The sequence below is a fragment of the Rhodamnia argentea genome, chromosome 7, assembly GCF_020921035.1.
Source record: "Rhodamnia argentea isolate NSW1041297 chromosome 7, ASM2092103v1, whole genome shotgun sequence".
NCBI lineage: Eukaryota > Viridiplantae > Streptophyta > Magnoliopsida > Myrtales > Myrtaceae > Rhodamnia > Rhodamnia argentea.
The window spans coordinates 3,580,111-3,650,097 of NC_063156.1; the positions used below are offsets into that span (position 1 = coordinate 3,580,111).

Genomic DNA, 69,987 nt, shown 5'->3' on the forward strand with positions numbered 1-69,987 from the left:
CTCAAATGACCCACTCCACTCGATGAATATGAATCGATTCGCCCCGTCGGCTAGATGCCGATGCCCAAATAAATTCGCTTATTCGAAAAAAACCTTATTCTTTGGAAGATCTATCTCATGTCTAGCACTGCATGGTTCCACTTTACAAGAACTTCGAATTATTCTCTTGAAGCTCCTCCTTTTCATTATAAATAATCCGCTTGCCTCGAAATGACCTAGACCAATAGAGAAATCCCAATGAATTGGGCCTTTCGATACAATCAAATAGAAAGCCCCAACCACTCTACCATTGAACTAATGAGGAACAACGAGAGATTCAATCTCATAGAGTTCAATTCTCGTTCTCCACTCATAATGAATATGAGCTCGAAGTTTCCTTCGTAACTCCCAGAACTTCTTCGTAGTGGTTTCGTTACATGCCTCATTTGATAGGGAACCTCAAACAATTAGAAGAAATGGTTCGATCCTTTTTTTTTTTTTTTTATTTCTAGAACCGAGAGATCCGAGAAGCGGGATCATAATGCATACAGATACAAATGGTCCAATGGGAGCAAGAATTTCCAGGAACATTTGGAAGCAACTGGCCTTGGCGCATGTGCATCTTACATGTACGATCCGCTTAAAGATATATTCCACAACGTTGAATTTCGACGAAATTAGTCTATCTGATAAGGGTGTCAATCGGTTAGTTCGGTTCAATTCCGTTTGAAAATCGAAATGAATTGAACCATTAAGATTTGTGTTTGAACCGGATCATTTGAACTAAACTAAAAATCCAGTTCAACTCGATTTGGTTCAGTTTTTTGTTTTCAATTTTTTTCCTTTTTTGTGTTGTGTGGATCATCACAAACGGATCCCAATTGCCTTGTGTCCTCTCCGTTATTCATCTCTCTCTCCCTGTAATGAGGCCCAATGATAACCTCATCACTTTCTCCTCATAATTCCCACATCATCTTTCTCTCTCTCTTCATCTCTCTCTGTTCCTGAGACTCAAGACATTCACAGGAATTTCCCAAGAAGAGACCTGCAATTAGTTCATCGTTTGATGTCTCCTCTTGGTGGATCGGTCTTGGCAATGCTCGTGCTCTCCCTGTCCTGCACTTCACTGGCCACCTGTGCCTCGCCCCAGAAGCTGCTCATCTCCACCATCTCTGCAGCACCAGCAACGCTGCCCAGCGTCGCCCCAGTCCTCCCCCTCCACCACCATCTCGGCCGCCACGCCCTCCCCTCTCGCTCCCTCCCCGGCATTGTCACCCGATGTCGCCCCGCTGCTTCCGTCTCCCGGCAGAGAGGCGGCCGCCCCCATCCGCATCCACGCTGACGATAATCCCCTCCAGCCTGTGCCCGCCAAACCCGGACGACATGCTTCTGTCCTTGCCTCATGCCTCAGCGAAAAACCAAGAAACCCCCAGACGCGAAACAAAGAAGAAACTGGGCATACAAAACAAGCTCTCGATATTAGGCCAATGGGTTCACATTCCCTTTTCATCATTTAGCTGGATCAAGATTTAGTTCAGACAAAATAACAACGTTGGACCCTGGACATCAGAATTCGTATAACTAGCTCCATCGGATCTGCCAAATTATCCAAGTTGATGAAATTGACCAGAACCTTACACCCTAGAGAGTGAGGTTTAGGTTCATTTCACATGGCATTTTTCGTGCCAAGTCTAGAACATAATCCCTCGAAATCTCAATGATTGAGATCAACAGCGAAAGTCATGAAGGACAGTCTCAAATCACTACCAAACGGTGAGCGTTTTGGACCGGCATCTTCAGGAATCATCTTTGTTTCACCCATCAACATACATCAACCATGATAATTTCCGTGGCCACAAGTACGGAAGTCGCATCTTCCGGCAATCACCTAGGGAATCAGCATTGGTTTATTCAGCTAAATGCAGGGAAAATTATCAAAAAAGCCCTAAATCTATTGCAATTGTGTTAATTCAGTCGTAAACTTTTTTTTTAGCCGATTCAGTCCTAAACCTTTTGTAATTATGTCATTTCAGTACATTCGACGAATTTTGACCGGGCGACAACGACGTGGATACCGGCCGGCCAACGACGAAATATTTTAATATTTTTTTGAAAAATTTTCTAATTTTTTATAATTTTTCTTTTCTTTTTTCGTTTTCCCTTTTTTTTCTCTTTTCCTCCCCTCCTTACCTGCGGTCGGTCGCCGAGGTTCGGCAACCAGCTAGAGACGGGCAGCGACGGCGAGGTAGAGCCTTGCCATGGCTTGGCGAGGCTCGGCCTCCTCTTCGACCACATCTATGGCTTCGACAACCGGGGGGGGGATGACATAGGGAAGCGAGGAAGAGAAAAAAAAGGAAAAAATTATAAAATTATAAAAATTCAAAAAAATATTAAAATATTCTATTGCCGGCCAGCTAGTGTCCATGTCGGCGTTGTTCGACCAAAATTTGCCGAATGCACTGAAATGACACAATTGCAAAAGGTTTAGGACTGAATCGACAAAAAAAAAAAAGTTTAATGACTGAATTAATACAATTGCAATAGGTTTAGAACTTTTTTGGTAATTTGCAAGATAAAAGGTCACCCTCATGGCAGAAATTAATGAAGCTTACTTGAGTAGCTAACTGGGAAAAACTTGGTGAAATCCGAACACACAAGAATTACTCCAGCAGATAACTAGGAAATCATGTGATGCAGATCATTCAAGAATGTGGTCAGCTCCCAAACAGTACATAAGTACAGCCTCAAAAGATTGTAGAAGTAATTACCAAAGATCGATCTATGCACATCTATTGTCACAGAACAAACCGTAAATACCATACTACAAACCATGCACTATAAGGTAAACTCGGCTGGGTATTCTCGTTGCCATACTACAAACAATGCTTAAACTAGATGAAACATCCATTGCCATCAATGTTTGATTCGCTTGATGAGATACATTGCGACTTGGCAATTAAACAAATGCACATCTGTTTTTCAACTCTAGATGCAGGACATCATGCCAAGAAACAAAGCGGTGCAATTGGTTTAGAGTTATTATTTCACAGGACAAGCAAGAGTTGCCACACTTGCCCGCTGCTATACTTCAATGCATATAAGTATGGAGAACTAGCCGCAATTAATCCTCACAAAATTCCAGACATTCATTACAAAGATCAATGCTAAAACAATATGAGGAAAGTACAATTTCAAAGGGGAAAAAAATGAACGAAGAATCATTCTTTTAAAAAAGGACATCACTGGTTGAGCTCATCGATAAAGAGTGTTGCGGAAGGAAACATTCAACTTATTCATCCAGTAGATCAATACTAATGAAGTGGGCATAAAGTGGGGGCGAAATGGGAGTTTATCTTAAGATTGAGGCTTCTCCCACTTGAGTGGCTTCACGACCTCCCAGGTGAAGTCGGGGTCATCCCTTCCAAAGTGACCATATGCTGCAGTCTTCAAGAATCTGCCATTGCCACCTCTCTTGAGATCCAAGTTGATGGAAATCATTCCAGGCCTGAAGTCAAAGCTCTCCTTAACGATCTTGAGGATTTCCTTGTCAGGAATTTTTCCGGTCTTGTAAGTGTCAACGAAAACAGAAAGAGGCTCAGGCACGCCAATGGCATAAGAGACCTGCACGATGCACCTGCGCGCCAGACCATTAGCCACAATGCTCTTTGCAGCCTGCCTGACAATGTAGGCACCACTCCTATCGACCTTGGTGGGGTCCTTGCCTGAGAAAGCGCCACCACCGTGGGCTCCCCATCCACCATAAGTGTCAATAATGATCTTCCTTCCAGTGAGGCCGGCATCGCCATGAGGGCCACCAATGACGAATCGGCCTGATGGGTTAAGGTGGAAAATGGTTCTCTCGTCGAGGTACTTCTCTGGAATGACAGGCTTGATGACATGCTCCTTGAGATCGGCCGCAATTTCATCATTGGTCACAGTCTCATCGTGCTGGGTGGAGATCAGGACGGTGTGGACCCTGACCGGGACCATTGCGCCATTCTCATTGTAGTACTCAACAGTGACTTGGGTCTTCCCATCAGGTCTCAGCCAGGGGCAAGTTCCATTCTTTCTAACCTCAGTGAGGCGGGCACCGAGCTTGGTTGCGAGGACGTGACTCAAAGGCATCAATTCAGGGGTTTCATCGGTGGCATATCCAAACATGTGGCCCTGGTCACCGGCACCAATCTCTTCTGGCCGCTTGCTGAGATGGCCGTGGACTCCCTGGGCAATATCAGGGCTCTGCTGCTCAATGTTGACCAGAACCTTGCAGTGGTCAGCATCGAGACCAACGTCATCAGAGACAAATCCAATAGACCTGCATGTGTCACGGACAATTTTCTCATAGTCTACATTGGCCTTGGTGGTAATTTCTCCAAACACCATGACCATGTTGGTCTTGGTGCATGTTTCGCAAGCAACCTTGCTGTCAGGGTCCTGCTCGAGGCAGGCATCAAGGACAGCATCGGAGATCTGGTCACAGAGCTTGTCGGGGTGGCCCTCATTCACGGATTCAGAGGTGAACAAAAAGGTCTCCATTCTTTCAAACTGCATAATCAAACACCAGATTAATCAAACAACCGACGAAAATTGCGAATTTAAGGCAAACTGACTTTGAAGAAGCTTGACCAATTTGAAGTAAAGAAAAACATCAACCAAGTAGACATAACCATTTAAATTTAGCGAAGTTGCCGAATCTCTTTAAAATGTTCGAGCCAAATCCAAGAGGCTAAGCAAGGATCTGCTAAAAGTCCTAACCCTTTTGACTTCCTTTATGAGGAATGAAATCGAGAATGACGGAGTTTCGATCTGATAGTGCTTCATAAAACACTCATATTCTGTATCCCAAGTGTCAACATTGCCCGCATATGGACACGCGAGTTCAATTTGGCAACTTCTTTCATCAAATTACTCCATTTGAAAACTCAAAAAAAAAAAAAAAAACAAAAATCACTGCTCGAGCGAGTAGACAAACAGAAGACAAGACAAGACAAAAAAAGAAAAAGAGAAAAAATACTCAGATCTCATAGATTCCATCTCACTAGAACGGCATCCTCTTCCAGATCCACGAGAAAGTCAACACATTCAACAAGAACATCACGCAGGAGAAGACCAAAACGCACTCAAGAATCTCAGATCTTCAGCATTTCCCAGACACGCACCAACCGAAACTCCAGATCTACACCCATTTCGACTCCGATTCGCTCGGAACAACAACACTCGGACGAATCAAATTTCCCCGACTAAAAACCCCACCGACAAAAAAAAAAAAAAACCACGCGCGAAAAAGCCCAGGAAACTCCAAAGCCAACCAGATCCAGCGACTTTATCCACAAGAAAATCAAAGCCCGTCTTCTTCCATACTTCAGATGAATCAGACAGAAGCACAGAGCAAGAGCACTGGACCGGAAACGAACGAGAGCAACGACGAGGAGTAAAGACGGAATCTCTTGAGCAAGACGAAGACGAAGACGAAGACGAGAGGAGTACCTTAATTGAATCGAGAAGACTCTTTGTTCGTGCTAGAGACCAACGCCCAAGATGCTAGCAGAACAGAATGCCCTGAATCCGGTGGCCTTCCTCGCCTATTTATAGCCAATATGCACTCTTACCGGGAACCGGGTGAATCGGTTGCGACTCTTTTTTTTCTCTTCTTTTCTTTTGTGGTGTTTTTCTTTCTCATATTGTCTAACTTCCGTTCTTTTTTTCTGTTTAGGTGAGAAGAATCGATTTCATTTTCATGGATAATTTGTTGGTTTAGAAAGTTACAAACTCAACCACAAAAGTCACTAGCTACCGCAGCGCAAGACTCTCGCTTACACCAGCGAAAAGAAATTCCAAGCGAATGATGACCTCCGAGAATGGAAAACTCCTACACCGCACAAGCATATTTATATATGAAAACACGGAAATTTTTCGGTTTCAGAAAAAACATGTTTCATAAGCCATTAACGAGTACCTTACAAGCCGCCTTTTAAAACTCTCTCATCGGATCTCCCTCGCACATAAACAAGAGGCAAAATAATAACTTCAAAAGTAATCATAACAATGGGAGTTCGATCTGCTGAATTTTCTCGTTCTTGGGAATCAATTTGATTTCGATATTTCTCACTTTACACGGTAAGAGATGCATCGTCTTCGAACCGAACCAAATCTCCGACAGTTTTATATTTTCATTTTCTTTCCATGCGCGACGCGTGTTGCTCTGTTTTTAGGTGTCACAGTCATAATTTGCCACGCCAAAATTCAACGTGAAAAAGGATTGGCACGAATGCTGCCTTGGCAAAGAAAAGTAGCCGTTGGATTGTCAGGGATTGTTGAGATTCAGATTGGTTGGGGGGGTTGGTGGGGGAGAAGGACACTTGCTCGGTTTGAAAAGCAGGGGGGCTCTTTCCTATTGGCTGCTGCTTTTTGGTTAATTGCCACAAATTACCGGCTACTGCCGGTTCCTCACCAACCCTAGCCAGTCGTGCGGCTTGGTGGCTTGACGTGAGCCGGTTGTATAATGTCAAAATGCTTTTGTACCCAAATCTGAAAAGTATGAATGTCGAATGCTTCAATGTTTTTTTTTTTTTTCAGTGTTATCTGTAGTGAATATTCAAATTTTGATGTTCCAATTACATCAAGTAAAATAACTTTGTCGAGGTTATAGTTGAGAATTATAGTTATTTATTATTGGTTGGTCACCTGTTGTGATTTTGACATTTTATTTTGAGGTTTCCCTTTTTTCTTTCGTTTCTAAATAACCGCAGAAAATGTATCGGATCCACGGCAGTTCGGGCAATTTAGGAAAGATCTTCTTCTTCTTTTTTCCCACACCGACTCTTTTCTGTAAGGGTATTCATTTAAATAAGCTTTGACTGATCGGACACGGTCCGTTAATTGCATGTATTGTCTTCTTCAAGCAAATCAATTTAATGAAAACACAACTACATAGTCTTGTCGCTACGACCTACAACATATAACTCTGTTTTGTGCTCGAGACATCTAAAGTTCATAAAATGTGTGAGGCAGCAGCAACTACTCCTTATCCAACTACAACTCTAAGGGGCTAGTTTTTACTTGCTTCAAGGAGATTGAAAAGGCTTCCTTTGAATAGTAAAGCATACAGACACTTGAATCTTGGTATGAATGAATTTTGTGATGTTCCATGAGAAAGATTTTGTTTTGTCACAGGGTTAACAGGATTAAAAGGTAAAAGTGGCCATATATAACCCCAAAAAAATTGAAAAAAAAAAACTTTTGATTTCGGAATTACATGATAGTTGTGGTTGGCTGTAAAAAAAGAAAAACTAAATTACTGTGCATCTTTTTTTGTCAATAATTAAAGGGTACTGGTTGAATTGATCCCTTTAGGCACTAACACATTGGCCACGTACACGTTACAGAATGTTCAAGATTGAGCCATAACTACATTATCGTTCGTCTGGAAGCATATAGTTATCGACGTATCTTTTTACCGGGCAAAAAGCTTTCGACAAAGTTTTAGGTAACAATTTTGAGGCCGGCGACTTCACGAATATTCTTTGCGTGTAGGATAGAGTTTGGAATGGTAGTGATTTTAGGGAATGATGTAAAGGGGAGCATATAGCATAGGCCCAAAAGTTGAATGAACAAAACCCAGTTAACATATGATTTTCAGAATCTTTCTTAATGAAGGTGTTGTCACAATCAACAATCGGTTTTAGTGCATGGATACGCACGCACCAGTTCTTTTCTTTGTGGCGTGACTCGTGACTCGTGAGAAGCAACAATCAATAGTTTTGCCATCCTTTTTACCTTTTTTTTTTTTTGGCTTGATCTCAATACTGCAGCCAACGTATTTTTACATTTTCTTAATTCGAAATACTTAAAATTTTCACTATACAAAAATGTTGACGAGTAAATTTGCATTTTTTTTCTTAATTTCCTAAACTTTGACTAAGATTTTAGATTGTGACTTAAAAAATTAAAAGAAAATGGTTTTTATTTATATTCAAGTGTAAAAAAGAATTTATTTTTATGATTGGGCTCCATTTGTTTCGCGAAAAATGCAATGTTTTCAGAAAATATTTTTCAAAAGTCCTTTTTTTTAATGAAACCGATGATATTTTTTGGTGATTTGCTAAGATTTAAAAATGAACTGAAAAACAATTTCCGTCGTTTGTCAAGGAATTGATTTTCCTAAAAAAATTATTAAATAATTTTATTTTGTAATTACTTTCTTTTATTTTTTTTCTCTTTTATTTTTCCTTCTTCCTCCTTTAATTTCTTCTTACCCGGTTGCCGGCTACATGCCAGGCTAGGCCTCGAGCGAGATGAGGCTTGCCTCACCGGCCTCGGGCAATGCCGAGCCTCGAGCTTGCCGGCCCGCGTATCATGGCCGATCGTCGGGAGGCCGCCATCACCGAGGTCCGTGGTCGACGGAAGAAGGAGCAGCAGGTGGAGGACGGAGGAAGGAGGAAAAAGGAGAAAAGAAAATAAAGAAGAAAATAAAAAGATTGAAAAAAATAAAAAAAATAAAATGTTTGAAATTTTAATAAATAAATAAGAAAATAATAAAAATTTAATTATAAAGAAATGAAGTGTGAAAAAAAGGAGGAAGGAAAGATAAGGAAAAGTTTTTTCTTTTCTCAAAATGAGGAAAATATTTTCCCCACTTTTGAAGGAGTTTTTTCTTTTGGTGAAAAATATTTTTCTAGACTAACTTATTTTTCGCAAACCAAATGCCGGAAAATTAGGAAAACGATTTCCAGAAAGTTATTTTCCGTAAAACAAACGTAGCAAGTGACATTCGGAAGTCAAATTCTTGACATTAGGCAATCAACAGGGGTTGTTATTTTTCCCCTGCTTAACTAGGTTGACAACTAAAGAAAACTTCCGAGATTTTTCAAAAAAGAAAGAAGCACCAATTCATCACAACTATTAATGGCGAGTTCGTCGGTCATATTAATTTCAACAGATGTTTTTCTTTCGTTTTTGGCCATAACAATTCCAATTTCGTCCTCTAGGTATTTTATGTAGAGGAGTAAAAGAGCGGTTAAGAGTGGATTACAATGTTGAGGATGACTCGATAACATGACGGGAAAATAAAGAGGAAGTTATCATATGCTTCTAACAATTCGTAACTTTGGTACAAGTATTGAGATAGAAAAAAAGTACATATTGTGGAATAATCAAATTTTCTTTTTACCCTGACGGTGTTTGCTACGAGATGAAAGAATGTGCTGCATGAAATACAACTCTAGTTCAAAAATTAAAGCCTAAGTATCGTGCGCCGACACCAACCCTACTCCCTATTCAGTTTTGCTGGATTCTGTGCTGCTAGAATTTTGATCTGCTCGTGCCTAAGCGATCTTTCAGATGGGAACAAATCAGCAAAAGTTCCCAAGGCAGTCAATTTACTTTAATTACTACCAAATACTGAATCATAAGATAATATACCATCGCATTTAATGTATGGTACTTCTCCATTTTTTTTTTCCTTTGCCTTCTTTATCTCACGAGGGCAAGATGTGAACGTTAGGTAGGAAATAACTCAATTTGCTGTTGGAGATACATAGTTGTAGAATGTCTCTTGACTACGAGCTAACAAATCAGAGTCTCTTATTTTTTTGCCAACCAAACCCATTGTAACATAGACACCATTCCTTCCTTTTTTGTTTGTGTGTGTATTTCTAGGGATAATAGTAGATAGTCCCATGAAGTGGGACCATTTTCACAAAAAGAGAAAGATTGCCAAAAAAGTTATAAGCATATAAAACTGATGAACATTTAGTAATAAAATTTGCAATTTAGCTAGTTTAGTCATACACATTTTGCTGATTTGTCAATGTTGTCAATAGGCCAGCGATCACTAATCTGAACGCCAATCGTCATACATGGCATAACCGGGATCGACATGGCCAAAATTTTCATTTTGAGATAAAGTCCCTTGAACCGAGAGGTCTCTAAAATCCCCAAAGTCCAGGCTCACCGGCGTCTTAAATCTTCGCGAGCTAAGGACCACGTATGTCTCCCATGTGATTTTCCACACCATGGACAAGAGGCATCTTTGGGACATGCGCTACTTTGGGGTTACTTTGCGACAGTTTTTGAAACCTTAGGCTAATCGATAACCGTCTAAACTTCACCTATACGGTTATATAGAAGTTTTCTGTCTCACAGATACTATATGGTTATATTGGGGCGTATAAGTCATATCCCTGGATAAGCCCAAAGAAAAAAAAAATCATATTAAGTGATAAAGATGAATGCTTATTCAAGTAATCCTTTTCGCGGTAAAGATCAAGGAGAACACCAAAGTCATCTATCAGTTTTTGTCTTTTGGTTTCCGTTAATACCGAAAGAGATACCAAACTGGCACACTCTTAACATATTCATCTCAAACTAATTTTCGTGCCATAAAAGCTCTCGAATTAGTACAACAGTGACAAATCTACTATGATTTTATGCCAAAATTGGGGCAAATATGGCATATGTATATCAATTTAGGAGAATCCGTAACATGAAAATTATTTCCGAAATATTTTCTATCATGAAAATTAATTTGAGATAAATATAATATGAGTGTAACCGTTTAGGTTGGCGGTTTAGCTTTTATTTTATTTTTTATCAGTTGGTCTTTGGCCACAAGAGGATTAACGTATCAACAAAAGAGAAAATAGCTCAATCAAATAAACAAGCACTAAGAATTAAGAAAGAAAAAAAAAAACCACACTTCCCAAGGAGGCTAGCTTGTGCCCATTGGAAGATTTTAGCTTTTTCTGCTCTATCCATAGATTAATATGAGTAGCTGAATTTGTATCTCCCAATACATTGCATGAGATCATTAATTAGTTTTTCAGACTCCCACAAGTTTTTTTATGGTTATATTAATGCACAACTCTTAGAGTTGCATAAGCCAAAATTGAATAAATAAATAAATAAATAAATAAATAGAAAACAATTGGCACACTTTCCATAAATGCAATAATTTCTTTAAAAAACTCCATTTACGTGCTTTTATATAGCAAGACAAAGGAACCTATAAGTTCTTAAGCTATTTCGTCTAAATTTTGGGACGTAAAATTCAAGAGCATTTTCTGAGTTGAAGGAAAGAAAAAAAATAACTCAATTGGGGAGAGGCAAGACGTGCGAGCACAGCACGTTAAAATAAGGAAAGCATTCGTGGAGCTTGCCGTCACTGTATATCAAACGGACAAACCGCGGTAGCTCTTGACATTGCTTCAGCTTGTGCTTTGACGACCTGTGTTTCGCTTTAGTGTCTGCAAAACAAAATTGGGTCCACTTTTGTAGTTAACATTTTATTTTCTGTTTAATTTAATGACTTAGCATTTTTTTTTTGGTAGCATTAATTAGTGCTTAGAAGATTGAGATCTTTTTATAATCGAGCTTGCAAGTCAAAATCAGAGATCATGGTCCCACCATTTTCCAAGTTTTTTGAGTGGGAGGGGCCTCATGGTGTTTGGTCACCTACCGTATTACTAATTTTTCCTTCATAAACCAGATTATATCTCCTAGTTTGTAAATTAAAAATCAAGAGATTTAGAGCCATCATAGCTAAGCTCGAGCCGTCGAAGATGTAAGCCGTGGCTTAGAGGATGACGTGTTAACCATGTAAGCAAAATTCACCGGCTCAAAAAAAAGAAAAAAAGGACATAAAATAGGGATTAGGAAATTTGTGTTGCGTAATGACTGCTGACAAAAATTAGGATAAAAGGACACGTCGAGTACCAATATTTATCTACAGCACTTAGTTTGATGCCAATATTTTTTTTTAATCACTTAAGTGTTAAATCGGAGAAAAAAATCATTTAAATGTCAATTTCGGCAAAAAACGATTATTTAAGTGTCAATTCAAGCCAAACAGTACATTTGGTATTTTTTTTTATTAATTTTTTAACATTACATGGATTTATTTTTAAAAAAATGAAGTACACATGGCAAAAGAAAAAGCCAAAAATTAAAAACAATTTCAACATAATATTAAATTTTTTTATAAAAATCTAAATAGCTAAAAAAAAAAGCTAAAAATTAAGAAAAAGAATTAAAAAAAAAAGAATTCATATGTTGTAGCTGCGAGGGCTTGCACAGCCCTCTCTGCCGTCACTCGACCACCATTGGCAATGGCCGGCGAGGGTGGGGGACGGGTCGGTGGTGCAAGCCCTCGCCGCAACAACCGATTGCAATTTTTTTTTAGTTATTTTGCTTACTTTTAAATTTTTTTAATATTACGTGGATTTTTTTTAATGTTTTGCTTTTTCTTTTGCTGACTGGGATCTTCTAGCGACGTTCATCGGAGTTGGTACTCAAATAATCGTTTTTCAAAAAAATTGGCACTTCAATGATAAAAAAAAATATATTAGCATTAAAGTGAGCGCCGTACATAAATATTAGCATTAATAATATGAGTATCAAAATGTGTTGAGAGATTAATGTACGAGGATGATCCCGAAAATATCGGGCCAACCAATTGGTAGACCAGAGGTTTCATCGTTCACCTTGGATCTTTCTCCACGGGGTCACACGTTTGAATGATACGAGAGAAAACGGTGATCGATGGCGTCACATTTATACGACCCTCGCTGTTCGGTTAACAACTTTAGCCGGTTAGAAGCAAAATTCTAAATCGGCCGGCTTTTTATCCGAACATGTTCCATGCATTGACCGGATCAACCGCAATGACGTCCGATCGATCATTACATCCATGAGTCGTGACACACCATCTCATGATGGTGTCGTTTTTCGTGGGAGTCCCGTGGAAATCATTAGCTGTGGCATGTAAGGGGTGCGAAAGCAAATTACGGAAATGTTTAAAGAGAATTGTGCTGGTTACGTACGTCTCTCATTCGACCCAAAAAAACAACGAAAAAGATACGTCTCTCTATCTTATTGGTGTTGCAATCTGTTTCTTTTTCTGAAATCATAGTTAAATGAAAAATAAGAATAGTCGCCATGTTGTGGGTCCCCATGATTTGTGTGTATATATATAGTAAGGGTGAGCATGGCTCCAGTGTAGAATTTAGAACCTAGAGTTGGACCGGTGAGAAACCAGTCCGATTTCAAGTTTCAAAGTATGCAAGGTAGGTTTGAAGTTTCAAAAATTCGAGAACATGTTCCGACGAGTAGTTTCATGTTCCAAATTCCCATAACAAGTTTTTATCGTGCGATCATGTAGTATCTCATGATGTCCGATGATGAATATGTAATTTGAAACCATTAATTTGAACTTCTATTCCTTGCGATATTTATGAAGAGAAATATTATGATATGAACCGTTCCTTCTTTTGCACTAATATCGGGCTTTATTTTAGATCTCGACTTTCGCAGTACTTCTAACATACCTCTACTTGTACAAGTGAAGGTCATAACTGGGCAGATTCACTCTATAGAAAAGACAGTATCTTGTAACTATTGCTCAAAACTCTACTTCCAATTTCAATCGCAACCCACCACCAGAAAAGGGAAAAGGTCATTTATAAGTAAATAGTACCATTGGAGAATTGACCCCCATCTTGCTCGAGACAATTTCTTGCGCTTGAAAAAGTTGTCGAGATTGACTTACCATGGAAGAAGGCTTCGTACTGCGTCAAACCCGACTGATTACAAGACCATCATTTTAATGTCCTGTCTCCCAAAAAAATAAAATATATAGTAGGAGTGCTTAAATTGTGGGGTCGCCACAATCGCACACGATCGATCACTTTTGCTAGGTGCTCCCCACGACTTCTCCCAATGATCCGTTGTCTTAGACTCGTGACCAATCTTGAAGAGTGATGGGAAGAAAAAAAAGAGCACTTTGATTAGAGGTCAAAAGTAACCAAGTCGAGCCGAACTGCATGAACTCTACTCGGCTCCAAAATCAAAATGGCTCGATCAAAATCACGCTCCGATTAGATAGAGGTCGATATCACAAACATTAAGGCATTGATAACATGGATTTACTCTGAGTCTTTCAATTCCTAGATGCAACGAGAACATGGGGAAACATAAATGCGATCTCTAAGCCTCACATGGGGAGAGATATGAGGCTGAGGGGGTTAGGAGCCACGACTGTTTACGCTGTTGAGCACTTACAATCAATAGAGAGTGACCTGTTTCCAAGTATGTGGTTGACGCTTGACTGCAACTTCCAGATCCCATATTTTTTTTTGCATTTCTTCGTTATGCTTTTGGTTTTTCTATGGACCGACACCTTTAAGTTCGTTTTCTTCATTTTTTTTAGGAGCTTTCAATGGCGATGAGCCTACTTTTGTCTTCTTCCTTTACAGGGAAACTCCTGGTCCAATTCAGACAAAGAGGCCCAGCTTGAATGAGACGATACTTCACCTCGGGGTCCTTTGCCTTTTTCCTCGGCCGACGCCCACAGGGAAGTAAAAACTAAGCTTTGCTTCACATAATAAAAAACACGATGGGGAACCGCCTCCTCCACTGCACACAAAGATCCAACTCCTTACTTGCTCGGCAAATAAGGTAAAGGTGACAAGGACTGGAGAACAACTAATCAAAGCATCTACTGGAGGGAATCATGATCCATGATCCGTGCCGGCATATCACAATAGAAGAGAATTATCCGCATCATAAAATGGAAGACCTAGTGATTTGCTGCTATCTTTCCAAGCAATAAAGTCTAGAGAGTGAAATGAGAACCCAGAATTTAGACAGGTATGTGCTGAGATACCAAGGAAAAAGAGACGACTGGTAGATGCAACTCACTGTTGATGGGCCATTTTAATTATGTGTAGTCACACTCTCAATTTATATGTCAAACCGAATGTGGGATAAACCTTTGGCTTTGCCCCTAAGAACTTTTAGGAGGGAAAAAGAAGGAAAGGGTAAAAAGCCTTGATCATTGTTACCGATACTCAGAAGGCGCATGAAATTCGATCATCTGCATCCCTCTTCCAGCTACTGCTATTTGGTACTGGTTCCTGCAATGGGATTAGGAAAAACAGCAGCTTTAGAAACTGCCAGAAGAGAATTTTGAGCTGCACAGTTTTATTCACTTTTTTCACACTAACTATGATTATAGCATAGAGGGAATGTGCATCACTAACCGGCTGAAGGATCTTGCATCCAGCGCTTCTGGCTCTGGCACACTGATGATAAAATGAGCAAGCTCCTTGAGTGTACTGTGTTCCTTGAGAATCCAGCACCTGACACGCTGATCAAGACCCGTCGAGAAAACCCAATCGCCGTCTGTCCACACGCCTTGATAACAATGACTACAATTAGAACTTGCAGAAGACGAAGGCGTTCGAGGGGTGTTGCATGTTTCATCTGAGAAGTTAGAACTTGCAGAAAATTCAACCAGCAACTATCTAAAAGAGGAAAAGATGTTCTAGAAATGGGTAGCATCCCTAATCGTATAATTTGGAGTTGACCATGTGCAAACAAAATTGAAGACATAGGGACAGGGAAAAAGCAAATATTCTCAAAGATGCGCAAAAATATGTAGTTTGGAGGAAACATTATTCTCTTGAGGAAAAATTGACAAATCATGATGATTGACCTCAGAAAGTTCGGAGCTAAGGGATGTAAAGGTCGGAAGAAGAAATAATTGCAGAAGACACGCAGCTTTGACAAATATAGAATCAAGAACCTACATATCTACCACTTGATTTACATGTTCAATCTCAAGAGAAGGCAATTAACTTAAATCTCATATAAAGAAATAACGAAAAAGAGATGTAACCTCTTACCTTTTACAGCAGAGTTGTGAGCAGAAGCAATTTTCTCTTGAGAAATGAATTCCATCGTCCACTTGGATTTCTGGTTCTGCTCATAATGAGGAAATTCCTCCACGAGTACAGAATTTCGGATATCTGAACTTGGAACATCAAAATCTTGGACTGGAGACTGTACTGACACCTCAAATTTAAGAATATGAAGTGCTTGATCATCACCACCGCTGACTAATTGGTACAGAAAACGACTATTGGAACTTTGGCCATGCTTCGTTTCACAAACATGGAGACAATTCACACCAGATTGGTGAACACCCTTAAGAACACGAATAGGATTAACTTCAATAATCTCAAATGAGGAATTAGCTGCATTGCTATCTAACTCAGGGGACGCATCCAGCATAGAAGATGAAGACCCAAAGGCAACATCACCGGTCAACTTCCCATTTAGTTCCTTTACAGTTTTCACGGTAACAGGATCGTTGATTGGCTGTTCCTTACAAGCAATTCTGCTTAGCGACCTCCACCATCTTCCACCCTGGCTTCCTCTCCCAGTCCGTGGCCGTTTCAGACAATCCATGAACTTTTCTAGATGGATATTGGACAACCGCCTCATAAAAGCTTCGACACTTCGAGTCAAATCCCAAAAGGCAATACTCCCATCAGTGGCTCCACTAACCACGACATATACATTCCCAATCGGCACATTTTCTGGAATTCAAAATAAAAGGTCAAATTAACAACTCTTGGAAGGAATACATGGCATCAAGCATGAATAAGATGAAACCTGACTAAAAATAACTTCTCCAAAGATCATAGATGTAGAAGACAATAGCATTTGAGTCGAGATATTGTGGACATCAGCCGCCTAAGCTGTGCTAAGTATGATTGGTTTCTATTAAGATTTGACATATAATGTATAAATTGCACATCTGATATGAATGACAGCGCTGTCAACATAGGCTAAACTATGATTTCAGGTAAACAACCAACCATCTGATAGTTGATGTCTTGGAATGATGACATGCTGCAACGATAGAACTGGTGATGATAGAGGAACCATCAGAGCAACATCAAACCTGCAAGAGGATGGAGAATGAATGACTATATCTGAGTAAGAGGAAAATAGGAAAAGTAGACAAGGAACCATTCTTATATGCTCCTAGCAATTACCACAGACGGTAGGGCAAGACAAGGGCTCGTATTGCAAGTGTAGCATCTGAACAAGCAACGGCAATAAAACAGACAGTCAACCTGAAACGAAGACAGAAAGGAAGGTAAGACAAAATGCATCAGAATTTGCGAAAGTTACAAAACAAAACAGATATGAATATGCTTACCTAGAACCAAAATGTCTAACGAGAAAAGCAGTCACAGCTAGATATCTCCAGTCATCTTCATTTTTATCACCTGCAGATCCTTTTAACAGCAGAGCCTCATTATCAGGCAGAAGTGGTTTAGATCTTACGTTGGTGTCTCTGACACCAATTAGCTTTTCAATGCTTCCCGGTTTTTTGGAAGGCACTGAATACTTAACTGGCATGTCCGTAGAAAGCCATTGGAAAGAAAATGTAGAGGACCCAGCTGATGAAAGCAATGAGCCATTTTTGGCATCCAGTAATCGTAAATCAGTAACACCACCTTCTATCCCATCTGGTTTTCTTCTTCTCAGCAGCCAAGAAGTCAGAACACGCTTTGCGCCAACAGAAATAAGCAAAGACGGATTATGTTCATCCTCCATGAGAATTCCCTTGAGATCCTTCGGAAGGTTCTCTATGTCCCCTAGATCAGACAGGTTAGAACCCGATGAGGTTGTATGGATATTCGTAACACAACATATTGATCTGACAGCAGATCCGCCAACATGCTCCCCAAGTAATTTGGATGAAGACCAATTGTCAGTGCACTGAGTATACCTAAATCAGGCACAATTAAATTAGCTCAGTATATGAGTTGGGTATTCTTCAGTTTGCATTACTAAATGCTCGTGAGAAGAGACAGATGAAACCAAACTATTGGAACTGGTTTAAATCTGCATGATCCCTAGGAATAGATGGTTGGATGTCAGGCAGGTCACTATATGACTATGATTTGTCATTGCATATTCATCAATAAGTTCAACAATATTATGTGACTCCATAAAATTTGGCAGGTGGACGATGAGATTTCTTTCTTTGTGATTACTAATCATCAATTTTTAGTTCCACAATATCAAAAACGAAATCCAGAGTTATCAAGGATAAAAACTGAGATGCGAGATTCAAAATCTAGATACAAAATGCTTTTCACTACCCTATGCAGTTGTTCTAACCTTGTTTCCCAGATTAATTAAGCAAAATTTCTTACTGAGGATGTCTAAATTGGCATCAAGATTCTGATAGAAACCAAAAAAGATAAAAATAAAAGAAAAAAAGGGGACAGAAACAAATTGAGAAAGAACCAACAGATAAAAGGAAAATGAGCACAAGGTCCAACCGAGCATCGCATAGCCAAACTAGGTTCTAAAGATAGCATGTGTTATGGTGGGGAACTAGAAAGAGACATCACTTAAGGGAAGAATTCACAACACGAGAGACTCTAGGAAGCTTATTTTGGTTTGGTGATTCTGACAAAAGCCAGCTTATTGCACATGTACTTTTATCCAGAGATCCACTGCGCTGCATCTGCCACAGTTACATCAATTGTGGCTATTACCAGCTATGTTCAAGTAGAAACAAACAACCTCTATCTTAAAGTTTCAAGAAACTGTCTAAGTGTTAACAAACGTAGAGTTACGTCAATCTAAATTGTCACAGAGTCATTACAATACCTAGTCAGCCTCACTGTCCCGTCCTCACAACCAGTTACAATCCAACTAGATTGTTTGTTTTTTCTGAGCTGAAAATCTCCAGTAACAAAGCATAAAGAATGCACCTCCCTTCCATGGAACTGCAAACGTAGATTTTGAGGGAGTATCTTGTCCTTTGAGTCCATTATCCAGTGTCTGTGGATGTAAATAATGTCATCCTGGAATGGACAAGTTAGAATGAAAACTATATTTGAAAGTAGAAGCCATATGTCATTTTCACAAAAAAAATCTTGACCAGAACAACAAGCATATACAAAAGAGAGCCTGTTTTTAGAGGGAAAACTGCGTCAATGCATGGTGGAAGCATCTAACTACAAGACAAATCTTACAGTGGACAGCGGCCAAGATGTAAAAATAAAAATAAAAAAAATTAGGAGAAGACCTTAAAAAGATGTGAATAGAGACTAAAAATAAAATCTTGAGCCCTTGGATCTTAAAGAAACTTGATACAAGACAGAGAATACAGGTATAAGATGGTTCATGCAGCCAACCTCACCTGCTGGAATAAGATTGTAGCCCTTGGATCAGACTATAACTTAACAAAAAAGGGCATAAGATGAGTCATGTACCCAACTGTATTTAGTGGAATAAGATTTTTCTGTTCCACATGTCAATTCTACAAAGATCCGTTGCATGGGAAAAGGGTGAGGACATTATGAACTTGAATGATCAATTCATGGGCCAAAATTTCCATTCTTTGGAAAGGCTTTCTCCTATGACTCGATGAAAGAGAAGTCCCCAGAAGTTTGTTATGGTGAATTATGTCATATTGAGTAGAGCAGGCCCCAATTATGAGGTGAGACGTGCTGCAAGTCGCAATTGTTCAGTAGCTGGAGACAACCAACTAGTGGTGAAAGTGTCTTAGACAATCAAATAAAGTGAGGTCAGACTTTTCCACAGACAAATTCCGACAACCAAATAAGTGATGTCAGATAATTCTAGGAACAGATTTCCAGCGCAATTCTCTATTTCTATCTCCAATGTGATCTCATTTCAATATGATAACATGAACAAACCTTGACATAGGCAAAGCAGTTCTTCATCTCTGGTACATCACCCAGATAATAAGAATGTGGACGCCGCCAGCCACCGCACGAAACTTGCACGACCTGTTCCAATGGCAATGTAAGAAATTAAAACAAATCTTTATCTCATGACATGAACAAGCGAAGAAAAGTAACAAGTAACAAGTAAAAATGATACAAATAAATAACGAGGAAGCAAGAGAACCTTAGCCTCAGTTACTAAGTTCCATATTATAAAATCGGTGGATGCAAAACCAGATGCATAACTGCCACTTGTTCGTTCACTGGTAGATTCATTTTCAGTGGAAACAGATTCAATCATGCTTAATTCTTTCACCTGCTTCATCCCTACAAAATTCAAAGATTGCAGACCTTTGTCATATTCCATATAGCATATGCATCCATCAGCTCCGGTCTGAAACCACAAAGAGTGTGTGTCATGCAATGTAACCATAACCCGGCAGACACCATTTCCATGGAATTATGTCAATATATGTTTGCCTCAAGAGAGACGCAGATATTGAAGGTCTTACAGAATGTAATTCAATGTGATTGAAGCTCATGTGAGCCACTGAAATGCTGGAAACTGCTGAGATGCCATGAGCTCCTTTAAAATGGTTTACTGGAGATATTTTTGCAGCTGACATGGCAAAGGTATTTAACAGCAGGTCCTTTAATAAAGGGAACAGAACCAGATTACCCCGTAGATCCCCACAGATCAGCAGCTGCAACATCAAGCCAGATGATCATGTCCATTTGGACTCTGCATAATACAGACTAGTTGATAATAAGGTTGGTTTTCCTAAAAGAAGTGTCAAACCAAATATGTGTTGCAGAAATTACTCATTTTGAAAGATTGATTTGATGAAGCCTGCAGCTATAATGGAAGGAAGTTGATTTTCCTTTTATCATGACACTGACGGCTATCAGCAATGGCCAAGATTGGTGACAGTAGATCATCATGCACTTGCTACAAAAGGATTTTGCTTACTATGACTGTTGAAATGGGCATGTCATTGGATGATTGGAATAAAAGCTAAAATTTTCCGAAAAGTGTAAAAAGGTCATGGTTCCATGATATCTTAAATGTTAGCCTCAAGATGTGGTCAGTGGAGTGCAGCAGATAATGTTAGTTATGACAAACAAAATAACACCATTTTCAAGAACTCAGCACTTGTATAATATAACAAACATTTAGCTTTCTTCTATGTTTCTTTTATAAGTTTTTTTATAGATGATAATGTCACGCCATTTAAGCATGATAATAATGATCACAAGCATATACCTCGTTCTCAAATGCCACATCCAAGCACATAATTCGAGATCCCAAATCTGATTTGAACTCAGCAATCAGGGAAATTTGTGGACTGCTTTCTGGATAAAGAGAACTAGATTGCGAAACCTCGAACAATCTCCAAAGTTTCATGGCTCCTCTAGGGTCAGCAGTGAAAATGAACCTAGACAGTATGGAAACCAAAGGCGACTATAAGAACCTATAAAAAAAAATCAAGCACCATAAGTATAAGCAACAAACAAATAGCAGAGGCTAGCTTTTCAGAGACTAGAGCTCTCGTGTGCGTCAGTAGACAATAGTTTCGGAAACTAGACTTTGAGCTTTTACTAATTTTACAAAAATAGTTCTCCTAAATGAAGCATCTATTTTTGTTCCCAACACCCCAAAACGACCTGCCTAACAGGGTTTTGATGAAAGCATTTCTTTCCTAACCAACCAACGTGTACTTCTTGTGTTACCAGGCCTGCCCCTTTCTCCTTGTTCAACCCCTACAACTAAACTCATGTTTTCCTCCACAATGTTGGCCAAAAGGAACTAAAATAATGAATGAATACTAATTTATGAGGTTTCACCACCTTTTGGTCATTCCTTTGAAAATTTAATTATTAGCAGTTCATCGACATGTTCCAATGTTCAAGAAGAGAGTATTACCTATGTCCCAGTGACTTGCACCAATGGATTCCTAAGAGCTGTCGATCCATTTCAGCTGCCCAAGAGAAGTTGACGCTCACTTTAGGAGAATCAGAATTCTTTACAACTCTGACAACTGTTGTCCATCCTTTGCCATCTCCGACAGCAACCCAATCATCAGCATCATTCCAAGGATCATATGGATTTGAGGGCAACAGTTCCATACAAATAATTGGCACATCATTACTTACTCGAACAAGTTCAGTCCACCTTAGATCGCCATCATTGCACAATTTGGCATGATACAGATATCCGTGATTAGTGGCAATATACAATGCATCTTCACATGTGAAGCTCAAGCATCGGACGTACTCACTTTTGCTGCAACAAGTCAGAAGAAATTTTGTTAAAGTATCACACATTGCTTGTATACATGGCCAATATCATCTTTCTTTCAGGTGATCTCTCTCCACCTAATAACTTAAGCTTTTACATTGGACTTATTGACATGTTACTAGAGGTTTTTTTTGCCTCGGATCGCACGTGAGGCTCCGTATTCATCATTTCCAAGTACGTTCTATGTCTGGTTTGAATGAGAAAAAGGAGTTAAAGTATCCCACATCGCTTGTCTATTGAGTTAATAAGCTCTTTATATACATATGGTCTCCCTCCACCTAACAGCCTAAGCTTTTATCTTAGACTCTCTTACAAGACCAATAACGGTGTACGGAATAAGAGTACGATAAAAATAAAGTGCCAAATATAGACAGAAATAGATATATGAACTTCTTAAAAGCACATTTCAAACACAGAAAAATGTCCATGCAACATCTGCATTCAGACTTCAGTTATAACTCATTTAGCCTGCTCATCTATCTGATGAAGCAACGGCATAACAACAGATTCACTATAAACCCTAGGAGAATGATCTTCAATCATGTCATTTCTTGACGGTCGGCCAGCTAAAGCAAGTTCATTTTCTTCCCCAGATTTTCTCGAAGAAATGCATGAAGTTTTTATTTTTTAATTTTGGAAGAATGATCCCAATTGTAATCGAACACGAACAATGTGATTTAACAAGAAGATATTTAGTCTATTCCTATGAAGATTGTCCACTACAACGGAAATTTGATTTTCCAAATCTAAAGCAAGCTAATATTACCTGTCCATGTGTCCGCTATGACTTGATGAATTCGGAAGATGTGCAATAAGTAGCTCAGTTCCATCTCTTAAGTTTTGTATGTTTGACTGTTTTGCAGAAGCCTCAGCTAAAGAAGCATCCAGTTTATGCACTTTAATTGCAGAGTCAAAACCACCAGTGACGAGGAGTGAAGACCTTGGATCATAGAGACACCGCCATATACCCCTTCCACTGAAACATAACAGTGGCATGCCAATACCAACACATCATTACATAGATACAAATGATATTTGTTGATGATGGTCATAGACCGGAATAAATACTTCTACCAAAGAAGAAAGGCCAAAAATAAATAATTCACCAGGATACAGACAATTGGTATTTGTTTCTTCAATGTATAAATAAATCCTAGAGGCATTATAAAAAAATAAAGACACAACAAATCCAATGTGGGTTGAGAATTTAGATTTGCTTTATTCCAGCTTTGTAGCATTCTCCTTCGCAAGCAAGGTGTCAATGATGTACGAGTGTAATCTTCTCTATAACTGAAAAGGCGCAAGCACCACTATCACATGTCATGTGTTGGCAACGATGACACTGAAAAAGGGGGGAAAAAAGAACAACTGTAGTGGCTTACATGTGCTCCCGGATGACTTCATGCTGTCGTCCATCCAGTCCCCACACACGACATGAGCAATCCTCGCCAGCAGTAACAATCAACTAAATAAAATCACAAGAAACAGAAGTTAGTCATAGCATCAAAAAGACGGCCATAAGAATAAAGAGGACTTGATCCCAAGTTGCTGAACAGAAACTCTTACAAGATGGTCATAACATCAATTGAGCAAATATAAACCATAACACATTAATGTTTTTGGTGGTGACATTTGAACTAATCTATAGCAAATACCAAATCTCTAGTACCAGTTGCCTGATCTTTGATCTTACAATGCGGTTCCTATTGTGCCTCTATTTAGAATTCAATGCAACTTCAAGGCTTTTTTTTTAAATAAGAACCAGCTTGACGACTAATGTATTTAGGAAAGAAAGACACCTTCCAACATGCTAGTGAAAAGAAATATGATGTGAGAGACAACTTCTGGCACTAGCAAATTATAGCTGTTTAGTTTACATTATTGCCAAAGATCAAACCTTTAAATCCCCACATCTCCAAGAATACATGTCAATTTCATGAAAACACAAAAGAGCCTTCCGTTTGCATTTGACGAATCCAATATGGCTCATGTTGCACCAACTTGGATGTACACCGTTGCAGCAACTAAAAGTCCAAAGCAACTTCTTTTTAGCCATCGTCAAAGCAGAATTCCACAAGCGAATAACAGGAGGAAGATCAATGTCACTCAACTCAAAGAACACTTACACACAGCTTAAAATAGATCATTGCAATTCTAGAAATATCTCTGTTCCTTAGCCTTCTCAGCTGTCTCATATCACTCTGTTAACGAACCTTACATTATCAGATATACAACAATCCCAAACTCGAGCACTGTGGCCAAAAAGCAATCCAATCTCTGCTGCATCTTTAGAATATCGTGACTTGCAATGAACTTCCCAAATACGTGCACTGCATGCATAAGAAAACTGGATCAGGAACTTTCCATCATCAAAGCAATTTTGAGAAATTACACTGGAGCTGCAGGATTAAAAAATCAACCTGCGATCATCAGATACAGAGACCAGTTTGGAGCCGTCAGAGGACCATGCAATTCGAAATATTGAACCTTCATGCCCAACAAGTCTACAGATGTGAAAAGCTTCATAGGGAAGACATTCATGGACAAGACAGTTGCAAGCACATGAGTTTATGAGGCCTTCTCCTGTGAGCTCAATCGAAGATGGAGCATCATGATGGGGAACCACTTTCCAGATCAAAATCTGTGAAATTCATTCAGGCAATTTGCTTAAGTTTCAACCAGAAGCAAAAAGATGCAAGATAATAGCTAGTAAAACTTTCCAACTCAGACCTTCACTAAAATTTCAGGTACGAGATAATTCAACAAAGTCATGTCCTAATTTAAATAACTCAAAATGAACAAACCAAAAGAATGATTGTTTAAAAAAAAAAAAAAATTGATGGACCCAAAAAAAAAAAAGATTCACCTCTTGCAACAACTAATGGAGGAGAAATGATGCAGCAAAGTCGAGTTTCACAATAAATCTCAAATGTCCAAGGGGGCAAAGTGATCACATGTTCACCAAAAAGAAGTAATATAGGAACGCAAGCAATACGTATTCACAAAAAGTTTAAGGATCAAATGATTGCCACCTCATTGTAAATTGTTCCAGATGCAACTTGGAGATCTTCAACATTGTCACCCCACAACCGCATGGAATACAGAAGGCATCTCTCTACATTAATAACCAACCCAAGGTTAAACATGAGGAAAAACTTGAATCTTTTTCCTTTTTATTTTGATTTCTGTTTTTGCAGGGAATTGGGAGAAGGGGAAGAGGCTTGCGAATTATACATCTACAAATAAATAAAATGTGTACAGAGTACTCACTGTACCCAACTCCGTGCAGTTGAAATGCACAAGGAAACTGCAATACCCTCGTACTACTACAACACGATCTGAAGAATAGAAAAGAGCAACAAATCGACGACTAACCAGGGGAAGAAACTGCAAGAATCAAGCTACATGTATCGACATCCCAAAGGTGTATGGAGTTGTCACTGCATCCTATAGCAACCGTAAGACACCTCTTCAGCTCGTTCGAAGAAGTTCCATTGTCCTACTAACCAAATTCACGACTCAATCAAACCATCATAAGAAACAAGACAACAATCAAAGTTCGGACAATAGCATTTGCCGAACCAAGAAGAAGGCCGAAACCTCACCTTCAAGAAGCAGACATCCATAACCCAGTGGCTCAACCTCGGCACCGGAGAAATCAACTTCAAATCCGCCGACAACACAGTTTCACTCTCCTCGCGAGCTTCCCTTCCTAGTCGCACAGACAAGCGAAAGAGCTTCACCCTCCTCTCTCCATACACGGCCACAGTGTAATCAAGCATCGAAGACGACGATCCTCCGGGGAAATCGACAGAGCCAAGGACGACTCCGTGCACGCGAACCCCCCGGAAAACGTAGAAAGTCCGTATCATCGCCCCCGATACCAGCTCGAACAGCGACATCTGCGAGCCGGAACCTGCGAACAGAAAACGGAAGAGCACGTCGGGCTCGTGATTTCGAGTCTGGGAGCAGTAGGAAGCTATAGTCAAAGAGATGATTCGGAGAGAGAGAGAGTACCGGCGAGGAGGAGAGGGAGAGAAGAGGGGCGAGAGAGGGGGGGAGGGAGGTGGAGGAAGCAGAGAGCGGAGATTTCTCCGAGGTACTGTCCGCACTGAATCCGCCATTCCCGTCGTTGCTGCTGCTCTGCGGGGTCCTCCGCCATTTGCGCTGCGAAATGCGTAGGTTATAGCTCTTGCTCGTGCTCGCAGAACTGCCGGTGTGCGCTTCGGGAGGTTCATGAGAGGTTTTTGCTGCGACCCAAAGAAAAGAAAAATAAAAAAAAAAGGAAGAAGAAGCTTGCGAAGAAGGAAAAATGCGGTGAGCGTGGATCGAACACGCGACCTTCAGATCTTCAGTCTGACGCTCTCCCAACTGAGCTATCCCCGCATTCATACGGATCGTCGCGTCTATATATACATACAGTATTTTGATACCGACAACACCCAGCAAACAGTTCTTATCGATTGTAAGTTGCCGTTTCAGTTCTTCCTCTTCCTAGCTTTCCAGACCCCGTCTCTCCCTCTCTCTCTCTCTCTCTCTGGTTTCTGCACAGATGATGGGGAAGATGATCTCCTTCAAGGAAGAGTTCACATTCGGTTCGTTCCCCCATCTCTCTCTCTTTCTCTCTCTGTGTCGATTGATGTTACGCACATCGTCGCGTGTTTGATTGAAATGCTTGAAAACAATGACAGACGAAAGATTGGACGAGTCGCGCGACATCATCGCCAAATACCCCAATCGCGTCCCTGTGAGTCCCCCCCTCCTCCCCAGCTTCGTCGAAATCCCTTTTCCTTTCTCTTTTCCTCTCTTTCTTTTCGGGGCGTTTGTAGTTCATCGCGGCATTGCTCCGACGCTGGTGATATTGGGATGTGGATGTGGTTTTGTACATGGTGTTTCCTGAACGATTGTTGCATTTGTTTCTTCAATAGAAGGCGTTCTTCTTTGTTTTCCGCTTATGATGTTCCTTCTTTTTTTTTTTTTTTTTTAGCGAAGTTGTTCGCCTGACGCGATTGAACGATTTCTGCAGGTAATCGTGGAAAGATATTCAAGATCGAAACTTCCTGATATGGAGAAAAGGAAGTAAGTCAAAAGATATAGTTTTCTTGCACGAGCAATGTATGAGCATGTTCTGAACTGAAAGCATTCGAACTTTACATGAGCATCACTCAGCTCCATCGCATCCTAACTGTTAATTGTAATTCTCAAGCTCTGTGGTTCTTTCTGGCTAGCACGAAATATCCTTATTTTCCTTGCTGTATGCTATGCGGGTTTCGCTACGGTAAGTGTTGGCATAGATGGGTAGTTGTTTATGTGGGCATTCAAGGTTTCTAATGGGACGTGCAAACCGGGTAGCCAGCCACTGTCTTGGATGACATATGGTCTTGTCTTGGCCACTGTCTTAAGCGTCTCGCTGCAATTTTTTGAGAAATGAGAGCTGATGTTGGAACATTCAGGTCCTTTAAAGCTTCTTATTGACCCCGGTGATGAGCAAAATCGATTAACGGGTATTGTTGGTGTGCTTCGATGAAGAAGAATGGGGAGAAGCAGGAATATGTTATCCCTGTATTATTCCTACCAGTATTCCAAGCGCAACAATGAAAATGAAAATCAAAACTAATTCAGCTATGTCCGATAACCACGGCTTTTTGTTTCGTGTTTTGCTTCGACAGGTTTTTGGTTCCTCGGGACATGTCTGTTGGACAGTTCATCCACATCTTGAGCAGTAGGCTTCGTGTAGCTCCCGGAAAAGCTCTTTTCATCTTTGTCAAGAACACGCTGCCGCAGACAGGTAAGTTTGCCTTTTCCGGTCTTTTAACTGTATGAATGAGATGCGGGGGGGAAGCTTTGTATTTATTGCCAACTTCTTTTGACTGTTTGCTGCAGCCAGTTTGATGGACTCTGTATATGAATCGTTCAAGGACGAGGACGGGTTTCTGTACATGTGTTACAGTAGTGAGAAAACCTTTGGCTCGCAAATTATTTAGATGTGTCGATAATGGTCCTCTTGGCAACTTTCTATTTGGAATCATACATGCGTCAATTCAATCAAACTACATTGTACACACCACATGGTACATCGTGGGATATTGAATGTCTATTCGGTGTAATTTCCTTTTTCACTACCGTGACCTTGAGGCTTGCTCGCTCCCTATGCAAGCCCCAGTGAACCGAAGTATTCGTTTCCGTTCCGTCTCTTCGTGTTGCACTGCTTGCGCTGCCATTCTTTTCTAGAGTATTCAGAGCGGCAGTAGGTCTCTTTTTTCGATTTATTTTCTCATGCCTTGGGAGTGCTTTTGTTTGCCAGAAATATATGTTACAGGGGAGCTCTCTTAATCTTCAGATGATGTTTTGTCCTAAGAAACGCTGGAGAAAAAAATCACTGCATACCATGATTTCCGATTTTTCAGATGGCAAAACTTAATTTCGAGATGTGTCTTAACATAGGGCCAATGCCTCTACAATGAATCTGAAGGCCACAACCACCGCCAGGGTAGTAACCTAAGCAAGGCTCCACAGAATTTGCTACTCACGTCATTTCGACTTGGGAGTTGGATCTCGTATGATTTTGAATATCCGGGTCAAAATCAAATATGAACTATGAAGTGTTATGTGTAATTGAGCTGGACCAGGCTCGATTGTTGAAAATAAAGTCAGCAGCAAGTTGAGCTTGTACTCGAGATTGAGATAGAGCCAGAGCTCTAAAACTACAGTTGATGTAAGAAAACTTGCGGCACTTCACCAAGTAACCAGCTTAATTGCTCATGGAGAACAATGGCAACAAAAATGCAGGCCATACCAAATGCTCACGTATAGCCGCGCTCATCAAATCTATAGTTTACGTTTAGCAAGTGATAGCAGACTAGGAACTTACATTGCCATGGAGTACTCAGTTTGGCAAGAGACAACCGATGTTTGGAAAAAAAAAATTAAGCTGATGCTGTAGGGAAAATATTGTCAAATCAGTTAAAAGAGAATCCCGCATAATTCTGTATTTCAACCAAAACCGGACATTTCTGTATAGTTCGTCAACAGCACCCAAATCAACAGCGATTAAAGAAGCTGCTTGTGAAGGGCACGAAGTATCTGGACAAAAGGGTATAACAACAGAGGACCTTTGCACCAGAAACAAAAAGTCAACCAAACTACGATCATCAAACCTAGAGCTGTAATTCTCATCTGAAAAATAACCTTAATAACCTGTGTATATCCACACTTTGCTGTGGTCCAGGCAATCCATGTGCATCAAAAATGGCCAACTATCGAGCACCACGCCTTCAGCCATCAGACTTGATGCAAAAAGGGATAGCTCACTGAGCACCTAAACTAACTGCCCTGGAAAACTGAACGAACATGGTGCTTACAAACACGATGAGCTCAGAGAAATAGACATTCTCATGTGTTTCGAGTTCAGTCATGCACTCCGGAAACCCCAAAGAGCTTCATAGTCAAAACTCCTACCAGCAGAACCACTTGAGTGTTTCTAGGAGAAGAGCTTCTGACCGCCGCCATTCTTCCAAACCCCACGCACAGGCAATGCACCATTAGGCTCTCCCCTTCCTTTTGATCTGTTATCCACTGGATCAGGATCGGAATCGGAGTTCTTCAGGTCTAGTATTGCAGCCTTCGAGTCCTCCCCCAAACGAACTCTGTGAAATTTTGATGTTTTCTTCCGCTGCTTACTCCCTCCACCTCCACCTCCATCACCGACATTGTTATTAGTTCCACCAGCAGCAGCAGATGCCTCTGATTTTGTTTTACTACTAGAACTCAGTGATAATTTCTGCTCGGCATCAGTCACTACCTTTGATTTCCCATTGACAGATCGGTATCCATCCTTTGATAAAACCTCCACCTCTTCGTCTGACAGCTTGTACTTTGACTGCATCTCCTGAACGCTGCTCATAATGCTATCAGCCAACTTATTCTTCCGGTTGCCAACAACAGCACCAGCAGACTTAGCCTTACCTTTCCTATTACCATCACCATTCCCTAAGAAGATGTCCCGACTCCAACCACCTTCTCCGACACCACTCTTTCGCATTCTAGCATTATGCGTTTCAATAAGCTCTCTTTGTTTCTTAGTATCAGGGCATAGTCTAGCCAAATCAAGAATCAAATGTGACAATCCAAAATTCTGCACATAATCAAGGTAGGTTTCTGTGTCAATTGAACCCTGACGATAGTGAGCAGAAATCTCTTTGAAAACAGTGAATTTCTCTTGGTCATCATCTACAGCAGCTCGTATCTTTTCTACCAGCGATTTGTTTGCAGCATGGACATCTTCCACCTTTGGCAAAACTTGGCTCGTCGGAGTCATTTTGCGCACATGGCTAGCAGAGACTGGTGGAAATTCAGATGGAGACGGCTCCATAGATGCCCTCTCAACAAGATTAGGCGCTGATGAAGAGTGGGTTATCTTATTGGTGCTACTGCTTTCCGTGTGCTTGGAAGATCCAGCCGACATAACTGCATGAGCCGTAGTAGCCCGACTCTGACCCTTAGCCAAACTAGCATAACTTGATGAAGTAGGTCCATGACTCGTACTAGGGGTCGCCATAGTGGGAGCCTTTGCTGTATGCGCAGATGAAGAAGTTGATGGGAATGATGGACGACTTGCAGCCGGCCAAGCCTGAGCTGGACTTCTAACACTCTTGCGTCGAAGACGAGCAGCCATTGTGCTATTTGACAGACCTTCAGAGTCCCGTTTGTTTGCTTGTTGACTGGAACTTGCAGCCATGGGGAGAGGAGGAAAGGCAGTTTCTTGTAGAGGTCCGCTCTGAGACTTTTGCCCCAAAGCTTCAAGATATCTTGCAGAAGGTTCAGAATCAGTTGTGTTTAAGGACTCAAATGGCTGAACTATTTGATCTATATCGTCCAAGTCTCCAGGATCAGTTATTCTATGTGTATTGGTCAATAAGGATGGATCAGGCCGAGGGCGATCAACATTTGCAGTCTCTAGACTGGCTTGAATGGCCATTGAAATCTGCTCTTCAGCAAAATCACGATGAAATGTCCTACCCCTTCCACGGCGACGATCTTGTTCATTACCCCGACGGTATCGAAAGCTGGTGGGTATCTAATAGTGGAATAACAACATTTGGCCAAAGCATCAAGAAAGGGAAGAAAGCCAACAATATATAACACAGAGTCAACATTCCAATAAGCATGCTCAAATAACTAGTGATCGTCAGTAGGGTCACTAACTGAAAAACGCTAGGATGCACGACCATTAATTTATTCTTCCCTCTGAATTACTCATAATGATATACCGTATGTACCTGAAGTGCAGCATTACGCTTAGAACGAGACATACGCCCACCATGTTCCAAGGTATTATGCCGCTGAAATAATCAGAGAAACATGACATTAAAGGGACTGCTAATGCCACTGCATATCTACTAAATAGATGATGGCAAACCAAAGCACAAATAATTGCAATTTTTTTTCCTAATCCAACAATTGTCCAATTCAGACTATTTCATGAGCCATGATCACAGACCTTCATTTCTCCTTCAGATTGAAAGACGATGAACTTTTTGGCAAGGCAGGCCTCATCCTCACACAGGAAGTGCTCTTGACGGAAGTGAATCTGTGAGAAACAAGTTTTGATGATACATAAATGTAAAAGATGTTCTTTGGCCAAAATGAAAGTAAGAAATGCGCTTCAGGTTAGACCGTAGAGGAACATATATGAACATTGATATCTTACCTCTAGATCGTCATAGCCCTTAAAGTATTCATATTGTCCTGGGTGCTGCCTGCATAATCAGTAGTAAAGATGAGCACTCCCGAAGATTCTGAATTTCAAATAGTACCGTAAGTCCTAGTAATACTGTAAAATTTTACCTTTGGCAAATAAAGCACGTATAGTGTTCTGTCGACATATGAGTATACAGTTCATTATCCCCATAAAAAGGTGTTCCGCAGAACTCACACATAGGATGCCCTGCGAAGCCGCCTCTTTCACTCTCACTTCCATCCACCTCAGAATCTCCTGTGCTTATGTGCTGATTCAACTGTGAGCGAGTATATAATTTCTGCTCACAGATGAATACCTGCATCACCAAGAAACAACGGAACATCAAGCACAAACAAAGCCAAGGAGGCAAGCCACATGGTAAGAATTCCATCTAAAATCTATTTGTATCATGTTAGATTCCACTTATCTCCCCACCTTCCGCCCTTCCAAGCACAGGCTGCACATGAGTACTTTATGCTGATGAAACAAATGCCCCTTCAACTGTTCAATATTCCTAAACCTCCCCCGACGTTTAGAGGCATCATTGGTTTTCTCCTCAGATTTGTCACAAATGCTACATGAAAGCTTGCACATTGCCTTCACCATCCTATAATGGTCAACATCATCAAAAATTGCCTGAGTATCTTCATGGAACCAATATGACCCAACACGACCTTCTTTTGGTTCAGAAGGCAGTACTGAAAAATCGTTGATCATCCTTGTATAATCTCCTAATGCCTGAAAAAGCAGCATCATAAGGCCTATTCAAAGCAGAGTATTCACAGCTAGAACAGAATACAAAGAAAATCAAATCAATTAACAAAAACCCGAACCAGGAAACGGATATAACTCCTAAGGCAAACTGAAATAGTGACAGCGTAAGTTTAGAAAATTCTATAGCAAGTTGTAACAACCAGAATCGAATCTAAAATCAACGAACTCTTCATAAAACATCATATCGATTTGCAAAAATCAGCATATCTTATGGGAATATTGCAATTGATCTAACGAATCACATAAGATTGTAATACAGATTGTCAATAAACAGATAATACTTCACCAGATTAATCTGGATCTCACACCAAAAAAATCAGCATCTAGAAATAGACCCTTCAACAAAAGTCCGTAACTATGTGAATGAAAAAGTATCTCATAGTCCTTGAGCATATATCTACATGTTTAGCTAAAGTCAGATTTGATTGTGCGTGATAACCATCCCGCTTTTAATCCCTCTACACTAATAAGAACACCATAGCCAATGAAGTTTCTTAACCAATTACAGAGAGAATTTCAACTGTGCAGAATTCAAACCTTTAGAGGAATGCAGATGACACGAACACACATAGTTGATCAAAGATAACACTTTGTCTGTACGTCCAACTCAAAGTAAGCCTAATTGCACAGTTAAACTAAGCTCAGGGCCTAAGCAAGGCGAAAGTATATAATGAGACTTTAAACCACGTCAACACTATCACAAGTCTGATTAATTTCGACTAAAGTCATGGACCGTGAACTTCTGGCATAACCCATGGTGCATTATCTTTGATCTGAGTGGCACTGGCGCGATGCGTTACAATCTCGCTCCAAGTAAGGATGACACTGGTTCGTGCATAGAAATCTTACTAACACAAGTTATCAGCAAACACATCCCCCCCCAACCCACCAAACAAAAAAAAAAGTGAAAACCTAACACCACCACGAAAATCCAATTTCTTCACTTCGATCGACAAACCAAGATCGTGTCATTCTTCGAGGCCTCCTAACCTTGGTGACGAGGACAACATCGTTGTCGGTCTTGCAGATGCAGCACCGCCGATCGTCGCAGATGAAGCGGAGCCGAGCGACGCAGGTGGAGCAGACCTCGCGGTGGCCGCAGGCGCCGTAGGCCACCCACTCCAGCGTCTCGGCGCACACGGCACAGGAATCGTCCATCCTCCCGGCGGAACGGCGATCGGAGGGGAGGTGGTGGGGGGGAAAAGGCGGTGCCTAGGGTTTTCAGAGAGTTGAATCTAAACGTAGAATCGCGCAGAGACGAAGATGAGATGAGACGAGATGGGCAGAGATTTGGATGATGAAGCTTTTCTGGTTGGATTGACCTCGAAGTTTCGATCGTTTTATACGAACACGAATTGATGATGGGAAGTGGGGGAAGCCAAACGTTTCCTTCTGCTTTGGAAGTAGCAATAATTTGATTTTCATTTTCGATCTTAGAATTTCGTAATTTTTCTTTTTCTTTGCCTTTTTTCTTTTTTTATATTTTGGACCTAAAGAGAAGCTTCTTTTTTCTCTTATTATTTTGTTGTTTTAAATTTGACCAAATAAAAAAAAAAACAAATTTAAAAAAAAATTTGGGTCCCACTCTTGCAGATCACGGCAAGGAGGAAAAAGGGCTGACTGCTCTTTTAAGGTTGGACCGACTAAAAACTTTAGTGGAAAAAAAAATTGCCATGCAAAATAAGAAGGGCAATTTCAATAGTATGGTCACAGAAATTGAGAGTAAAAAGCACGGCAAGCAGCGTTCATGATCATACTTTCGGAGCAAAATTTTTACTTTAGAAATGCTTTTCGAGTTCCCATCTTTTGTAAAATCACTCATCCGGCTCGAGATTAAACCGGACCGTTACATATTTTCTGTACCGAACCATAGAACATCCATGAATAAGGGCATCAAATAAGTTCCGTTGTATGATGTTTTCTCTTGCCAGGCAAGAATCCAAGAATCTAGTGAATTGATAAAGATGGGAAAAGCAAAGAATTTGGATAGAGTCAGGCCGTTCTTCCCCTCTGCCCTCCTCGATTCCCGAAAATGGTACAATTCCAGAATCAAGCAACCTGCAGAAGCCAAGGGAATGAAGCAAACTACATCTTGAAAACGAAGAACAAGCAAAAGCTGTCGTTATAAATAATCCCCCTTGAATTACCTCCAGAACCACCATTCGATCGACCCTCCATGCTCCGGATCGAGTCGAACATCTCCGGCTCTGAACATGACGACTTCCGAGATACACAGAGAAGCCGACTGCGGTACGTCGCCTCAAATATTACCCCACGTAGTTCATGTGTCGCATGAGTTTCTGTCTTATTTTGTCGTAAATAGAACGTCTGTGTAAATAGAATTTTTCAATTGCGCTCGGGCTTGAAGTACTATTAAAACTCGTTGGTTGATCGGTTTCTTCTGGTTTCGGTCGACACAGCTACAACGAAGGAGATTAGAGATGCTGCACCCTCGCATTATGTGCTCAAGATTAAGTCCTTCTCTTTGTTCGCGAAGAACAACATCGACAAGTATGAATCGAGCGAGTTCGAAGCAGGAGGCTATCAATGGTTCGTCGCTCCTCTCTCTAGCTTCACCACCTCACACTCAAATTCAGAGGTATTAAAAGAACTACATACAGCGGTTCGACATCGCTGAACAAGAACACCGGTCAATTAATTTTTTGAAGAGGTTGTTACTTCTTTGAAAACCTATGGCCATGCTCCAAATTTAGGCCTTTCTTCCAGAAGATGGTTTAAATGCTTTACAGGCATTAAACTTCTGTTACTGCTGTAAAATCTGATGCTTGAACCCTTTTGTAGTTTTGTAAATTCGTTCATAACAAGGTATTCTTTATGTGATGAAGAGACTGTAGTGAAAATAGAAGTTGATTCAGCAATCAGAAGCTGTATCACGGAAGCGTCTTGATTCTGCAGGAAACTGATCCTCTATCCCAATGGAGACAAGAGCCGAAACGGAGAAGACCACATCTCCATATATCTGGTGGCTTCCGGGACGATTCCTTTCCAACTTGGCGGGGCGATTCATGTGGCCGTCAGGTTCTCTTTGTATGATCAAATCTGCGATAGGTATTTAACTGAACAAGGTAAAAAGCACAGCAATGACTGCCCAAAAAAAAAAAAAAAACGCAAGTTATCATCACCTCCTGAACACTAACATCCAATCGACCAATCTTCGCTTGTGAATTCAAAGGGAGAGTCGCGAGATTGCACGCGTTCAGAGCCGAATGTGGAGTCCCAAGATTCATGACGCTTAAAAATTTCGCCGACCGGTCGAATGGGTACCTTGTGGACGACACCTGCTTCTTCGGTGCGGACGTCTTTATCATCAAGAGTTCGGGAGTCGGCGAATGTGTGACGCTCAAGGAGAGCACATCGTACACTCATGAATGGAAGATATTGACGCTCCCAAGCTTGGGGGAAGATTCTCTGTACTCTGAGGCATTCACTGTTGGAGACCACAAATGGTTGCTCCTATTTACAAACTTCCTTTCAATGATGAACTCCTGTTCTTGTTGATTTATTACAAAATTTCAATCTTTTCGCAGGAAGGTGTTGCTATACCCGAGGGGTAATCAGGCCAACAGGGGCCAAAACCTTTCGGTGTTTCTCTTCTTGGTTGATGCGGAAAAACTGGCTGCCGGTCAGAAAGTGAATGCGAGATTCGTCATCCGGTTGAAAGGCCCATACAACGTTGTACACCATCAGCCGGAAGGTGAAGTGTTTATAAACAGCAGGCCAAACAGAATGGCCGGAGTAATTTCGAGTTCGATCGCACGATGAGATTCTCTTTCACCACGATACAGCGCTAATTAAATTGCACCCGTTAGCAAGGACCGGATTCGATTTGTTCATGTAGTCCGCATCAGTAGAAACCGCTGAAACATCTCATATTTCCTGACTCTAATTTTCTGCTCTCTTGCTTTGTCATTGCTACTTTGCAGCTTGGACTATGTGGTTCAGTAGCTCCATAACGAACTGGGGTTGGCCGGCTTTCATGCCGCTGAAAACGGTTGGGGAACGCGTGTCCGACGATTCATGTGTCATTGCAGCAGAAGTCACAGTGCTCGGCACAGTTAGCAAATTGCCATGACAGCATTATATGTATCAGATGTGTTCATAAACAGATAATTACTGACAGTTCTTTCCTCATGACGATAATACATGGATTGAATGGGTTAATGCAATAAGTTCTCTGCAAGCATTTCTGCCTCTGGTCAGATTCTTGTAGACATTTCTCATTAATCATGTCAGTACTCCTTATCAAACAAGTTGCAATATCTAATTCGCACAATCGACCTGAGTCTCCATATGGCAGAGCCGAAAGTGGGGTTGTTAATGACTCAATTCAATTTGCATCGCGAGATATCATCAGCATATCAAAGAATACAAGGATTAATGTGGCTCATAACTCATTGACTTAAGCTTTTGAGTTTAACGGGTTCGGACTTGGGTGTTCTCTTAGCGATCTCCCTAAGCGAAAGGTTTAGGGCTTCTACTGCGCACTCCCTAACAAATTGGTATCAAAGCCGATGATCGCTCTAGAGTTGGCCCATAACTCATCGACTTATGTTTTTCACTCTATAGTTGGCCCTCATTGACTTATGCTTTTAAGTGAAAAGGGAAAAATTCAAAAAAGGGCCCAAAGTGGCTTCATTTTCTCAAAAAAGGGTCCATAGTGGATCTTGTTTTAAAAAAGGGCCTAAAGTGCCCAATCTTGTTTCAATGAAGGGCCCGAGGTCCTCATCCGGCTATCAGCAACTATTTCCGGCGATTGAACAAGGTTATTTTTGTCCAAAAAAATTAAAATAAAAAAAGACCCAAAACTCTAAAATTAAAAATCGCAGGTGGAACAAGGGAAGGTTTCTGGCATTCTCTTCTTCTCTTCTCTGACCCACTATGACATCCCGTAATCCAGCAGGTCGGACCTTCAGGGGTTTCAAAAAAATAAAAATTTTGGACGTTTCCTCATCCTGGGTGCAATTCCTTCGCGGTTCGCCCCAAAGAGGTTCAGGAAAAATAGATTTGGACTGGATATGGGAAAGGACCCATTTACCCTCGAAAAATACCCCATTTTTAACTTGGAACGAAGGGTATTTTGGTCATTTTACCCCTTGGCCGAATTTTGACTATTTTTGGTGGAGAAAATCACCAATTTGTCCCTCTTGACTTTCAAGACACCAAAATATCCCACCCAATAATTATTTTAACCTATATTAATTATTTTGGCTTTCTTCTTCTTCATTTTTCAAGAACCCTTTCTCTCTCTAGCTCACTCCCTCTCTTGGCCGAACTCACCCTTGCTCATTCTCTCCCTCATCGAAAATTCTTCAAACAACCGCCGGTGTCGCCTTGAACCGCCGGAGCTCGACTACCGCCGTGAGTTACTCGGAGTCGCCGGATTTCCGTGGGTTAAAGCCGGTCAAGAGGAGTTGCCGGAGCCGCCGGATTAGGGTCAAAATTTTTCTTGGTTTCTCGCCGGAAAACTTGCTAAAATAGTGGTAAGTTGGTCCCTAACCTTATATTAGGTATCTAGGATGCTAATGGACTTGAGATTTGGTAGATTTGGGTGAAAAATTGGTTGTTTTTGGCCATTTTTATGCCTTGGCCGAGAATGAATATTTGGAGGAGAGAGAGCTTGTTCTTGCATGAATAGTAAAGTCAAGAAGATAATAGTGGTCAAAGTTTAACTATGGTTACTTTATGCCCTAACTAGAGTTACTTTATGCTATTGTTTAACCAAGGTTAGGTTAGTATTTGACTCTAGTTAATTTTTTTAACCATGGTTAGTTAATATATTAACTAGGGTTACTTTTATGTGATATAAAGTTGTTATGCCATGGTACTAAATAAATGTGGCATTAGTACTATAGTTTAGTACTATAGTAGAATTATGTTATATGTTAGAAAATTATTATTGTTCGGCCGTGATAAATTTCCACATTAGTATAATTTTAATGGTACGTGATTTATAAATTGCTACGTTAGCGTAATATGGTCGCATGACGTGGATTGGATACTATGGTAGTGTTAATTGATCGGGTAGTATGAATTAATATTTGGTTTAGTGTGGATTAATCGGGTGATCCCGAATTATTAATTCTCTAACGTGAGTAAATCACGTGGTCCCGAACTATTCTAAGAAAATGATAAGGTCGTATTCAATCAAGTCCTCTGAGGCCAAAGTGAGCCGTATTCGTCCGATTGTCCGAGACAGAGGAAATGTGAGGGTCGTATTCAATCAAGTCGTCCGAGGCCAAAGTGAGCCGTATTCGTCCGATTGTCTGAGACCGAGGAAATGTGAGGGTCGTATTCAATCAAGTCGTCCGAGGCCAAAGTGAGCCGTATTCGTTTGATTGTCTGAGACCGAGAAAGTAAGAAAGTCGTGTTCAATTAAGTCGTCCGAGACCAAAGTGAGCCGTGTTCGACTAATTGTCCGAGACTTGATCCGGTCGTGTTCCTATGTGTCCGAGACCGAGATCCGTGGGTCGTATTCCTATGTGTCCGAGACCCTGGTATATATATAGAGCCGTGTTCCATAAAGGTCCGAGGCTCAATGTTATGAACTTATTTGATGGCGGTGGAGTAACGTGGAATATTCTGGTGTAACGTGGAATATTTCCGGAGTAACGTGGAATATTCTGGAGCAACGTGAAATACTTCCGGAGTAACGTGGAATATTTTCGGAGTGCCGTGGAATATTTTCGGGGTAACGTGGAAATTTTTGGAGTAAGGTGGACATTTATATTATGGCCTGGTGTGCTAAAAACGGGCCCCGAGAGCACGTAGAATATTTTATTGTTAGGCTGAGGCGTGGAACGCCGAAACGGGAGTAACGTAGAATATTGGAGAAGGTGTGAGAATTTTCGGAGAAAGAACGGAATTTTCTGGAATTAAATTGTGGAATTTTTGGGAAGAAAGAAGAATTATTGGAAATTGTTCACTGAAAAATGTGTCTGGAGGCACTAGAGCCCTAATCTAGGATTAGGGGCTAGCTTATCGAGATTTTATCTCACCCCGTCGTGGGTTCGTTGTTTTTCGGACCACCCGCCTCAGCCATGAGTGTTCGCCCGGGAGATTCGGTATTCCCTAATGTCATGGTACCGGGAGAAGATGGGAGGTTGTAGAGCCATCGGATGCGGAACAGCCACCCGAGCTTGACGAGGATGAGCTGGAGGCAAGAGATGATATAGTACCGGATAGCGAGAACGAGGCCTAGGGTAGTTGGCCTCTTGACTTTTGCTGGCTGTTTTATTTGGGATGTATAGTAGGCTTCGACCATGTAATCTTTTTGTTTTAGTGGTCATAGGCTTGTACAGTGGCCTCCGAAGCCATAGATTTGGAAAATTGTATAGAACGTGTGGATACGTATATAAGTTTGTTTTTACCGTCCCAAGTCATCGTGATGTTCATTGTTTCTGTACGGGGATTTGTTTTTGCTTCCGCATGAATTTGTTGGCCTTTGGATCCTGGAGGACTGTACATAAGTGTGGCCGGGTGGGATGTCGATGAGCTCGCAGGGTTCGGGTCGTGACACCCACGCTCATCAATGGCCAGGGAGCTGGGGCCGTGCAACCAAGCGGCGGCATGTGAAGAGGCGGCGATGGCGCTGGAGGCTTGCGACCGGGCGGCGGCGGCGACCTCCAAAGGTGAGGATTTGGAAAGAAATTAGAAAATTCCTCCTCCTAGGGTTTACACAGAACCTTCGTCCCCAATTCAAAAATCGATTCGATTGTGTCTGGCGTTTTACCTCCGAGGCTCGGCCGAGGTCCGGTGGCGCGGGCGATGTGCGATCGCCAAGACAATGATTGTCTCTCTCAGCGCATCAACACCAGGAATGGCTGCCATAGTTGCTGCTCCTTTAAGAAAAATTTTTTTTTTGGTAAAAAATGCTCCTTTAAGATCACTTGTGATATTGTGTAGCCATCACCAGCTGCTTCTTCCATCTGATTCACTTTAGAGAACAATTTGGTGGGAGCAGTAACTATTGCACCATTAGCTCCTTTGATAGCGGTTTCCACCGAGGAATAAATAGAATCTAAAGTGCTTCTCAGATTGCTTTCTGCCTTGTTTACTAACTCGTTGATGGAATCTGAGACTTTGGAAAAGATATCCTCGATCTTGGTAGTTCTCCAGCTGGGAAGAAAGCTTCGACCTCCAAGCCAACCATAGTTGATTCGAAGGTGGAGATGTTGTGCGACATGCTAGGAGGATCGATAGCTTCGGATCTTCTTTTTTTTTTTTTTTTTTTTGGGCAGAGGCCTATTGGTGGAGAGAAATCGGTATATGTACGAGGATTTCTAAACAAGAACCACCCCTCGCTCAATTCATAGTGCGTCTTGGCTGACGGGTACATTCTGCTCGTGATCCGCCTTTTTTTCTGCTAATGATCTGCCTTTTTTTCTTTTATGGCTTTAAATTATAATTCCATCTGAAGTTTTTTATCCAATCTTCTTATGATTACTCGGACGCCAGCGATCGAACCTTCAAAACCTCAGTAAGCTATCAAATGGTTACACGACTAGCTTCAAAAGCTTCAGTGGGCAATACCAATTGGCACTTTGCCCGCAGCTAGATGTATCTGAAAACCGCCGATGGTGGCATCGAGGGAATGCCAGGTCATGTTTGCCTCCCCGACGCTTATAGCACGGCTCAATAGCCACCTGTTGCTCAACAATTGCATTTCACATACCCCGATGGATGTGGCGAAAAAGAAGAAGATTTTATTAGAAGTTTTGATAATGTACTACCCTTAGAAAGATGTTGGAGGGCCGTGATTATTGTTCTTTGTAGGTGTCTTTTGGAGCTTTATATTGAGTGTTGCGCAGTGCCCACATATTGAAGTTGTGAACTTGTATGGTGTTATATCTTTTTGTAATGCAAATATTATATTTTAGTAAATTCAATTATTTAAAGTTGAGTTGTTGATGACCATAGATGATGACTGCTTGATTATGATGGTGGTGGATCTATTGCCAATGACGGAAAGCAAGCATTCTGCAATGTTGAGCATTCTTCCGAGAGAGCATTCTCAACATACTAAATAGCATTAGATAAATTTGAAATGATCCACATTGTTTGATGAAAAAGAGAAACCTCCCAACACAAGAAATCTTCTCAACACTTTTAGGCCTATACATACTTTAAGATGCTTCCAAAACATACCCATATATATCAACTAACGGTAAAATAAAAAGAGTTGATGTTGTTGGTCCCGAGTATCTCAAAAAAGTTGCTTGTCTTCAACTCTTTCATGTTGAGGTCCTTACATCCTCCTCTTTGCCTACGATTGAACTGCAAAATAAATCATTAGTCAAAACAAGATAAAGTACGAGCACGAAAATTTTTATGACAAAGGAAAGCACATATGGATTTCTCCTAAAAAGATTACTGCATCTGAGTTTTTTAAGTAAACTATTGGCAAGGCCTAACCCATAACTAAAAAGAACAAGCAAAATAAAAATCCATAACATACCTGTCAATAAGATTCTAACGGAGATAATGGTGATTATACCCCAAGAGCTTAATGATGGGAGACTCCAACCTTTAAACACAACAGTAAAATAGAATAGCGAATGAAGGAGATGAAAAGAGAGCCCAGAGAAGAATATCAATATTAGGCCGAAACAAACGTTTAGCTGGATGATTACAAAATCGGAGAACAGATACCAAACATCTAATAGGGAGAATCTTGTATTATTGTTTCTTCATTCTTATAGCTTTTTCCTACAAGTGAGAAAAGCATAAAATCGAGTTACATTTCCACATTTTCTGCTGTACATCGCAAGCTCATTAGTCGCCGTGTTGTCAAAATGTGTAGATGCATCGTAATTTTGCAATATCTCTACCGGTCGGTAAACTAACTAGCAACCGCATAAAACAAAGCCAAAGCCAAAGCCAAAGCCAAAGCGGGATATTCAAAGCAGCCAATATCAATATATTTTAACTCACTCATCGAAATTCTGCGAGTTAAATCATGCAAGCAGAGCAAAGCCTAGTTACCAAAGAAACAAAGCACAAAAAGGGGGCGGACAGAAGTTTGGGCTTTTTTTCAAATTGCATACAAAAAAAAATTTATTTACCATTTTAGTGGAGAGAAAAGATATTTGCCGTTTAGGGGTCCGCTCGGCGGTCACAATGCCGAGCGGAACCCGCTCGGCATCCACAACGCCGAGCGTGCGGCCTGCTCGGCGGTTTAACCGCCGAGCCGAGTGGCCGCTCGGCACCACAAGTGCCGAGCACCTGTCTTGCTCGGCACTCACAGTGCCGAGCAAGACAACAAACAGAGAGAGCAGTTTTGCTCTCTTCGCACCGTGTCTTATTTTTTTTTTTTTTCTGCACGCTTTAGTGCAGAGCAGAAATTCAACTCTGCACTAAAGCGTGCGGTGCAGAGCAGAATTCTGCTCCGCATTAGTGCATAGCAGAATTCTGCTTTCTGCTCTCTCTCTCCACTAAAGCGTGCAGAGCACTTGGAGAGAGAGAGAGAGCAGAGTGCGGAGGATCGTGGAGAGAGAGAGAGAGCAGCACTCTGCTCTCTCTCTCTCTCCACAATGGGTCTTGCTCGGCACTCACAGTGATTTTATAACATAGAAATACGATCATCCTTACAACGCATAGGAATGAAATACATAAGGATCGAGCAAGTATGATCTACTCTCCGGTCGATCTATGTGCACAAGTTTTCCTATTGTGCCCTGATTTTCCGCAGTGTGTGCAATGATTTCGCGAAGAGCTATCGCTCGCGCTTCTCCGATCCATCTCATTCCGGATCCGTGATGTACGGGGCCTTCCTTTCTTCCGAATACGACTCGTGTCCGGCACTAATGGCGGTTCTTCAGGTTCAAGCTCGTAATGAAGATGCCCCAACGGATTAAACATATACCGATAGCTTGAAGGGTTTTCTCTAAAGTATAGAATTCATCTACGTATGGTTCGTAATCAATGCCATACGCTTGACATGCTGCCATGACGTGTGAACATGGGATTTTCAATCCTTCAAATTTCCCACATGTGCACGTTCTCAAGTGTAGGCGCACTATGTGTTTGTGGCCCCCCGAACCTCGGGATTTGTCACGTCCAGTTGTCACTTCGAAAACGCCTCTATCGTAGTCGAAACACGTGACGACATGCCTATTTGCTTTTTGACTGTTCTTCCGGAGCGTGACACCGGCAAATTCCGTATATTTCCACCGGTTGTCTTTCTGCATCCTATACATTGTTCTTCTCGTATCAAAATAGTGCACCAACCGATAGAATATCTTGTCGACCATGGCTGCTATTGGTAGACCACGGAAACCCTTCAACATCCCATTGACCGATTCGACTAAATTTGTCGTCATCGATCCATATCTCCTCCCTTCATCATAAGCCTTTGTCCATTTTTCTCTTGGAATCTGATCGCACCATGCGGGTGTGGCCGGATCAAACTCCCTAATTTGGCTCATGAATTGGTCGAACTTTCGACGTTGGTTCGCGTAAGCTGTACAAGACAACATTAATTAGTACTTTGTACTCAAATTTTTCCATACGTATTTTCTTAAAATTTACAAATTCGAGAATTTACCCGCCGTCCGAATAAGTTTTTTCCCTTCGGCATTTTTGAAGTGTTTGTTGTAGTTGCTGGCAATGTGCCGAATGCAATATCTATGGTGGGCATGTGGAGGACGCCACCGTGCTGTCTCCATTGCTCGTTGAATACCGATATGTCTGTCCGATATTACACAAATATCATCTCTCCTAGTGACATATCTCCGCAACAGATTCATAAACCAAGTCCAATTATCAACATTTTCCCGATGGAGTACAGCAAATGCCAGCGGGAAAATATGATTATTTCCATCAAGGGAGGCCGCACAAAGGAGGGTTCCTTCGTATTTTCCGTACAAAAATGTACCATCAACAAAAATCACGGGACGACAACTTTTGAAGCCTTCAATCGTCCGCTTGAAAGTCCAAAACATCCGGTTCAAAACCGTGCAGCCACGATCTAGGTTGATATGATCATCGATCACAAAATGTGAACCTGGATTCCGACTCTTCATTTCGATCATCCACGTCCTCAACCTACCGTATGATTCATCCCAATCTCCAAATTGTCTGGCGATCGCCATTTGTTTGGCCTTCCAGGTTTTACGGTAAGTAGGTTCGAATTGCGGCTTATCTTGAATCTCCGCCATCGGTGGCTTGATTTTGATATCTGGTTGGGCAGCGACCATTGCTTCTATTTGGCTGCAGAGGTACTTTTGGTCAAGGTGCCGATGATCCCGTGACATTTGCGGAGAACCGCATGTATGTGGCCCATTATATTTACTTATTTTCCAAAACATGCCACCCGATTTAGCAATCGCGCGGAGCCTCCAACCACATGGTCCATTTGAATTGCCACACTTTATCACATATTCGTCTTTCTTTGTCAAATAACTGCGAAAATTTTGATTTCTCCTAAGGGAGTACTCTTTCGCAGCCAACCGCACCGCGTCCCGTGATGGAAACAACATGCCAACATCAAATTCTTTTGATGGATCAAATAGCATACGGCCCGGCTTGGCTCTTGTGTCGTCTTGCATCATGTCAAAGTCGATCTCCGAATAAGTCGATCTCTTGTGTCGTCTTGCATCATGTCAAATAGCATACGGCCCGGGTTTCGCTCCGGGATTAGACCAGACAGGTTTCAATGTTGGATTCACCCCTTTTGCCGCCCCATTTCCCGAGGGATCTACTTTTGCATTTCCCGATCCTGAGACTCCAGCTCCTTCTCCTACTTCGTATGTACCCGATTTCCCTCCTTTTTATTCAAGCTTCTCTACGGAAGGATATGTACCGTGCGGGCGGGGCATATTTTCACAAGATATGCCTTCATCATCTACACATCCTCCTCGGTCGGATCCTCCTCCTCGGCCTCCTCCTCGTCCGTACAATACTAGATGCCGCGAGCACCGAAGAGAGCCACGTTGCGGAACGGGAGGTCATGTAGGAAGACGACATCGTTAGTACATGTAATTGTGACAGTCCGATTATTATCTATTATGAAAATAGCATGTTTTTCATATATCTCAAGACTTTCATTTTATCAATATTCTGAATTAATTACACTAATAAAATAACCTTCAAAAGAAACAATTTATAAATAAAATAATAATTATTAAAAACTTAACAAAAATAATGATTTCCTTTTTAAAAAAACGCCGAGTAGAACAAAACACCCTGAATCGTCCATGGCCAGTTGATTGTGGCAATTTTCTTTTTACAATTTTTTTGGGAGACAATTTGCTGGAAGGGCAAAATCGTCATTTTCTAAAAGTCATCGGCCAAAATACCCCCAATCGTCCATGGCCGGTCGATTATGGTCATTTACTAATTTTTGAGATTTTTTATAATTTTTTTGAAAGACAAATTGCCGGAAGGGCAAAACCGTCATTTTCTAAAAGTCGTCGGCCAAAATAACCCGAATCGTCCATGGTCGATCGATTATGGTCATTTACTAATTTTTGAGATTTTTTATAATTTTTTTGAAAGACAAATTGCCGGAAGGGCAAAACCGTCATTTTCTAAAAGTCGTCGGCCAAAATACCCCCAATCGTCCATGGCCAGTTGATTATGGTCATTTACTAATTTTTGAGATTTTTTATAATTTTTTTAAAAGACAATTTGCCGGAAGGGCAAAACCGTCATTTTCTAAAAGTCGTCGGCCAAAATATCCCCAATCGTCCATGGCCAGTTGATTATGGTCATTTACTAATTTTTGAGATTTTTTATAATTTTTTTAAAAGACAATTTGCCGGAAGGGCAAAACCGTCATTTTCTAAAAGTCGTCGGCCAAAATAACCCGAATCGTCCATGGCCGGTCGATTATGGTCATTTACTAATTTTTGAGATTTTTTATAATTTTTTTGAAAGACAAATTGCCGGAAGGGCAAAACCGTCATTTTCTAAAAGTCGTCGGCCAAAATACCTTGAATCGTGCATGACATGTTCATTATGGCCATTTTTGACATTTTTTTCAATTTTTTTCGAAGACAATTTGCCATAAGGGCAAAATCGTCATTTTCAAAAGTCGTCAAAGAAAATACCCCGAATTGTCTATGGCTAGTTGAATGTTGCCATTTACTAATTTCTCCGAGCTTTTATAATTTTTTTAGAAAATAATTTCTTACGAGGACGAAATCGCCGGGCCGGAATCGGGGCCGGGGGTGGGGAGGGGCGGCGGGGCCGGCAGGGGAAGGGGGAAGGGGGAAGGGGGAAGGGGGGAGGGGGGGCCCGCCCGCCCCGCTCGGCAATGGGGGTGGCGGCCGGGTGGCCGCTCGGCAATAAGACTACCGAGCGGACCCCTAAACGGAAAATAAGTTTTCTCTCCCCTAAAATGGTAAATAAAAATTTTTTTGTATGCAATTTGAAAAAAAGCCCCAGAAGTTTCTTACTGCAGATGTCCTTTGCGTATAAATAGAAAAGCAGCAAGATTAGAAAATTAAGTCAAGCTCAACACAGTGGACATGCTATCATAGGAGCTTATGATGCAATAGTTAATGCTCCCACCAAAGATTAAGTCAAGCTCTAACGTGAATCGGATGGAAGAAGCAGCTGGTGATAGATACACAAATATCACAAGTGATCTTAAAGGAGCATTTTTTACCGAAAAATAAAAATCTTAAAGGAACAGCAACTAAGGCAGCTATTATCGGTGTAGATGAGCCGAGACAGACAATCGTTGTGCTGGTGGTTGCATAGCGACAGCGCCACCGGACGTCGGTCCGATCCCGGAGATAAAACGCCAAACACAATCGAATCGATTTTTGAATTGGGGACAAAGGTTCTTTGTGAACCCTAGGAGGAGGAATTTTCTAATTTCTTTCCAAATCCTCACCTTTGGAGGTCGCCGCTGCCTCCCGGTCCCAAGCCTCCGGCGCCGTCGCCGCCTCTTCGCATGCCGCCGCCTGGTTGCACGCCCCCGCCTCCCTGGACGATGATGAGCGTGGGTCAGAGAAGAGAAGAAGAGAACGCCGGAAACCCTCCCTTTTCCGCCTGCGATTTTTAATTTTAGAGTTTTGGGTCTTTTTTTATTTTAATTTTTTTGGACAAAAATAACCTTGTTCAATTGCCGGAAATAGTTCCCGATAGCCGGCCGTCGACCTCAGGCCCTTCATTGAAACAAGGTTGGGCACTTCAGGCCCTTCATTGAAACAAGATTGGGCACTTCAGGCCCTTCTTTGAAACAACATTCACTATGGGCCCTTTTTTGAGAAAATAAAGTCACTTTAGGCCCTTTTTTGAACTATTCCCAAGTGAAAATGAGTTCAACTTGATATGTTGACGGTATCGGACTTTTGTCCTGCGCTCCCTAACAATACCAAATCGAATCAAGCCCGACCAAAGCGTACCCTTTAAGACGAGTCAAAGGGACCCCGTTGTTCAGAGAAGCAAGCCCAAGAGAGAAAATGGTTCACTTTCGAAATAATTTGCGGATGACAGATCCCTGTCCGAGGAGTTTCTCTAGACCCAACAAGCCCAAACTTTCCAAGCATCCTTCAAAATCATAAGGGCATAATTCCGACTCCTTGCACGTATTCCAACTCCAAAACCTAATATAGAGCCAATCAAAATTTAGCGAGGGCAGCCGTGGAGATTTGTCAAGCCAAGAGATTTGAATTTCTTGTGATGTTAGATGTAAAGTACAACGAATTAGATCGCATATGACATATAAATATGGTCTTAGTAACGAGTGCCTTCGAGACATTGATTAACTCTGACCAATGAAGAAATTATTTCATTTTCAATGCAGCGATTGCGCATACCGCGAGATAGGCAGCGCTTTGGTAATGAGTAAAAATTCTTTTTAAGGTCGGATGGTTAACTAGTGCAATGGCATCTCATTAAGAAAGGCAAATGTACAAAACCATGGCGACTTCTCAAGATCACGGTGCAAAAAACATATGAGCCAAAAAGCAACGCAAAAAGTTTAGACTGGGACAGCAATTATCATTTTATTTTTCAGGTCAAGATTAAAATTGGTGGGTAGTAGGTGTTAATGCGTTCTCCTTCGTTCCATCGCTTCATTTCTTTCAAGAGAAACCAAGCGACTGAATCTTGGAAAACGAAGAAGAAGCCTCTCTATATATCTGTTCCTTCCATTCGGTACATAACACCGCTGACCAGAAACCGTCAAGAATCACCAAAAGTTGAGGCCTCAGAAACAGAAGAAGAAACGAGAGAGTAAAGCAGGAAAATGGCCGTCGAAGCTGATGATGGTATGTTGATTCGCGTTTAGCTTTTCTAAATCGGGAGACAATTTTTTGATTCTTGGACATGAGCGCTTCAGTTGGTTTCTCTTTCTTTTGTTTGTTGGGCTTGATTGTTTAGCCGCACAAGAATAACTACGGAGTACACAGGTGTCTCGCCTGCACATTTTGTATTCAAGATAGATTCCTTCTCTCCGTTTTCAGACAACGACATGGACATGTTTGAAACTAATGACTTCGAATCTGGAGGTCATCAATGGTGTTCTCTCTCTCTCTCTCTCTCTCTCTCTCTCTCTCTCAATGTTTGTATGATTTATTTGATTGAATTCTGTGGTTATTACTACTTAGGGTGAGTTTGATTCAGCATTCATAATGGGCTTTCAGTCTCCAAAGCCCATTGGAATAATACTGAAATATTTGGTTCATTTTTAAACCAGCATTTGACCAAATGTTGGCCTTGGGAAGACTGCAAGCCCAATGTTGGTAGGGACCAACATTGGGCTTTCAACATTTGACCAAATACTAAGAGATTTTTTTTCGTTTCAAAACTAACCTCATCGATTCTCTATATTTTCAATTTTGCCTTCCTTTTTACTATTTATCTTCTTCGCCAGCCCGTCAATGGGTAATTTTTTTAAATTAAAAATTAAAAAAGTACATTCAAAGCCCTTTTGGAATGGTGTTTTTACCGAACACCATTCAACCCAAAGTCTATTTTCAAATGAGATTTTACCAAACTCAATTAGCATTTTTCTAAACCCTTTTAGGTTGAAGGCATTTGCATTTTCTCAAAGCTCATTTCAAATGCTGAACCAAACCCACCCTTAAAGTCGTCTGATTGTTGCGGGAGACCGATTCTCTATCCCAATGGAGACAAGAGCAGAAACGGAGAAGGTCATGTATCTATATATCTCGCGGTTTCCAAGACCAGTCCTTTGAAGGTTGGCTCGGACATGAATGCAGTCGTTAGGTTCTTTGTGTTTGATCAAATTCGCGACACATACTTGGTAAAAGAAGGTAACCATTTCCACGTATTAATTTCGAGGAAAATGCTAAATGCAGCTTTGGTTGTAACTTTATGAAAAATTTACACTAGGGATCACCACGAGGTTACGTGCCATGAGGTCCACGTGGGGTATTCCAAGATTTGTGCCTCTAGAAACTTTCAAGAATCGGTTGAACGGGTACCTTGTTGATGACACGTGCGTCTTCGGTGTGGAGGTTTTTGTCATCGAGAACTCGGGCATCGGGGAACGTCTTACACACTAAAAAAGGGTACATCCTCACATTCGCATGAATGGAAGATTCCAAATTTCTCAAGTTTGGTTCTAGAGTCATGCCATTCAGAAACATTTTTTGTTGGAGATCAGAAATGGTAAATTAAATATCTTCAATCTCTTAAATTTCTGTAGGAATGATACCTTTGGTGCCTGCTTGTAGATTTAACGGGGTTATGGGACTATTCAGCTGTTCAAGAAGGTGCGTCTCTATCCAAGGGGTGATTCGAGAGAAAAGAACAAAAGTCTTTCGATATTTCTTTGTTTGTCAATCCTTGTGCATTGAAAATTTTTTTACAACCAGCAAGATAGAGACTCATGCAGCACATGAACCATGTTGGGACACTTGAGTTGACGGGACATAAAGCGGTCGGCTTCTCTATTGAGAATATAACCCCCGGTGCCACGACTTCAGCCAAGGAGAGAGAAGGAGAAAATCTACTGCTGTAGCCTCCAACACGTGTCAACCGTTGAGTGGAACTCTGCATAATGGCCTCCTCTGCATAACGACCTCCTGTTAAGGGCGAGCGAAAATAGAGACGTGGCCAAGATTCCCACTTTCTGTTATTTTTTCATCTTTCCTCACTTCTCCCCGTACGTGAGCTGTCACTCCAAGATTGGTTGATTGAGATCTAAACATGTAATATAAATTGTAGAAGGCACGAGAGAGAGTGTGTGCTCTCGGATGAAGAAAAGCTTATACGAGTATTCTGCGATGATGATGAATGGAAACTTGAGTTCATCCCCTGCCTTTTACATTCTTCCTTTTCTTCTATACCTTAACTTCTCTCATGTGATATTTGGGGTCCATCACCGGTAACTTCATTTCAAGGATTCAAATTTTATGTTGTCTTTGTGGACAATTTTTCTCGCTATAGTTGGCTTTATCCAATGAAGTTGAAGTCGGACTTCTATAATATTTTTCTTATGTTTCATGAGTACGTGGAAAACCAACTTGATCATAAAATTAAAGCTTTTCAATGTGATGGGAGAGGTGAATTCACTAGCACCAGATTTCAGAATCACTTGGCAACTAGTGGCATTAAACAGTACATATCTTGCCCCTACACCCCCGAACAGAATGGGATTTCCCGGAGGAAACACCGTCATGTGGTAGAATTGGGCCCGACTATGCTCTACCATGCTAGAACTCCACTGCAATATTGGGTTGATTCCTTTTTGACTGCCAACTACATCATTAACTTACTTCCAACTCCAAAGCTACGGATGGACTCACCTTACAGCAAATTGTTTAAGCAAATACCGAGCTATGATCATCTTAGGGTCTTTGGTTGTGCTTGTTATCCCTGTCTCGGACCCTATGCACAATACAAGTTTGATCCTCGATCCCTTACATGTGTATTCTTGGGATGTAGTGAGCGTCATAAGGGTTATCGTTGTCTAGTCCCTACCGATGGTAGAATATATGTCGGTCGAAATGTGAGGTTTGATGAATGTTTCTTTCCTTTTACCAAGAAACTAAATGGCGACTATCCTCACTACACTTCTTTGTATCGAAAATGGGTTGATGACGTAGCTTTTCTGGATTCTAACAAATTGAGTCCAATGCAACATCCCACTATCTATACCACCGGTCATTTACAGGAAAATGGAACTCTGGAAGTTGGCCAAATTCGTGTCCCATATATCACCGAGCAATGCAAACATATGTCATTGTCACCATCACAGCCTACTACCGATCCCGAGGCATCGGGGAGTTACGCTTCAGATAATGCAGCACCAAGCATTCCTGTTGATGCTCGAGACCATCCAAGTTCCTCCTCCCACCATCCCTATGACACCTCTGTACATCCTATGCGGACTCGCCTTCGGTCCGGCATAGTTAAACCAAATCCTAGGTATGCTTGCTTAGCTGAATACAATGTTCCAAGTGAGCCGAAATCACTTAAATCAGCCCTGGCCCATGAGGGCTGGACTCGAGCCATGCTTGAGGAAATGAATGCCCCGCATATGAATCAAACTTGGATATTAGTTCCAAGAACAGCTCGGATGAATATCATAGGATGTAAGTGGGTGTTTAAGCCAAAGTTAGCACCGGATGGGAGCCTCGACAGGTTGAAGGCTCATCTGGTTGCTAAAGGATTTCACCAAGAAGAAGGAGTAGACTTTCTTGAAACCTTCAGCCCCGTAGTGAAACAAGCCACAATCCGTTTTTCTTATTAGTGGCTATGGTAAAGCACCGGCCCATTCATCAACTAGATGTCAAAAATGCCTTTTTACATGGCACGCTCACCGAATCTGTCTATATGGAGCAACCCCCTGGTTTCGTCGATTCTACTTTGCCTCATCATGTATGTTTACTCAAGAAGTCTTTGTATGGTCTTCGACGGGCTCCACGTGCATGGTTTGAGAAGTTCAGCAACTTTCTTCTTGAATCGGGTTTCTTCCGCAGCACACCAGACCCTTCTCTCTTTGTGTTTCACCAAGGCGCAGACACAATCTTGTTGCTTCTGTATGTTGATGATATTGTGATGACTGGTAGCTCACACCGGTTGCTTGCCGACTTCATCAAATCTCCGAGTATCCCTTTCCACATGAAAGATCCGGGTTCGCTTCATTATTTTTTGGGGATAGAAGCCAAACACACTTCAACTAACCTTTTTCTTTGCCAAACCAAGTATGCTATTGACCTTCTTACACGTGCACACATGCAAAACTGCAAACCAATAGCAACTCCACTATATGTAAGGCCCCTTCACACGACAGAAGATGACACCTACCTTGCCGACCCCCTTGAATACAGAAGTTTAGTTGGAGGGCTCCAGTATCTCACCATCACCCGCCCGGACCTTGCATATGCCACTAATCTTTTATGTCAGAAAATGCAGCAACCGACCATTGCTGATTTTCATAAATTGAAGAGAGTCCTTCGGTATGTTAAGGGAACTGTGAATCTAGGAATCTTTCTACACTCCTACAGCTCTATGAACTTATACGACTTCTTCGATGCTGATTGGGCCGGCTGTCTTACTACCGGATGTTCCACCACCGGCTTTTGCACATACCTTGGTTCCAATCTCATCTCTTGGTCCGCCAAGAAACAACCGACTGTCTCTCGTTCATCTACCGAAGCGCAGTATCGAGCCCTTGCATCTGCTACTGCTGATCTTACATGGATTAGTTTTGTCCTACGTGATATTGGCATCTCTCTTCATTCTCCTACAACTCTGTTTTGTGATAACCAATCTTCCATCTCCCTTACCGCCAACCCCGTCTTACATGCTCGAACTAAACATATTGAAATTGACTTTCACTTCGTTAGGGAAAAGGTCTCCTTGGGATCCTTAAGAGTCCAGTATGTTCCCAGTCATCGGCAAATTGCTGACATTTTTACCAAGGCTCTATCGCGACTCGACCACTATACTCTCAGAACCAAACTGGGTTTGGGGGTCAAACCCGCACCCGGTTTGTGGGGGGATGTTGAGAATATAACCCCCGGTGCCACGACTTCAACCAAGGAGAGAGAAGGAGAAAATCTACAGCTGCAGCCTCCAACACGTGTCAACCGTTGAGAGGAACTCTGCATAATGGCCTCCTCTGCATAACGACCTCCTGTTAAGGGCAAGCGAAAACAGAGATGTGGCCAAGATTCCCACTTTCTGTTATTTTTTCATCTTTCCTCACTTCTCCCCGTACGTGAGCTGTCACTCCAGGATTGGTTGATTGAGATCTAAACATGTAATATAAATTGTAGAAGGCACAAGAGAGAGAGAGATTGTGCTCTCGGATGAAGAAAAGCTTATACGAGTATTCTGCGATGATGATGAATGGAAACTTGAGTTCATCCTTGCCTTTTACATTCTTCCTTTTCTTCTATATCTTAACTTCTGTCATTCTCTGTATATTTCGAAAGAAGTCATTTTCTAAAGTTTTAGTTTTTCAACTTGACCGGAGTTTGATGGTCGATTGAATGATGGTTGTAGAGGGGATCAATAGAGATTATAGATCACGAAAGCTTTTTTTTCCTTCGTTTCCAAGATAACAGTTTGATGTCATTCTTTGACAATAGGGAAAAAGACTCGATCTTGAGCACCTAGTGCGCCCGCGAGATCTCTCTAGTCTCGGCAGCTATCTCTGCTTAGTTCAAACCCCCCCCAAAGTCACAAACGGTAGAAACAACAAAAACCCCCCAGAAAGGGTCAACTGAAGATGATCAATTGACATATCGTCAAGCCACAGAATTCCACAAGTTCATATCCTATTTTGGGCTTTGGCTGAAACTCAGAGAGAGAGAGAGAGAGATTGTTACCATCATGTTTGTCGCCCACTTCAGCAGCATTTGAATCTGTTGCTTCTCTTTTCCTTTTTGACATTGTCTGGTTCTTCAAGGAGCCACATCACGGATGATCCTTGAAGGGTCTGATGGTCTTCGCTGGCGCGAGAGAGACGGAAGAAAAAAAACTGTTTTTATTTTTTATTTTTTATACCCAAGTCGCTTCGTTCGGAGGAAATCATCACAGAGGAGGCAGAGAGAAATGAAACTGTGGTTTGGATCGATTCATATTCAAACTTCTCTTCTCTCTCTGGGCTCAGTCGAAAATCGCTCAAAATTGTAGTATAATACTATATATAGATTTGAAATTAAATATATATTATGTATAGATAGAGTTAAAACCGATCGGAAGGTTCTGAATTAGACCAATGAAATTCTGCCAGCTATAATAATAACTAAAAAAGCACTTCTCAATTGATCTCATCCTTTAATAATTTAAATTTTTCTTTGTTGAGTAATAACTTAATCCTTCAATAAAATACTCTTTGTAAAAGTATCAATAGATATTTCAACCCATTCTTTTTTATTACGAAAAAAAAAATTATACATTAGTTCCTGAATAATCTCCCAAAATTTGCCACCATCGCATCCTAATCGCAATCCCGACTTTTCTCTTAAATTTTGAGGCATCATTGGACAATCTTTCTTAAATTTTGAAATCGCCTTGTGAACTTAGATTTTTGTTATATTCGCTGATTTTTCTTTCTCTCTTCATAGCTATTATGAGTTACCAAAGATGAATTACCTCGTTTTCCCTCACAAAATATATATTTTTGTCTCCATTGACTATGCATCCTCTCTATTTTCTTCTTAACTTTATTAATCATGTAATAGAGGTTTTCTCGTGATTAATTAATATGCAAATAGAAAATTTCGCGACAACCAGGAGCTATAATGCAAAATGGGTCAAAGTTAATTTCTCTTTTTGAAGGTCTATTGTGAAACCGTAACACCCTAAATTTTGGGCGATGAAAATAGTGAAGTCTAGTCTATGGAACGACTAGAACATTTTAATTTGATGCCCAAGTTTGGATGTTAAGAGATTGGAAATCGGAAATTGGGAATTTCCGGGACCGTTACTCGAATTGGAATAAATTCCGATTAAATGAGTAATTACGTCTTAGAATTAGAAAATTTCATATTAATCTTTGTTTGGGCTATTTTGACTCAAGTTTGGATTAAATAACCCACCGTCGGGTTTCCGGACGCACGAATTACCTAGGGTGCGAAATTACCAAAATACCTCCAGCCAAAATGTAAAATTACGAAAATGCCCCTAGGGTTTTATGAACTAACGGACAAGTACATTAATTTAGTGGACCCCACATGACCAGCTCAGCCCTTAGTGATCTCTCCAGAATTCTCTCTCTCTCTCTCTCTCTCTCTCTCTCTCTCACGTGCACCCCCTCCCCCAATCTTAACCGACTTTCCTCCAGCCCTTCTTCTTCTTTCGTTTCTTCATTTCTCAGCAACAACCACCACAGAAAACGACCACCCCACCATACTACAACACCCATAGAACCTCCTCGACGTGACCGGACCGCCGCCGCACCGCCGGAGACGCCGGAAAACCCGCTGCAAAAGACCCCCGCGAATTGCTCTGTTTTTCGCCGGGTGGGTGCTGCAGCCGCCCTCCTCCCCTATTCCGCCGTGTGCAGCCACTACCATCAAGTCCTCCGACCACCTCCACCTCTCTTTGACCTCCAGCCACCGTTTCCGACCACTGTTAGCCGCCACGAAGCCGCCGGAGGAACCAAAACAGCCGCTGACCCTGTCTGCTCTGTTTTGGCCCCAGTTGCACCGGTTCTGTGCTCAGCCACCAGCCGCCGCCACAGCACCTCTCTCCGCCCAAATCCGACCACCACATACTCCTCTAAACTCCCTCGAACCATCCCCACCAGCCCCGCGACCTCCCGTCGCCGCCAGAGGCCCGAAACAGCCCAAAACCGTCCCTCCCCTGCTTCTGTACAGTGCAGTTTTAGAGTCTGACTTGGAGAAACAAAGCTTGTTCGCATAGCAAACGGACCCGAAACCACCCGAAATTTTGTACACACCTTCCTCTACCTCTCTACGACGTTACCAGCTAAAGAAAACCCCCAGATCAGTCCCCGAAATTGAAACTGTAAACGTCGCCGTCCGGACTGCTCAATCTGCCCTGTTTTTGGAGAAACCGGACTGTTCTGCCCTTGCCGTCGCTGCTCCGGCCACCACCGACCACCGAAGACACCCTCTGACCTCTCCCGACCTTTGGCCGCCGACCCCAGCTCCGGCCGCCGCCCGTAGTGGCCGTTCCAGCCCCAAACAGTCTCGGCCTCCCCTGTTTTCTGGGCTTGGGTGCCCTGTTTTGGGCTTGGGCCGAGATTAATTGGGCCTATCGAGTGGGGCCGAAGCCCATTTTGACTTGGGCCGTGTCTTATCTTGTTGGGCTTCGAAGTTGGGCCTTGAATTGGGCCCGTGGGCCAAAGAAATTAAAGAATTGGACTCGTTGGACGGAAACTAAGGTTCGCGGATCATTCGAGTTCGAGGCTCACATCGAAGAATTTTTCAAGGACCACCGCCAATCTCAACTCGAGTATTTGACTGTGAGTTGACCTCTAATTCTTGATTAGGTCTTTAATTACGTTTGAATTAGTCTTCCTATATTATTAGGCGTTTAGGTAGTTCGATTTAGGGCCGGTTGGGCGAGAAAGTGGATTTAGGTTAAATGGCCATAATCAATTGGGTTACTCATATTTATGGCTGTCTTATTTGAGATTGCTTATTTTGTGCTTGGCCTTGCTTGACAGTGAGCGAAGGATTGATTAGCTAAGAGCGATCGATTAGTTAATAATTGATTAACTATAATTTTGTTATTATGGATTTTAGTTGACATAGTCGAGTTGGGTTTATATTTAACTTGACTTATTAGCATGGATTGTCTATAAATAGAAGGCCATTGATTGTCATGATTGCATGATCGTTTGATAACCGTCCGTCCTGTATTTACTTGCTAAAACTGGTAGATAGCGATATGCATTCAATTGTCTGTTGTGATGCACGTAGCATGAAAATGGCCTGTGGTCAAGTTTTGGGCATCCGGTTATAATTTAAATAAAGTAAGTGGCATGACTAATGGATGAATTGAGTGATCACATAATGGAGGATGATTTGTGGCCTGTCAAGTTCGTATCGTATCTTTTTGTACGGATCACACGACTTGTCGGTTGCCCGACCTTCCATGTCGAGTCATGGATTGTCGGTTGCCGATCGCAGCTTGTGACGGACCGAAGCCCTTTAGGGGAATGCCTACTTGAGATATTGAGTTATCGCTTGTGGTTGCCGTCGCCGAAAGGAGTCGGGACGATGCCTGTTTATCAGAAGTCGATTCCGGCTTTGTGTTGTGCGGGTCGAATTAATGGACCCCAGCATTGTGTTGTATGGATCCGAAGAATTTCATTCACGAAAATCATCATTAATAAATGGACTGCGTGTGATGTCCAATGTTGCTTATGTTTGAGTGTACCATAGTTCTTGATTGCCTCGATGATCGTCTCGAGTTGGCATGGTCTCACGTTTTATTCATGGTACACATCTGCGTGAATTAATGTCAAGTAAGTTGCATGTGAGTGATATGAATATGTGATTGCCTGATATGGTATACGGACGAATCATCGCCCTAGTCGAGGCTTAGGCGTTGATTCACCGGGATTTTTATCCACCCCTTTGTGGGAACATTTTCGGGTCCGAAGTGATGAAGTTCGTAGGCTGGGAGCCGTTGATTCTTTTTGGAGTAGAAGAGGATTTGACCTTGCCTTGTCTGTAGCTCTATAGGGCTAGCTAGTATCCGATAGATATGTATTTTGATATCTTACTGTTACGGGTGCTATGTTTGACTATCCCCGTTGTTTTGTATGGTTGGGAGTTTGTTCGTTTCCGCATGTGCCATATGTTATCGTGAGTCGATAGCGTACCTTGGACGTTATCATTATGACCCAATGCGATTTGGTAGGGATATTACGTACCCGAGGGTCGGGGCGTGACAGAAACATTGCTAAAGTTCAAACTTTACATAGGATTTTGAGCGACTATCCCAAAAACATATTTAAATTGATACCTATAGTTACAAAGGGATCTTTCTCAAGTTTTGCCACTTTACCATCTTGAATCTCTACTTTCGGGATAATGCGAAAAATATATTTGAGGAGGAATTCCTGTATAACTAGATATATGTATACATACATATATGTATATGTATATATTACATGCTTTATTATATGATCGAGCGAAGAACCGTGTCACGCCCCGACTCTCGAGCCCGCGACATCCCTACCAAATCGCCACGAGGTCACGAAGGATAACGTCCTAGGCGCGTTATCGACCTTTCAATTATATACGCATGCGGAAACGGTTTACTCCCAGACAACATAAAAACAAACGGGGATAGCATAGCGGGAAATACATACCAAGGCAAATAATCAAAAGGTAACATATATAGTCACCGGACAGCAGATGAGTCTTAACCCTACCGAGCTACGTAAAGATATACAACCCCATACTTCGGGGCGGCTCACTAAGACCTCCAAAGGGTACTAGGTCGGATAAGGTTAACTTTTCATCTACTCCAAAAGACTATCCTCAACCTGGCCTTGGAATCCGCAAAGCTCCATCACTTGGGACCCGAAAGTGGTTCCCACAACGGGGTGAGATATAAATCTCGGTGAATCAAGCCTAAGCTCGGTTAGGACACCGATTCACCGGAACCTCCTAAACACGAGGATTATAAAAACACGATATAGACATATATCCAGTCATCATATCACATGGCAATAATCACCCACATGCATACTTACCAGCCTTCAGCCACACATGATGCAATGCTCGACTCCACTCAACGGCCACATCGGACAACCAACCGAACACGCATCACACTCACAAGTATCCACTGGACACCACACAAGTCCATTTATTAACGATGATCGCGCTCTTGGCGCCACGGTGATGAGGATCCACGCGTCCGGCATGATCGACTCTCACAATTAATGCGATCCCGCATTCTTCCCGGCAGACCGGGCTACGTTCCTTTTCCCTCTCGGCAACGGCTACTACAAGCAGTGTATCCAGTGCACCCCGCACGGCACGGCGAGTAGGCATCCCTATACGGGGCTTCGGTCCATCACAAGTCATGACCGGCATCCGATAATCCCTTAAAACCGTACGTACCATACGGGGCATGAATTATCGTGCTTCTGGCAAGTCGTGTGGTTCCATAAAAATGGTACGGTGTGTACTACGTGTACAAGACGAACTTGCTAGGAAAACCCATCATCGTTCCTTCATATGACCATACAGCACACCCGACACATCAATCAATTTATTCTCTTTGATTTAGGCCGGATGCTCACACGTACGTGCTCAAAGACTCGGCCCCAAGGCCATTTTCATGCTAAAATATGTCTTTGATCTTGCACACGGTCATATGCATATGCAGACTACCGAATAGACACCGCAAAGATACACAGAACAATTAATTCCCAAGCGGACGCCAATTCACTCAACGAGCATCCAGGATACTCAAATCAACATTTCAACGTGGCGATCCGCCCAAACAAAGTCATCAATTCAACACAAATAAACCAATTCGATTAGGCCACATAAAGGCTCAATTTCGTGTCAAATTCATTGATTAGCCAATTCGATTTATAATCGCCAATCGATCGCTCGTCTTTAACCTATCGCTCGCTCGCGATCAAATCACCACATACAGTCAAATTCATTTATCAACAATTAGCCACAGACAATTCTAATTTAATCGATTATGGCCATTTACCCTAAACCGAGTTTCTAACTAATCCGACCATAATCAAATCTACTTAAATTCCCTATCGACTAGCTAACTACTTCTAGGCGCAATTAGCGCCCTAACCAAGGATTAGGGTCAACTCACCAAAAACGGTGGTCGAGGTCGGGTCAGGCACGATTTTTGAGACCGGGGCCGAAATCACTATTCACGTCGGAAAACACTGTTCACGCCGGAAACACTGTTCACCGGCGGCACTGTTCCGGCGACACTGTTCACGGTCGAAAACAGTGACGAGTTCGGAGGTGAAATCGCTGCAAACGGCAGCAGCTCAGCGATTGGAGGTCCGGCGAGAGACGGAAGCTGAAAAACAGAACCGGCGGTGGTAAAAACAGGGAAACCGAGGCTAAATTGAGGGGAAAACGAACTCATGGACTGAGGCAAGGCTGGGGACGGCCGGGGGACTCACTTACAGGTCGAGGACGACGTTCGGGACCGGCTGGGGGCGGCGGATGGCGGCCGGAAGCGGCGGAACAGCGGCTGTACAGAACCGCGCAGAAAACAGAGGAAAAATGGGCAGAACAGGGGAGGTCCGATCGGGCTCAAATCGGGGTCCACAGGCGTCGGCCGGCCACCACAAGCTCCGAGGGATGAGATAGGACTCTAAGGAGGTCGTCGGTGGCGGTGGTGAGCGGCGGAAGACGGCGGAAACGGCTGGAACAGCAGCTGCAACCCAGGCGACGAAAAACAGGGCTGGCGGGTTTCAGATCTGTTCCGGGGCTGTTCGCGGCGGTCTGAGGCGGTGCACGGCGGTGGGTCGGAGTCTGAAGGTCGAGGGGAAGGTGATGTGGTAGTGGGTGGTGGTCGGAAGTGGCCTCAAGGGCGATTGGAGCCCAAACAGCCCACTGGTTCCAAAACAGAGCAGGCGCACGGGAGGGGCTGTTCTGGGGTTCACGGCGGCGAACGGCGGCCGGGATGGCGGTGGTGGCGGCGAGGAGCAGTGGACTGAGGAGTAAGGTGGTGGATGGATGTGGTGGTTTGGCAAAATCGCTAAGGAAGAAGATGGTTCGGTGATGGAGGGGAAGGAAGTCGCGCGAAGGAAAACAGGGGTGGGGGGCAGCAGACGTGAGGGAGAGAAAGAGAAGAGAGAGAGAGAAGTCACGTGGCTTTGACTAGTGGGGGCTGAATTGACCAAAAGTGGGGCCCACCCATCTCTTCAAAATTAATGATTTTTGTCTCACATGAATAATATCCAAGGACTGTTTCGTAATTTGACAAATCGGGACCGATTGGATTTTTGGCTCAACCGATTGGGAATAAAATTTGGATTTCTACGGGCTAGGTTCGGTCCGGGAAAAGATCTAGGCGCGAGGATTAAAAATCCCAAGTCGCGGTGACCACGATTTCGAGACCCAATCGAAATCGAACGATATTTCGGGAATTGTACAAATTTCGTCACGTACGTCCTTTCGATCCGAAATTTTAAACCGACAAAAGTTCAATAATAATCCTTTTTATTGAACTCGGTCTCTGTACCGAGGGCCTAATTTCCAGGGCGTCACAAACTGTGTCCAACCTTAAAAGAGCAGTCAGCCCTTTTTCCTTTGACTTTGTTTTGGTCGGGCTAGATGCGATTTGGTGTGCAAGTGAACACTTAGCCACATTAAGGCTCTTTTATATCCATTTGAACATTTAACCAATCAAAGTAGCAAAACTCAAAAACCATTTGAACAATGGAGATGACTTGAGAGAATTTTAAATGGCTTTCGCGTCTGCCCGTGTCCTTTGCTCGCTCATGTGACACCGGGCTAAATATCAGCTGATGAATCCATACGCAAACCGCTCGCTCTCACCTAATAGAATATCGATTGCCTCAGCTAAAAAACAATTTACAACCGACATCCGCTGTACAAAACTACCCAAGCAAAGCTCGAACAACTCGTTCAACACCTATAAAACTATTAGACAAATTAGCGGAGCGAAATTCCACATTTCGCAAATAGGTAAATCCAACTTACGAAGCACCTCGCTAATTCCATGTCTTTTTTTACCCGAAAATTATGATACAATTATCATCGCTTGATATATACACTTTTGCCAACCGCGACAACATACGGGTAGCACTCTAGTCAGTTAACAAGTGAGGTCTACCTTCCTCGCTATACTTTTTTTTTCCAACTGTCACTATAGTTGAGACAGAGACAAAAAAGATTAAGGGCATAAACTCGATTAACAAGTGTCATATAAGTCTCCATTTTATTCGGTAACGGGAACACGTATCACTTGCCGTTATCTGTGACTCGATGCTCAATCCAGTCTCTAAACTTTTTTTTTTTTTACCTGTATTACAAAATTTGTTGGAATGTGGTCCTCTGAATAAATGTGGTACCACGTCATTTGCTTTTAATTGACATGGAGTGCCAACTTTTTTGGAATATCAAGGCCTCGTATGAAACGAATTAATTCTGTTATCGGATACGATGTATGTGGCAGCGAAAGTCACCAACCCCATGAATTAATTTGATTGCTGGAATTGAGCAATTCTGCAGTCCAAGGTGTACAGATAGGAGTATAGGATCAAAAATTTTCTGTGCTACAAAGAACAAATAGATCAAAAGATAGAGACATCAATCAAACTTGTTGCGAAATAACAATTCCGCGAGTTTACGGTGGTAAAACTATCAGCCTAGTACGAATATGAAACGGCAGTAGAATTCGTCTGATCTTTGGACCGGCATCGTATTTGTCATGCGAGTTTACCAGAAACACCTAGGATGGTGACTTCGGCCTCAACGACGCATATCATTGACTAGGAAATCTCCAATGTGTTCTAGCAGCATAAAACCAGTCCACCCCCTTGAAGAGCTTGAACTACTGAACCAATCTGAACCTGCAAAGCGAACATTTAGCCACATCTATTAGTACAAAATAGAGTAAGAAACGACTGAGCGAAGAACTGTGTAGATAACACCTTTTGGGCCCTCATAGACAGCACCATCTTGGTCTCTCATCCGGAAGCAGAACCTGACGTTAACTTTCTGCTGAGGAGCTAGTTTCTCTGAATCTACCAAACAAAGAAATATCGAAAGGCTTTTGTTCTTATCTCTCAAAATAACCCTTGGATAGAGACGCACCTTCCTGAATAGATGAATAGTCCCATAACCATTAAATCTACAAGCAAACACCAATGGTTTCATTCACACAGAAATTTAACAGATTCAAGAAATTTAAGTTACCATTTCTGCTTTCCAGCAAAAAACATTTCTGAATAGCAGCACTCTTCAACCAAACTTGAGAAATTTGGAATCTTCCATTCATGTGTATGTGAGGATGTACCCTTTTTTAGTGCTAGACATTCACCTATGCCTGAGTTCTTGATGACGAAAACCTCCACTCCAAAGATGCAGGTGTCGTCAACGAGGTACCCGCTCGTCCGATTCTAGAAAGTTTCTAGAGGCACAAATCTTGGAATACCCCATTTGGGCCTCATGGCACGAAACCTCGTGGTGCTCCCTAGTGTAAATTTTTCATAAAGTCACAACCAAAGCTGCATTTAGCATTTTCCTCGAAATTGATATGTGGAAATGGTTACCTCGTTTTACCAAGTATGTGTCGCGAATTTGATCAAACACAAAGAACCTAACGATTGCATTCACATCTGAGCCAACCTTCAAAGGACTGGTCTCGGAAACTGCCAGATATATAGACACATAACCTTCTCCATCTCTGCTCTTGTCTCCATTGGTATAGAGAATCAGTCTCCTGCAACAATCAGACAACTTTAAGTAGTAATTCCCACAGATCTCATTCAATCAGATACATCACACACACATTGAGAGAGAGAGAGAGAGAGAGAGAGAGAGAGAGAGCACCATTTGTGGCCTCCAGATTCGAAGTCATTAGTTTCATACATGTCTATGCCGTTGTCTGAAAACAGAGAGAAGGACTCAATCTTGAGCACATAATGTGCAGGTGAGACATCTGTGTACTCCGTAGTTATTCCTGCTCAGTTTAAATCAAGCCCAATTAATAAAGAGAGAGAAACCAACTGACGTGTTCATGTCCGAGAATAAAAAAACGAAAAATTGTCTCCGGGTGTAGAAAAGCTAAATGCGAAGCTACGTACCATAATAAGCTTCGTCGTCCATTTTCCTGTCTTTATATTTCTTTCTTCTTCTGTTTCTCGGACTTCTACTTCTGAAGATTCTTGATGGTTTCTGGTCAGCGGTGCTACGTACTGAGTGGAAGAAGAAATACAGTAAGGGGCTTCTTCTTCTTTTTCCAGGGTCGCACTCTTGCAGATCACGGCACGAAGGAAAAAGGGCTGACTGCTCTTTTAAGGTTGGACCGACTAAAAACTTTAGTGGAAAAAAAAATTGCCATGCAAAATAAGAAGGGCAATTTCAATAGTATGGTCACAGAAATTGAGAGTAAAAAACACGGCAAGCAGTGTGCATGACAATACTTTTGAAGCAAAATTTTTACTTTAGAAATGCTTTTCGAGTTCCCATCTTTTCTAAAATCACTCATCTGGCTCGAGATTAAATCGGACTGTTACGTATTTTCCGTACCGAACCATAGAACATCCATGAATAAGGACATCAAACAAGTTCCGTTGTATGACGTTTTCTCTTGCCAGGCAAGAATCCAAGAATCTAGTGAATTGATAAAGATGGAAAAAGCAAAGAATTCGGATAGAGTCAGGCCGTTCTTCCCCTCTGCCCTCCTCAATTCCCGAAAATGGTACAATTCCAGAATCAAGCAACCTGCAGAAGCCAAGGGAATGAAGCAAGCTGCATCTTGAAAACGAAGAACAAGCAAAAGCTGTCGTTATAAATAATCCCCATTGAATTACCTCCGGAACCACCATTCGATCGACCCTCCATACTCCGGATCGAGTCGAACATCTCCAGCTCTGAACATGACGACTTCCGAGATACACAGAGAAGCCGACTGCGGTACATCGCCTCAAATATTACCCCACGTAGTTCATGTGTCGCATGAGTTTCTGTCTTGTTTTGTCATAAATAGAATGTCTGTGTAAATAGAATTTTTCAATTGCGCTCGGGCTTGAAGTACTATTAAAACTCGTTGGTTGATCGGTTTCTTCTGGTTTCGGTCGACGCAGCAACAACGAAGGAGATTAGAGATGCTGCACCCTCGCATTATGTGCTCAAGATTAAGTCCTTCTCTTTGTTCACGAAGAACAACATCGACAAGTATGAATCGAGCGAGTTCGAAGCAGGAGGCTATCAATGGTTCGTCGCTCCTCTCTCTAGCTTCACCACCTCACACTCTCAAATTCAGAGGTATTAAAAGAACTACATACAGCGGTTCGACATCGCTGAACAAGAACACCGGTCAATTAATTTTTTGAAGAGGTTGTTGCTTCTTTGAAAACCTATGGCTATGCTCCGAATTTAGGCCTTTCTTCCAGGAGATGGTTTAAATGCTTTACAGGCATTAAACTTCTGTTACTGCTGTAAGATATGATGCTTGAACCCTTTTGTAGTTTTTGTAAATTCGTGCAGAACAAGGTAATCTTTATATGATGAAGAGACTGTCGTGAAAATAAATGTTGATTCAGCAATCAGAAGCTGTATCACGGAACCGTCTTGATTCTGCAGGAAACTGATCCTCTATCCCAATGGAGACAAGAGCCGAAACGGAGAAGACCACATCTCCATATATCTGGCGGCTTCCGGGACGAGTCCTTTCCAACTTGGCGGGGCGATTCATGTGGCCGTCAGGTTCTCTTTGTATGATCAAATCTGCGATAGGTATTTAACTAAGCAAGGTAAAAAGCACAGCAATGACTGCCCAAAAAAAAAAAAAAAAAAAAAGCATGTTATCATCACCTCCTGAGCACTAACATCCAATCGACCAATCTTCGCTTGTGAATTCAAAGGGAGAGTCGCGAGGTTGCACGCGTTGAGAGCCGAATGTGGAGTCCCAAGATTCATGACGCGTAAAAATTTCGACGACCCGTCGAACGGGTACCTCGTGGACGACACCTGCTTCTTCGGTGCGGAGGTCTTCGTCATCAAGAGTTTGGGAGTCGGCGAATGTGTGACGCTCAAGGAGAGCACATCGTACACTCATGAATGGAAGATATTGACGCTCCCAAGCTTGGGGGATGATTCTCGGTACTCTGAGGCATTCACTGTTGGAGACCACAAATGGTAGCTCCTATTTACAAACTTCCTTTCAATGATGAACTCCTGTTTTTGTTGATTTATTACAAAATTTCAATCTTTTCGCAGGAAGGTGTTGCTATACCCGAGGGGTAATCAGGCCAACAGGGGCCAAAACCTTTCGGTGTTTCTCTTCTTGGTTGATGCGGAAAAACTGGCTGCCGGTCAGAAAGTGAATGCGAGATTCGTCATCCGGTTGAAAGGCCCATACAACGTTGTACACCATCAGCCGGAAGGTGAAGTGTTTATAAACAGCAGGCCAAACAGAATGGCCGGAGTAATTTCGAGTTCGATCGCACGATGAGATTCTCTTTCACCACGATACAGCGCTAATTAAATTGCACCCGTTAGCAAGGACCGGATTCGATTTGTTCATGTAGTCCGCATCAGTAGAAACCGCTGAAACATCTCATATTTCCTGACTCTAATTTTCTGCTCTCTTGCTTTGTCATTGCTACTTTGCAGCTTGGACTATGTGGTTCAGTAGCTCCATAACGAACTGGGGTTGGCCGTCTTTCATGCCGCTGAAAATGGTTCGGGAACGCGTGTCCGACGATTCATGTGTCATTGCAGCAGAAGTCACAGTGCTCGGCACAGTTAGCAAATTGCCATGACAGCATTATATGTATCAGATGTGTTCATAAACAGATAATTACTGACAGTTCTTTCCTCATGACGATAATACATGGATTGAACGGGTTCATGCAATAAGTTCTCTGCAAGCATCTCTGCCTCTGGTCAGATTCTTGTAGACATTTCTCATTAATCATGTCAGTACTCCTTATCAAACAAGTTGCAATATATAATTCGCACATTCGACCTGAGTCTCCATATGGCGGAGCCGAAAGTGGGGTTGTTAATGACTCAATTCAATTTGCATCGCGAGATATCATCAGCATATCAAAGAATACAAGGATTAATGTGGCTCATAACTCATTGATTTAAGCTTTTGAGCTTAACGGGTTCGGACTTGGGTGTTATCTTAGCGATCTCCCTAAGCGAAAGGTTTAGGGCTTCTACTGCGCACTCCTTAACAAATTGGTATCAAAGCCGATGATCGCTCTAGAGTTGGCCCATAACTCATCGACTTATGCTTTTCACTCTATAGTTGGCCCTCATTGACTTATGTTTTGGAGTGAAAATGAGTTCAATTTGATATGTTGACGGTATCGGACTTTTGTCCTGCGCTCCCTAACAACACCAAATTGAATCAAGCTCGACCAAAGCGTACCTTTAAGACAAGTCAAAGGGACCCCGTTGTTCAGAGAAGCAAGCCTAAGAGAGAAAACGGTTCACTTTTGAAATAATTTGCGGATGACAGATCCCTGTCCGAGGAGTTTCTCTAGACCCAACAAGCCCAAACTTTCCAAGCGTCCTTCAAAATCATAAGGGCATAATTCCGACTCCTTGCACGTATTCCAACTCTAAAACCTAATATAGAGCCAATCAAAGTTAGCGAGGGCAGCCATGGAGATTTGTCAAGCCAAGAGATTTGAATTTCTTGTGATGTTAGATGTAAAGTACAACGAATTAGAACGCACACGACATATAAAAATGGTCTTAGTAACGAGTGCCTTCGAGACATTGATTAACTCTGACGAATGAAGAAATTATTTCATTTTCAATGCAGCGATTGCGCATACCGCGAGATAGGCAGCGCTTTGGTAATAAGTAAAAATTCTTTTTAAGGTCGGATGGTTAACTAGTGCAATGGCATCTCATTAAGAAAGGCAAATGTACAAACCATGGCGACTTCTCAAGATCACGGTGCAAAAAACATATGAGCCAAAAAGCAACGCAAAAAGTTTAGACTGGGACAGCAATTATCCTTTTATTTTTCAGGTCAAGATTAAAATTGGTGGGCTAGTAGGTGTTAATGCGTTCTCCTTCGTTCCATCGCTTCATTTCTTTCAAGAGAAACCAAGCGACTGAATCTTGGAAAACGAAGAAGAAGCCTCTCTATATATCTGTTCCTTCCATTCGGTACATAACACCGCTGACCAGAAACCATCAAGAATCACCAAAAAGTTGAGGCCTCGGAAACAGAAGAAGAAACGAGAGAGTAAAGCAGGAAAATGGCCGTCGAAGCTGATGATGGTATGTTGATTCGCGTTTAGTTTTTCTAAATCGGGAGACAATTTTTTTATTCTTGGACAAGAACGCTTCAGTTGGTTTCTCTTTCTTTTGTTTGTTGGGCTTGATTGTTTAGCCGGGCAGGAATAACTCCGGAGTACACAGATGTCTCACCTGCACATTTTGTATTCAAGATAGATTCATTCTCTCCGTTTTCAGACAACGACCATGTTTGAAACTAATGACTTCGAATCTGGAGGCCATCAATGGTGTTCTCTCTCTCTCTCTCAATGTTTGTATGATTGATCTGATTGAATTCTGTGGTTATTACTACTTAGGATGGGTTTGGTTCAGCATTCCCAATGGGCTTTCAGTCTCCAAAGCCCATTGGAAGAATGCTGAAGTATTTGGTTCATTTTTAAACCAGCATTTGACCAAATGTTAGCTTTGGGAAGACTGAAAACCCAATGCTGGTAGGGACCAGCATTGAGCTTTCAACATTTGACCAAATGCTAAGAAATTTTTTTTCCTTTCAAAACTAACCTCATCAATTTTCTATATTTTCGATTTTGCCTTCCTTTTTACTATTTATCTTCTTCGCCGGTCCGGCAATGGGTAATTTTTTTTAATTAAAAGTTAAAAAAGTACATTCAAAGCCCTTTTGGGATGCTGTTTTTATCAAACACCATTCAACCCAAAGCCTTTTTTCAAATGAGATTTTACCAAAAGCAATTAGCATTTTCCTAAACCTCTTTAGGTCGAAGGCATTTGCATTTTTTCAAAACTCATTTCAAATGCTGAACTAGACCCACCCTTAAAGTTGTCTGATTGTTGCAGGAGACTGATTCTCTGTCCTAATGGAGACAAGAGCAGAAACGGAGAAGGTCATGTATCTATATATCTGGCAGTTTCCGAGACCAATCCTTTGAAGGTTGGCTCGGACGTGAACACAATCATTTCGTTCTCTGTGTTTGATCAAATTCGCGACACATACTTGGTAAAACAAGGTAATCATTTCCAAGTATTAATTTCGAGGAAAATGCTAAATGCAGCTTTGGGTGTAACTTTATAAAAGAAATTTACGCTTATGATATTAGGGGAGCACCATGAGGTACTGTGCCATGAGGTCCAGATGGGGTATTCCAAGATTTGTGCCCCCAGAAACTTTCAAGAATCAGTCGAACAGGTACCTTATTGATGACACGTGTGTCTTCAGTGTGGAGGTTTTTTGTCATCGAGAACTCAGGCATCGGGAACGTCTAACACTAAAAAAGGGTACATCCTCACATTCACATGAATGGAAGATTCCAAATTTCTCAAGTTTGGTTCTAGAGTCATGCTATTCAGAAACATTTTTTGCTGGAGATCGGAAATGGTAAATTAAATTTCTTCAATCTGTTAAATTTCTGTAGGAATGATACCTTTGGTGCCTGCTTGTAGATTTAATGGGGTTATGGGACTATTCAGCTGTTCAGGAAGGTGCGTCTCTACCCAAGGGGTGATTCGAGAGAAAAGAACAAAAGTCTTTCGATATTTCTTTGTTTGTCAATCCTAGTACATTGAAAATCTTTTTACAACCAGCAAGATATAGACTCATGCAGCACATGAACTATGTTGGGACACTTGAGTTGAGGGGACATAGAGCGGCCGGCTTCTCTGTATATTTCGAACGAAGTCATTTTCTAAAGTTTTAGTTTTTCAACTTGACCGAAGTTTGAGGGTCGATTGAATGATGGTTGTAGCGGGGATCACTAGAGATTATTGATCACGAAAGCTTTTTTTTTCCTTCGT

At 41.8% G+C, this 69,987-nt stretch overlaps 7 protein-coding genes and 1 non-coding gene across 9 annotated transcripts in view; 4 read left to right on the forward strand and 4 right to left on the reverse strand.

Moving 5' to 3' along the window:
• Positions 1–3,100: 3,100 nt before the first annotated feature.
• On the reverse strand, positions 3,101–5,620 carry LOC115756257 (S-adenosylmethionine synthase 1). The gene is made up of 2 exons (XM_030695960.2): positions 5,467–5,620; positions 3,101–4,524 (listed from the first exon to the last, which is right to left on the reverse strand). Exon 2 carries the CDS (start codon positions 4,513–4,515, stop codon positions 3,334–3,336), a length of 1,182 nt encoding a protein of 393 aa, XP_030551820.1. The 5' UTR covers positions 4,516–4,524; positions 5,467–5,620; the 3' UTR covers positions 3,101–3,333.
• A 9,028-nt stretch (positions 5,621–14,648) lies between these two features.
• LOC115756249 (WD repeat-containing protein 6) lies at positions 14,649–26,210 on the reverse strand. Of its 2 annotated transcripts, none has more exons than XM_030695952.2 (20): positions 25,855–26,210; positions 25,443–25,753; positions 25,213–25,336; positions 24,870–24,952; positions 24,258–24,478; positions 24,056–24,167; positions 23,220–23,302; positions 22,604–22,813; positions 21,463–21,822; positions 20,803–20,974; positions 20,051–20,242; positions 19,855–19,932; positions 19,509–19,601; positions 18,454–18,650; positions 16,985–17,560; positions 16,818–16,898; positions 16,638–16,723; positions 15,660–16,355; positions 15,015–15,168; positions 14,649–14,888 (listed from the first exon to the last, which is right to left on the reverse strand). In XM_030695952.2, the coding sequence occupies exons 1-20, from the start codon at positions 25,997–25,999 to the stop codon at positions 14,813–14,815; spliced, it is 4,050 nt and encodes a 1,349-aa protein (XP_030551812.1). In that variant the 5' UTR covers positions 26,000–26,210; the 3' UTR covers positions 14,649–14,812. The 2 variants fall into 2 exon arrangements, with proteins under 2 accessions (XP_030551812.1, XP_030551809.1); XM_030695949.2 differs by having other exon boundaries at positions 19,723–19,932; positions 25,855–26,209.
• On the reverse strand, positions 26,151–26,223 carry TRNAF-GAA. The gene has a single exon. It is a non-coding gene; the product is annotated as a tRNA-Phe (tRNA).
• A 65-nt stretch (positions 26,224–26,288) lies between these two features.
• On the forward strand, positions 26,289–27,967 carry LOC115756250 (autophagy-related protein 8i-like). The gene is made up of 5 exons (XM_030695954.2): positions 26,289–26,432; positions 26,529–26,584; positions 26,864–26,916; positions 27,507–27,625; positions 27,721–27,967. The coding sequence occupies exons 1-5, from the start codon at positions 26,390–26,392 to the stop codon at positions 27,819–27,821; spliced, it is 372 nt and encodes a 123-aa protein (XP_030551814.1). The 5' UTR covers positions 26,289–26,389; the 3' UTR covers positions 27,822–27,967.
• An 829-nt stretch (positions 27,968–28,796) lies between these two features.
• On the reverse strand, positions 28,797–33,727 carry LOC115756247 (E3 ubiquitin-protein ligase HEL2). Its single transcript, XM_030695948.2, has 7 exons — positions 33,341–33,727; positions 32,012–32,314; positions 31,684–31,892; positions 31,547–31,595; positions 31,337–31,426; positions 31,116–31,178; positions 28,797–30,913 (listed from the first exon to the last, which is right to left on the reverse strand). Exons 1-7 carry the CDS (start codon positions 33,506–33,508, stop codon positions 29,318–29,320), a joined length of 2,478 nt encoding a protein of 825 aa, XP_030551808.1. The 5' UTR covers positions 33,509–33,727; the 3' UTR covers positions 28,797–29,317.
• Positions 33,728–34,394: 667 nt separating this feature from the next.
• LOC115756274 lies at positions 34,395–36,570 on the forward strand. Its single transcript, XM_048283062.1, has 6 exons — positions 34,395–34,600; positions 34,771–34,900; positions 35,267–35,436; positions 35,544–35,817; positions 35,899–36,065; positions 36,295–36,570. Exons 1-6 carry the CDS (start codon positions 34,564–34,566, stop codon positions 36,441–36,443), a joined length of 927 nt encoding a protein of 308 aa, XP_048139019.1. The 5' UTR covers positions 34,395–34,563; the 3' UTR covers positions 36,444–36,570.
• A 28,161-nt stretch (positions 36,571–64,731) lies between these two features.
• LOC115730483 lies at positions 64,732–66,864 on the forward strand. The gene is made up of 6 exons (XM_048283061.1): positions 64,732–64,887; positions 65,058–65,187; positions 65,557–65,726; positions 65,838–66,111; positions 66,193–66,359; positions 66,589–66,864. The coding sequence occupies exons 1-6, from the start codon at positions 64,851–64,853 to the stop codon at positions 66,735–66,737; spliced, it is 927 nt and encodes a 308-aa protein (XP_048139018.1). The 5' UTR covers positions 64,732–64,850; the 3' UTR covers positions 66,738–66,864.
• Positions 66,865–68,198: 1,334 nt separating this feature from the next.
• Positions 68,199–69,987, forward strand: part of LOC115756269 — a 5,028-nt gene continuing 3,239 nt past the window's right edge. The window contains exons 1-6 of the mRNA XM_048281932.1: positions 68,199–68,220; positions 68,341–68,426; positions 68,535–68,599; positions 69,034–69,193; positions 69,294–69,471; positions 69,637–69,675. Of these exons, the coding sequence (XP_048137889.1) occupies positions 68,199–68,220; positions 68,341–68,426; positions 68,535–68,599; positions 69,034–69,193; positions 69,294–69,471; positions 69,637–69,675 (550 nt within the window). The remainder of the gene's footprint in view (positions 68,221–68,340; positions 68,427–68,534; positions 68,600–69,033; positions 69,194–69,293; positions 69,472–69,636; positions 69,676–69,987) is intronic.

Excerpts from the sequence above, each read along its gene's own strand:
- LOC115756257 (XM_030695960.2), bottom strand. The coding sequence starts at position 4,515 with ATGGAGACCTTTTTGTTCACCTCTGAATCCGTGAATGAGGGCCACCCC.
- LOC115756249 (XM_030695949.2), bottom strand. The coding sequence starts at position 25,999 with ATGGCGGAGGACCCCGCAGAGCAGCAGCAACGACGGGAATGGCGGATT. Across the intron at positions 22,814-23,219 it reads GAAGTCATCCGGGAGCACAT|TGGAAGGGGTATATGGCGGT; the intron begins GTAAGCCACTAC and ends GTTATGTTTCAG. Across the intron at positions 16,724-16,817 it reads GTCTTGCCCTACCGTCTGTG|GTTTGATGTTGCTCTGATGG; the intron begins GTAATTGCTAGG and ends ATCCTCTTGCAG.
- LOC115756250 (XM_030695954.2), top strand. The coding sequence starts at position 26,390 with ATGATGGGGAAGATGATCTCCTTCAAGGAAGAGTTCACATTCG. Across the intron at positions 26,433-26,528 it reads CAAGGAAGAGTTCACATTCG|ACGAAAGATTGGACGAGTCG; the intron begins GTTCGTTCCCCC and ends AAACAATGACAG. Across the intron at positions 27,626-27,720 it reads GAACACGCTGCCGCAGACAG|CCAGTTTGATGGACTCTGTA; the intron begins GTAAGTTTGCCT and ends TGTTTGCTGCAG.
- LOC115756247 (XM_030695948.2), bottom strand. The coding sequence starts at position 33,508 with ATGGACGATTCCTGTGCCGTGTGCGCCGAGACGCTGGAGTGGGTGGCC. Across the intron at positions 32,315-33,340 it reads ATGTTGTCCTCGTCACCAAG|GCATTAGGAGATTATACAAG; the intron begins GTTAGGAGGCCT and ends CTGCTTTTTCAG. Across the intron at positions 31,893-32,011 it reads TGTGCTTGGAAGGGCGGAAG|GTATTCATCTGTGAGCAGAA; the intron begins GTGGGGAGATAA and ends TTGGTGATGCAG.
- LOC115756274 (XM_048283062.1), top strand. The coding sequence starts at position 34,564 with ATGACGACTTCCGAGATACACAGAGAAGCCGACTGCG. Across the intron at positions 34,901-35,266 it reads GAAGCAGGAGGCTATCAATG|GAAACTGATCCTCTATCCCA; the intron begins GTTCGTCGCTCC and ends TTGATTCTGCAG. Across the intron at positions 36,066-36,294 it reads TGTACACCATCAGCCGGAAG|CTTGGACTATGTGGTTCAGT; the intron begins GTGAAGTGTTTA and ends GCTACTTTGCAG.
- LOC115730483 (XM_048283061.1), top strand. The coding sequence starts at position 64,851 with ATGACGACTTCCGAGATACACAGAGAAGCCGACTGCG. Across the intron at positions 64,888-65,057 it reads ACACAGAGAAGCCGACTGCG|CAACAACGAAGGAGATTAGA; the intron begins GTACATCGCCTC and ends CGGTCGACGCAG. Across the intron at positions 65,188-65,556 it reads GAAGCAGGAGGCTATCAATG|GAAACTGATCCTCTATCCCA; the intron begins GTTCGTCGCTCC and ends TTGATTCTGCAG.